This window comes from Erithacus rubecula (assembly GCF_903797595.1).
Source record: "Erithacus rubecula genome assembly, chromosome: 2".
NCBI classification, from domain to species: Eukaryota; Metazoa; Chordata; class Aves; order Passeriformes; family Muscicapidae; genus Erithacus; species Erithacus rubecula.
Window position 1 is genome coordinate 80,943,416 of NC_136685.1, and position 72,089 is coordinate 81,015,504.

Sequence of the window (72,089 nt, forward strand, 5' to 3'; positions counted from 1 at the left end):
AGAGAGATATTTTATGAGTTCTTCAGGAACTAGGGCCAGCTACAGGAAATTGCCCTGAATGGATTAGCATTTCCCTGTTTAAAATGGTCCTGAACCACAGCTGGTCCTGTTTTCTTACTATCTTCATCTCTCAGAATTAAAAGTTTGAGTTCTGTGTCCACAAGCTGCAGGTTGCTGGTATCATGTTGCACTGGGCACTGTAAAGGCCTACGACACACATGCAGTGAAAACATATCAGGCTTTTTAAGTGCCAGCTGCTCTGTGATTTTATCTATCTATTAAGCTATTGTGTTCAGAGATCGCCTGCCAGGCATGGACCATAAGAACAGCCTGTAACAGATACAGGTTTGTCCTGTTTTCCTACTTCTTGCTACCCTCCCCTCTATAAATTAATGACACTACTAAAATTCCGAGGGCAGAAGGTGAACAATGGTCTCCAACCTGCTGGGAGCTGATAGAAATATTACTGGGTGCTTACCAGACTCCATGCTATGTGCTGCCCTCAGCTCCATGAGGAGCTGCCACCTCCCTCTTTGGCTCTTTTTGGCATCAGTCACCAGTCAGGCACTTCCTCCTTCACTGCTTCTGTTGTGTGGCTGGAGGAAAAGCAGAGGCTGGCTATCCTCACTCAAATCTGACAGCATTCCCCCTTTGCTCCCATGCCCATGCACCTCCTCACTCTCCTAGCTCGTGCCTCAGCAATTCCATTCAGCTCAATTCCACTCAAGGTTCAGGCTCTTCCTCCTCAGGCTGAGGCTGTCCCAGTTTCTTCAGATGGCTCCATCTCTACCATGGGTACCACCAAGTCACATTTTGCTGCTTGTTAAGGCAGGCAGTTATCTATTTTCCAGTGTGTTGCCAAGGGAATTGTTGGAGTTGAAGGACTGTAAATACTTCTAGCCTGAAAAATGGTGAGCATTAGAAATGCTAGAACTACTAGAAATATTGTGAAAATTCATAAACAGCTACTCAGATATTTTAATAGCTCTGGCATGAGATTCAGATACCAGTCATAAATGCCCAATTTATTTTATCACGGTACTGATTAATTCTAACACTTCCCATCTCTGTGCATCTTCTTTAAAAGCAGCCCACTGATAAAACACAGCCCTTAAAATAAACTTCAGTTTATTTCTCAACAACTGTCCAAAATCCACATTGAATAACACTTAGCTATGCTGTATCTAATTGAAGACCAGATGCCATTGAACTGAAGTCATCAATATCCCATACAAGTTCAGGCATCTGCCTGGATAAAACAACTGGCTTTTTTGGCTCTTTACCTTCCAGATCTTTGGGCCAGGACCAGTCTCATCTGTAAGGTGCATTACGAGTGTAGGTAGTTGTAAAAAGAAATATTGATTACCATTCTTCTCATGACGAAGAGGATAAATTGTAAATTTTTTATTGCAAAATATTAAAATAAATTACATTTTACAAAGACTTAGCAAATATTTACATACAGTGTGATTCCAGTGACAATCAGCAACAAAGAACAGACAGACAGGCATATTATGGAGTGATAAAAGTCAGAACTGCACAAATGTCAAAAGCTGTATGAAAGACAAGCTCATTTTTAAAAGCTAAATCCATCACAAATGGAATAAATCCCACGAGGCACAAAAATTACATGTCTACAAAGTTCTTTTGTTTAGTCAACAGACATATTGCTTTTTGCTCTCCTCGTCTGTCTCTACTCTCTCCCAGATCAACTGGAGGAAAAAAGAAAATCTTCGCATATGCAGCTGTGTTACCATGGATCTGTTATCAGCCTGGTTTTCATTCTGCGTGCTCTGTGATATCCATTGCCAGCAACAGATTCACGAATCATTAGTTCAGAAAAATGTGACACTCCGATCTTGTATTTCCTCAGTGACATTGTACCAGTGTATCAGATGTGTCAGGCTGCCTGAATTGAGACAGGTATCTGAAAGTGATGCCCTTCTGGTAAAAACAGGATTCAATAGCACAACACAAACCCAAGAAGCATCACAACAATGTCATGAAGAATGGGGTCACATAGTCTTATAGCACTTAAAAGGCCTTTTGTAGGAACAGGCTTCCATGGTCACGTTTCAGGATTTAATTTTTGAAAAAAAAGAATAAAATTGAAAGTACTGGCTCATCTTGGCAAAATTAGTAAGTGAACCCATCCTTCACATGATGTGGCTGGAAATAAAAACTACTTGTAGGCAAAAGCTAGAAAGAAGAGTTTGCACTGCTATTCCATCCCTTCCTTATACATGTTTTTAAGCGTCTTCCTTGTTTAAAAATCCCCCTTTTCTCTCTTTCCAGGAAGAGATCTGTCTCACCTATAAAATAAATTCCACAGCTTTAAGAAAACTGTTAACATTATTAGTTAGCCAAATGAAATCAACTGGCATCCAAAGAATATGTTTCCAAATTGACCAAATAATTGAAATAACTATAAGACATAAGCAGGTAGCACTGGGGAATTTACTCAGGGACACTTACGGAACTGAATAGAACAAAATCCAGCCTGGACACCCCTCTAAGTCACTACATGTAAATCTGAAGGCAGAAAGACATTAGTTTAGAATCCCCAGGCAGCTGCTTTTCTCAAGATGTGGAAGACAGGCAGGCAAAAATCTGTCTTGTTTAGCACTTTGGCACTTCTGATATGGCACCATAATTTTAAAAACCCTGGGAATGGTTCAGCTTTTTGGAGAGAGCCACTATGAAAGCTATGCACCAACTAAACCCCTCCAAAACTCTGAAACATGTAGGGCTTAATGAGACCAATTCTGTTGGCCCCTGTGTAAAGAGGAATTTTTTCCCAGTGTTAAGATTACATTAAGGCACACGGTGGGATATCTTGAGAACAGTTTTGTGAGGTGTGATCATGTTTCCCCAAAAAACTGGGAATATTGTACTTTGTTTTAATAAATTTAAACTATTACTTCAAATCCCACGATACTTATTATGCAGACTTACAGTCTATGCTGACTACACTGGGAAAGGCCAGAGAGCCACATCTAGCTTGATAATATGAAACAGATCCCATCTATTCTCAGCTCTGGCGTACAAGTGCACTTTGCTACGCAGAACAGAGTCTGGGTTCCAGTGTGCAACATCCCCTCCCAATCAGAGCAGCCCAGCCAAGTGTCTGGGTTGTATTATTTCAATATTAAAGAGAATTTTTTCTTTCTTTTTTTTACTTGTTTTTTAAGTGAAGATTGGACTATGCTTTTACATTCCAAGCACTTGCTGAAAGTCTTTTCTCTCCTTGTTGTCCTGTAGCTTTCTAAGTATTACTAAAGCTTTGATCTGTGCATCAATAATGGAAGACAAGTTGGAGGACAACAAAAGCTGTATGGAGTGCTTTCTCACTTTAAGTTAGTGTGAACTTTTTTAAACAAAAAATATTTTAAAAAAAAGAGAAGGCTAAACTGACTACACAAGCATCCTGTGCATATGCACATAATCCTACCTAACATTTCTTACAGTTATAAAGTACAGCTGTCAACCACAACCCTTCAGATACAAAAACTTGAAGGGCTTGGAGTAATTTTAAAATAGTGGGATTAAAGTATCTTACTAGAAATAAGTAAGAATCATCTTGATATGGCTCTCCCTCTTTCCTGTTCAGATACAAGTCAAATTCATCCAGCCACCTCTGATCCAAATAGCATAAATACAATAAAATTTGATTACAAATGAGAATCTCTCTTCAACAATACTACCATAAATTGCAGATTAAATAAAAATCAAATTATGTTGATTCCACAGTTGTTTAGTATAACAGAAGTAGACACAAGTTGGTCACAATTTGGCCATTGTGTTCACATTCTATTTGAAAAAATGCGGAAAATTCTAGCAAAGAAACAGGATAGTAAAGACAGTCCCTTTTCTTCCCTTACTGTTATCACAGTAGATAACTTCAAAACTTCCCATCTAAAGGCCATCCAACCAGAGTACCAGCTCCTCATATATCCTCCCTTCTTCTGTGGAACAGGCCAGCAACTGAAGCTGCAGCCAATATTTGTAGTTATCAGAAATAGCCAGTAATTTAAGATTAGCATTGCAAGGTTCCATAAGGTCTTCTTACAGAGCTAGTGAGTCTGCCAGCATTTCACTGCAAATGAGACTGAGACAACTTTTAACTGTTCGCTGAACTCTGGAAACTTTCGGACATACCAGAATGACTTAAATACTCTAAAACCAAACAGATCAGCAGAACCTGACATGTTAAGGTTTAAAGGTCTTGGCTATTTTCTGTTCCAAATATATTGGATAAAACTGAAGTCAGTACCTTTTGCCAGCATATAATCAAGAGCCTCATTTGAAAGAGTTGTCAGGGTTAATGCATAAATATAGAAAAAGAAAGAAAAATAAAGCCATGGTAAAATTTCTTTGTAGCCAAAACAATTTGGGCATACGTGTTATGAACAGACGTGTTTCCTTCTAGTGAGTAGCGCATGTCCAAGTCAAAAGATAATACTTTTAGAAGCTTAGAGCCAAAGTTCCTTCTAAAAAAAGTGCCTTATGGCCTGAAGTCACTTGATCACATCTCAGTTTGCCCAAGGTTTGATACTGCCCAACCTTCTATCAAGTGGGATAGAATAACCATTATATATGCATGTAAGTCAAACTCTAAAAACAACAAAAAAAATATACAAAGTGTAATCAACTGTTTCAAAAATCATCTCCCATTCAAGTCGTGTCTAAAGTACCAAGGCAGGGAGGAACATCAAACAACAATACTGACTAACACACTGCCCAGATCAGCAGCAGTGCTACAGGTCCCTTCTAACAGGCATTAGGGCATTTGGAGAATATCTGTGCTTCCCAAGGTGATTTTTTCCTAAGAAGAACAGTGTCAATAAAATTTCACCTGTACACAGATACTGTATAAGGTTCATTCAAGTATTTCCTTTAGGAAATGGACAGTGGAAGGACACTTTCAACACTAAAAAAGTTCATTGCATCCTGCTTGTGCTCATACACACTTTAATCAGTCAGTCTTCCAGTCACTTGACTCTTTGACAGTGTGGGGCTGATGTGCAGCTTAGCAGCCCAACTGGCAAGCTTCATCCCAGATGATTCTTCCTTGTTAGAGGACTCCTTCTCCATCCATTCCATTGGAACTATTAATTTTAGTATTTTATTTATGAAATTAGAATTCACTATAATTTGACAAGCACTACAGAGATGTTTCAGAAGCTTCCTTCTCAGTCCACCAGCACACCTCAGCTCAGACCTGTGTGTCCTGGCATTCCATCCAAAGTTCCTCATTAAGTACAGCGTGCTAGCGCCGTATTTTTGGCGGTAACAACTCAGCAATGGGCAATCCCCTTGATTTCATTTGTGATAAAAGCAGGATTCAAATCCAGGTTTTCAGAGGTGAAAGGCTAATGGAGTAACCGAACATATCTGATGCCCAAAACAGTCTTGCAAAAGTATAGTTACACTCCCAAAATATTTCCTCAATGAAATGCATGAACTCAGAGCAGATCCAGTGTATTAACTAGTCTTTTCTATTTTGTTCAAGAACCATAAAATCCAAAGAAGGAGTAGGACTCCAAATTCAACTGTTATTTTACAAGTCTTTCAGAAAAGCAAAGCTGACGGGCTCAGAAGCCAACTTAGGATGGGAAAAGCATACTGGAGTTTCTTAGTTTGGGACTTGTTTTTGTTCTCGAAGAGACAGGAGAAACTGCAAATCTACTTTTCTCCTTGCTCTGTGTTCAATATGCACTGACCATTTCGGAAAACCATTGTCCATGCTTCACGTAGCAGCCTTCACATTGCTTACTGTATTATATTCATTCATCAGTTGTTCATAAGGCACAGAAAGTTCTAGCTCATTATTGGTAAAGGTAGACTCATCAGAGGATGGGAATTTTACCAGTTTTTTTGCAGCTTCAGATTCCTCTGCAAGATTATCATCCATAGAGGATTTTGATGTTTCCTCATCATCTGAGATATCTTCCTCTTCATCATCATCTTCATTTACAAATGTTATATTGGCATTCTCAAATATTAAGGGTCGATAGTCTCTGGAATCCCACACTTCACCTTCTTCTTCACTAATCCTGTCCAGCTGGTTCACAAACATGGTTCCTTCTAGAGGGCTGTCTCCAATACGTTTGTTATGGAGTGGTCTCAGTACGTGACCATTCTGAATGTCCAGGGAAGCCTCATCATACTCAAATGACTCTGTCTTTGTGTAAGTCACCTGAACATCTATACTGGCATTCATTTGTTTGGCATTTTCCACTATAATCATTTTGTCATTGCTTGTCTTCAGGGCCTTCTTCCCAATTTGCTTTATAAGGTCATTGTAGGTCTCTTCCTTCTTTGAAAGAAAGCTGAAAATGTTGACATCCTTTGAGGTGCCCATCTGAAGGGGTTTTTTAGACCGAGGATGGTTGTCAAATGACTCTTTTCTTTTTTTCCGCCGTTTCTTGATTGCTTTGTGGACTTCCACAAACATACTGACCTTCCAGTTAACAAAGAGTGAGAGCCAAGCTAGTCCCAGGTAGATCCATAACTCCACAAAATATCTGTAAAGCGCATGATAGTTTGCATTTGGATTTACACCTGCAGGAAATTAAAAACAACAACATTACTGAAAGAAGACTCACAGCTGATAAACCTTTTAAGTTATGACCCTGAGAACTGCTCTCTTCCTCACTGAAAGAGCCTTGTTATTTGAAAACTGGCAAGAGAGGTAAAGAACAGGGAAATTATATAAAAAGCTGAACCCACATCTTCCACTTCTTGGCCACACATATTCTGACCACCGGACTAACAAAATAAAAATGAAGCATATCTATCCTCTTCTTATAAGATACAAAAGTGAACATTTTCCTGTTTGAAAATTACAAGTCTTCTTCCTGTCACTGAAGTGTGTATATATAGGTACCCGTCTTGAGAAAAAGATTGAGAGTTCCACTTGCGAGGACCAAAGTGCTGAACAAAGCAGTGGATTTTAGAGAAAGAAGAACTTTAGGAGGAAGAGGGGAATATGCTCAGGATTCCCCACTGATTAGTTCTAGGTAGGTGTAGAAAGCATTGCCCAATGCCTACAGATCCTGCTATACTGGATCCCATTCAAAAGTGCACAACTAACATATGGTGGGCAGGGTAGCTCCTTGCCTGAACTAAAGACCTGGGGCAACTGAAGGACTTATGAACTCCAGAACTTGGCTGCAAAATTAACCCAATAAGGTCTTGGGTGTCTACACCAACACTGAAGAGCCAGATCTAGTCCATTGGATCAGTACCCAGCATTGATGGATTTTCAATCCTGCAAAATGTGCTGGAAAAGCTTAGAAAACATCTTTTCAAAATAAATTTGCCACACTATGCATGCAACAAAATAATACATAAAATACAATTACTGACCAGCAACAAAATCTCCAAATCCTATGGTGGTGATAGTGATAAATGAGAAATAGAGGCCTTCAATGTAATTCCATCCTTCAGTTACCATGAAGACAAAGGGAGGAATAACCAGATGGACCAAGACACCCCAAACAATGAAAATAGCCGTGCATGTAATTTGGGCTTTCCTCTGTGAAGAAAAAACAAAAAGTCAGGGAAAGATCTCAATTTTTTCCCCCCCACCCATGGTACCAAGAATCATCTGACAGTACCAGATATTTCAGTTTTGTGCTAACAATTTAGCCACCATAATTAGAAATCACTAGAAGTGACTGAAGTAAACACACTTTTATTTTTTTTTTCCCTTTAGGCAGAACTCCCTATTTTTACCACTGTTTGCTCAGAAAAGATTTCGCTGTTATTTTCGATACTTTCTTCTCAGATGCAAACCCAAGAAATTTCTTGCTCTGATTCTGAAACCAGGACCTAAACCAGTCCCAGTGCTCTCCAGGCACTATGACTCTGCACTGCCTCCCATTTCTGGGCAGAGTTAGAACTGAGAATTCACTTGCAGTGGGGAAAAGAGGGAGGGGGATAAAGAAACCCAAACAAACCATCACTAAAAGCCCAACAAAATGCCACAAACAAGACAACAAAAGCCTGTAACTCAGAATGAAATACTGATTTGCTGCACAGCAGGAAATATTTGTGCTAGCACGCAGGCAGGTGGGAGCTAAGCACGACAGATAATTTTCATTTCTGTGCCTGAGGAGGTTGAATGAAATGTCTGTGAAATTGAGCCTCATGAACATTTGTCCTAAAGGTCTTCAAAATAAGTAGTACCAAAGGTTTGTATGAGACCTCATTTTGCTGAACTTCTTGCAGAACTAAAACATCAGACCCCATCCCTCTTTTATTTCTCTCAATGCAATATTTGGTAAAATTTGTATTTGTGCAAATGCTCATTTACTATGAGATAAGCAGGCAAGTTAAAAAGTTTAAGCTTAATTCATGCATCAACACTACACAGTTCAAGGGTAAACAAATAAGGGCTTACCAGGCTTACTCCTCTTTTTGTCAGAAACTGGCCCAGCCTCTTGGCACGTCCTCCAAAGAATTTCCCCAGAGCACTGATCCACGTCAAGCAGAGAGGGACTCCAAAAAGCCCATAAAATATGCAGAAGAGACGCCCAGCGTGCGTCTTTGGGGAAACATTACCGTAACCTGAAAGAGACAAGAATGTCCTCCCTGTGCTCTTGAAGAGGATTCAAGGCAGCTCTGCCTGTGCACAAAACAACACTCTCTGGGCTCCCACTGTGCTGGGCACTCCTCACTTCACCATCTAAAAGGGATTTAGTTTACTCCAGCTGCTCATCTTCTGAAACTGGATGCTTTCCAAGTCTACTCTAACAAACACATATTCCATTATTGCACTTTAAGTGTTCCCTAGATTTTCTGCACCTTTTTCTGGACAGGATGGGACAAATAGAAAATAAAGCTCATCTCAGAACTTCTAATATGTTGCTCCAATCTTAAGCAGCACTGTTAAAACTTGACTGATTTAATTTTATGGAATGAAACTCAAAATTCATCCTGAAGCTAGCTCCCAGGTGAAAGATCCATTATACACATTCAACTTGTAACCTGGTACCTTTGCAGGGTAAGGGCTTGGGAGTTAAGTTCAAGGCAAGCAAGTGCAAGATATTTCAAAGGAATTTATCTATTTGCTGATCACAGAACCCCAAAGGACATTACAGATTCAGGTTCTAAAGTCAGCAGCCTATTTTCTGAATTTCTGACAGAGTCTTCTTATTTAGGTGTGCAATTGACTTCAACATTTTTTCTTAAGTTATATTACAAGCTGGGTATTGTGAATTTTAAATAATAAAGAAAACCACAGTACTGCATATGGTTTAACAGTAAGACTTCTACATTCAGTCCTCTTTGGTTATTTTGCATTCCTTTTTTTTTTTTTTTATTGCAGGTGCACCAAGTGTGCAACAACACCATGTAGAAAAGATTTTTCTGTAAAAGCAGAAGGCAAATGATGTTGAATTCTGAAAACCTATATATCACAGGAGGAAGAAGTCTTCCAGTGCAAAGGTCTTACAAGCACAAATCAGTACTGATATTTAAAAAGCAATAGTTCTGCTTCACCTGTTTTTTAAGAGGTGGATAAAAAGTCTAGTTAGTTCTGCAAGCCAGAAACACTGATAATTTAGTAGTAGCTCAAGAGGACATGTGTGTATAAAATCCAAAAACCTCATATGCACTGGCTTTAGGTATTAGTTTAATGGAACACTTTGCTATGCTTTTGTTTTGGAATTTTATGATTTGGAAATTTAAGTGCATGAATCAATGGAACTGGAATGACACCAGCCAACCCCAACAGCACCTTTATTCCATTACTTATTGGAAAGACACAGTTTTCTCCTCTGTACACACACACACACACAGAGTGCCAAACCCCTTGGTTTTTTTCCTCTATGAATCTGCAGGTGAACACGTACTTCAGGCAGCTCCAACCACGGGAACTTTACTTGGTGGCTACCTTGACACAGAAATGGAAGAGTACAAACACGTAGAGCCTACAGAAAACTGCAGCTAGGAAGGTTGACACAGTAAATATTTACCAATTGTAGTGATCACAGTAGCAGCAAAGATCACAGCGTTAGGCCAATTCCAGTTGTTGAAAGTATTGTTCCCAGTGATGGCAACCCCCTCTTCATCAGCCTCTGACACAATCTGTAAGGAAAAAGTAACAATCAATCTTGTAAAATCCTACCAGCCTAAAAAAGAAATGTGTCTGTCCCTCTCAGGTTTCCCCCCTTTAGGTCATACTTTCAAAATAACCTCGAATGTTTTGTGAAGGCTAGCCTAGTATATTCACTAACAATAATTTTATGAAATATTGAAAGCTTGCTTCACATAAGAAAAATTAATGCAGATGCTCTGACATTTCAATAGGGGATTTTAATTAGATAAACTTTTACTTGACTTACAAGTTTAAAACAAACTGATGTCTTCCAGAGAGCAAATAACACTTGTGCAGACTAAACTAGCACTTAACCTCCAGTGCAGATCTTGAATTTGGTTTAATATTAGGGACATCTTCAGAACCACTATCCATTGCAGAACACTGTTACATGCCTCAGCTTGACTTGGGTATGAATGTCATAGAATCCTTGACAAAGCTCATGTGATTCATGTTAATTCACCTGCTGTCTCTACCAAAGTCAAACCATCTCTACAAGGAAAGAGTAAAACTGTGCTCTTCAAAGACAGAGAAATCAACATTTTTTTTCACAGCATTTTATGCAACAGGACTCCAATCACTGTCCTTGAATCAGGCCCTTTTCTTCTCCCACACTGAGGTCTGGGATGCTATGATGAATGCAAAGCACTAATTATTATTTAGTGCAGAAAGCAAAAATTTCATATCAAAACCATGCATCTTTCTGATTCTGGAGTGCACTTCTATCTCCCCAAAGTAAAAGGAAAAAACCAAACAGATACCATATTCTCTCTGGGAAACCTCTAGTTATTTAAATCTTTACTCTGTCACATCATGATGCAGTTAAAGCCTTACCAGGTTACTCTGCTTTTTCCCCTTCAGTCTTAACACTGAACAAAACTCTGAGGCTACACCCATACACAGAAAAGTGAAGATATCTCCAAATGTTGATTTACAACATTACCCACTGTCTACATTTCTCCCTCAATAAGTGTTGAACATAAAAACTATCAGTAGCTAAATATCTAAAAAAATTAGAAGTCATATACTTTTAAAAAACAAAAAAAACTGTTTTAGAAATAAAAAATGACAGGTGATGTTTATCTTAAACTGGCAAGAACTTATAAAGGTTAACTGCAACCAACTCTTCCTTCGCCCATCACCCCTTCCTTCCTTTTCTACTTGATTAAGATCTGATCTTGGACTCAGCAGAGACTCAACACGAAATTCAACCACTACTGAAAACACATACAAGTTAACACAGGTTTTAATTATTCTGGAGACTTATTACTTATCACCACCCTCCTACTGTAATAAAAATGCCCTCAAAGTGAATATATTGTACATAGACAAGATGCAAACAATTTAATTTAAAATGCACTTTCAACACACAGGCTGTTTCAGAAGATAAAAGAAGAAGCTCTGGAAGTGAATGAAGGTAAATAATTAGATTTTTTTTCTCCTGGTAAACTCAAAGTGTGTGTAAAACTGGATGCAATGTCTTTCCATAGCCTACAGGCTCTGGATAGAAAATGAGAGAGTTCTCACCAAGGCACTCATTTATCATAAGAAAATGGTACACAAATGAGAGGCAGCCCTAACACAGGCAAGTTGAGAGCAGGCAAGTAAAACACACAATGCCACCCCTCTTCCACAAAAAAAAAAAGGATTACAAGAGCTCATCTGAGTAGAAACCAGTCAAAGTACAATCACTCATTTATGCCATGGTCTGCAGAGGAACTTCCTGAAAGTCCCAAAGGACATCCATATCACCTGAAAAACACCATCTGTTATCTATTCTTGAAAAAATGCTTTGACTTCTTCCATTGCCTAAATGTTAACACTAAGCACTAGTTTTCCAGTCATTTTCCATTCCACAAGCAGACTTGGAATTTTTTTTAGTTGTTGTTTCCTCACAGAGCAAGTGATCTCCAAGAGACACAAGTGAACTATCCGCTCCCATTGTCATGGGCCATTATCTCATTGCATTTATCCACTTGGCCTGACCTCATGAGCTCGGTTTCCCAGTACACACAGTTATGTCAAGACCTGCCAGGATTTGAGGTCTGGAGGCCTAAAGAGGGCCCAGATCTGAGGGGAAGAAGCTGCTGGACTGAGTGGCACACAGCTGCCCTTCACAGCCAGGCAGCTAACATTTTTGGGGGAGACGGCCAGCTCTGCAAGTTTGGTATAGAGAACCACAGATAATTAATTCTCCAGACACAGATGACACCCTCTTCCTGTCCCTATTTTCACACAGCTATTGGCACACAATTTTCTATGATCTACAGTCCAGTCTTTTAATTTACTTTATGCCTGCAATAAGTCTGAATGCACTATATGCATCCCTACTGCAGGAACAAAGTCACAGAACATGCTTAGATAGCTTTGGTGCTGTGGGAAATATGTAGCTGCTTTCCGAGCAGCATAACTTTTGCCCATACTGAAATAATTAAAGATTTTGGCTTAAAACAAACAAAAAAAAAATTGACTGGACACTATACAACTGAACTGCAAACAAGTTTGTTGCTTTTGCTTGGCAAATGTGTTAGGCTCTAATGTCAGAGATGACTTTGTTTTCATATGCTAGGATACAGAATGCCCCAAGAAGGCTGTGCTTGATTTCTTAAACTACAGAAAACTTCCTCCAGTCTTTGGATTGTAAAATAGGAAGCAAGGAAGAAGAGGAAGAAGAGGAAGAAGAGGGTAGATGGTGCAAGTGTTCTTAGTATTTTGAAAGATGTAATTTAAAAATATCTTTTCAAGTACGCTCAAATGCAAAAGCTGAAAATAACTCATAATTTATACATCGCCATAGGTCTCACCTCAAGACAATTCATACTGATAAAGGCAGGACTGCATTTTCAGCCAAATGTGTGTTTGTCTTTTGCCTCACAGAATCAAAACCCCTCTTTTCCCTCATTCCCTACAACTCCAGTTCTGCTTCTTGGCAAAGGAAAAAGGGGAAGAAGTTTTAGAGACTCTGGTGTTACTGTTGAAAGTTAAACAGACTTAAAACTGCTACCTCTTGTGGTGACATTAACAGAAGTAGAAATAGGGATGTAATTTGAAAGTAATCAAGCAGACAATAAGCTCCATTTGCAAGATACCTCACAATTTTTCCACAAATCCTTGCACTGCTCCAATACAGCCTTGTGTTTCCTGCCTTTGGTGACATTTTTATTAACCCTCTGATGACCAGGGGAACTCCAGATTGATCAGGTTTCACAGGAAATAGTTGTTAAATCTCCTCCGTCTTGGACCAAGAAGAGGAATTTCTCTCAGATGTTTTAGGCACCTGCCACTTGAATCCCTTCTATATGAGTAAGAGTAAGGCTGGGAAGTTCTCAAAACAAATTTAAAAACAGCAAGGCAAAGTCTTGGCCCATATAGGTCACACACCACTAATGATTTTATTCTGAGAGTTAAGGAGTGCAAGAAAACTTTCAGATACTCTCGTAAGGAACAGTTGGGTCTGATGACAATAAGCAACAGGAAGAAAAAAAGGACTTCTAAGGTATTTGTGGCCAGATAGAGAATACACCAGACTGAAGACAGAAGACAATAAACCGGCTATATATAAACTAGAGCAACAGATCCTGCCCCTCAGGCACCCATACATACAGGATGAACAGCAGGTCTCTTTTGAAGAGGCTAAAGCCTCCCATTTATTCAAAGCATCTAATGGCAGCTTTAAGGTTCTCCCAGGGTGTGAACAATTGTCTTTTCAAATGCTGTTTTTCCACAAGAAAGGAGATGTAATTGAACTATTAAGCCTGAAATTAGACCCAATGGCTTTCATTCTACTCTCAACAGCATTACAGGGTAATGGACAACCACAGCTCAGCTAGTAGATCCAAAAACTGAATCCATTTAACCAACAACTGCATCCTTTGAGGCTTTGTCCTCACTTCTGACTCCAAAGGAACACAGGAGTAATTTTGCTTCCTTCTTATGTTCTTTAATCAAGGATATAAAGATTTAGTGCACTGAAAAACACCATTTCGAATCTACCAAGTATTTTAGAAACCTTCCTACAAGGAATAAAGCTTTATCATCAATCTTTTTTCACTTTAACATCTAAATATTTTTTTACAATTTGAAGAAACCAGGAAAGTGCAGTAGCTATCTAATCATAGGTACGTATAATATTGACAACTTAGCCAATCACAATAAAATTGTCCTGGGTAATAAATTTTAAATTTAAACTATCAGATGAACAGCACACTGCTCATCTTTAACTAGATTCAGTTTTTAGTTCATTTTTAACTAGATTTCAGTTTTAACTAAAACCAGTAGCAGCAGGGTTAAACAGATAGGTGAAGTGGTACAAGCAGTTCTATGAACAAAAAGCCTAAAAGAACTCGTAGTGACTTTACATAAACAGTTAAAATCCATGCAATGCAAATTGCACACCCTTTTACTGTCCCACATGGGTTTTACAGTGATTTAGGTTTTCTGGCTCCAGTTATAAAGTTACAGTAGCAGTCAGCTGTTTACAATAATCATATCTTTAAATGCAATAAAACCATATTTAATTGCTAATGAATATCTTTCCAATAAAAACCTAAGTCACATGTTAAGACTCCAAGGTTGGAATATATATTACAAAATTCTGCTGACCTGGATAATATTGTCTCAGGATTGTCTATATGTATGTAAAGAGAAAAAAAACTCTCTCAGCCAGTAACCCTTTTGAAGGAACAAATGCCTGGGTGGCCACAGCTAGATTGGCAGGACAGCTTCCTCAGACTCATTATGTAGATAGCCAGCACAGTGGCCATGGCCAGAAGTTTCCTGTCCTGTTGGCATATTGCACTTTGATACCTGCTTGCACATTAAAAGCAGCAGAACCTATTTCATAGGCATAGCCTGAATTTTGTAAGTATTTTATAGCTAGATGAAGTTGTAGATTCACAGTTAAACTAGACTATATTAATCCTGGCGTACAGCTGTCATAGCTCAACCACTGGATAAGTTTATGTGTTTAGTTGTTAAACAACAAATACATATCTAATGTAATACTAAATACCAGAATGCATTGTTCTGAGTTATTGTCAGAAAAGAGAAAGAGAAAACAACAAACAATGTAGTTATTGAAGGTGATTGGCTTCCACTCTCTACCCCCGAGTGCCCCAACTGAATGGAAGATACTGTCCATCAGAGAAAATATTTTCCTCTCTGGAATACCTTGGCAAATTGAGTTTTGGGTTAGGAAGGGGAAAATGAAGCCAACTATGCAACTAATGATTTTACCAATGAATAAAAACCTTTTTCTCCCCAATTACTTTTCATGACTAGATATATGAGGTGTACACAAGTAATGTTTTATTAAAATTTCCTGTTTGAGTTCTATAAAGACTTCATATTAACCTATATACTCTTTCACCTCTCTTCCCAACCTCAAAGACAGATGCAGTTCTGCTAAGAAAATCTTGCTGTGCCACGCTGCTTTCTTTGGTAGCCAGAGACACAACGTGGCAGAGCTGCAGAAAGCCGAGAGAATTCACATACGGTGAAATGATTTCATCGAGGCAGCAGAAAAATCAGCTATTCCCATGTCATCTTTAGAACGGCTGCTCTACACGTGTCAGTGCACAGAAATGGAAGCTCATCACTTCTTGGAATGGAAAAAAAAAATTCTTTAAGGATTAGAATACAAAAAAACCCACACAGCCTAGAATACAAAACAGCAGCACCCTATCTGGACAAGTTTCTGCCACTTGGCACCTGGCACCTTTAATATGTAATCTGCTCAAGGCAAGAGTTCTCAGGAAAGGATGGTAGTAACCACCCTCCCCTTCTGAGCAGCTCAAAGCCACCAGAAAAACACACAATTATGGTCCTTGTAATTTTTTTCACTGCCACCTCTAGTGTAATGACAGACTTACCCTAACTGCTCGCTTGGACTCAAGCTCCCAGCTGAATCACGCTGGCAATACGATCAGGGCCAGCACACAGGGCCAAGGGGACAAGCCTTTGAGGCTGCCTTTGCCACTTGACAGTCTCTGCAGGATTACACGAACCAGCAGGACTTAGGACAGCTGACCTCTCATTTCCCTCTCAGCATTATCTGTGTTTGCAGTATGAATTTCATGTTTGTCAGGGCAAGAACCACGCCAGATGTAAAAAGAAGTCTTTTAGCTGAGTCCTGGATTTCCTACTTCTCTTCTGTGGGAATGGTTTGCGACCTTTTTTGAGAAAGAAAAATAAGACAAATGAACCACATTGTCTCAGTCTGACAGGCAACACCCTTGTGTCTTGCTAACCTGTGAAAGTTTTACTGTCCTTTACTGACCTATGCAGAGAGTTGAGCTGGAAGGTGGTTGGGGCAAGAGGTGCAGGATATGAGTCAGCAGCACCTGCATTACAGAAGGATGGTGGGAATTAATAAATTCCACATTAAGTGAAGAGTACATCAGTTGACTACACAAGTCTGATTCCGGATCAACTAAGCATAAGGCAGTGAATACCCAGCTGGCCTATATTAAACTAGGTTCTGCAAAGCTCTTGATAATCCTAGAACTTGTATAGTCTGTTTTAACAAACAAAATCCAAGGCAGAAATAGCTTGTTTCTAACAGGACAATGGAGTTGTGGATAGTAGCCACCTACCACAAAGTCAAAGTTGAAACTGAAGGAAAAAATAGGAAGTAGTCATTGGGGGAATAACGTTAACTTTCACTTCTAGAAGAACAGAAACTTCACAAGCTTCATGCTTGATGTTGACAGATGTAAACAACACACATAACCAAAAGAATACATGAAAATTATGCAAAAAACTAGAGCAATCACTACAAATATGCAGGATTCCTCCCCCCTTATCTATGAATTGAAATAGAAGAAAAAAATAAAAACAAACCCTGGAAAGTAAGTGTTATTCCCCAGGTTTACACTCTGTGTAGATCTACGGCAAATAGCAGAGGATAAGTTTTCCCCTTGCTGTCAAAACCAACTGCTTTATAAATGCAGTGCAAGTGCTATTGCAAGTACATACATATTTTGCATTTTTCAATCAACAGTTTAGTCTTAAAATATAGTTCTCTTATCAAAGAACAAAGTTTTAAAAATTCCCAGTAGGAGAAAAAAATCTTGGCAAAATATAGATTAACATACTTCAAGGAAGGAGTTTTTTCCAACAATAGCAAGATTTAATCCAGAATGAGATTATATTTTCACACTTCTACAAATACAGCAGATAGAATATTATCTTCTTACTTTTCCAGAGTGTTTGGAGAAAAAAAAAAAACTCAAAGAAGTTTTGGTTTTTAACTGCTTCAGCATGTGAGTGGTTCTTATTTGTGTGCTTTTAATAAGGAAATTATTAAAGTTATTTAAATTTGCTACAAGTGACTTTAAATGATCCACCAGTATCTTACAGCATACAAAACAGAAATGTGTATGTAGAGTTCGAATGCATTGTATATAACACACTTTATCCAAAAGGTTATAACAAGATTGAACTTGCTCTGCAGAAAAAATTTGGCTAACCTTGTTGATTCTTCATTTACCCAGCCAACTTCTTAGTGTTTTATTCTGTTCATGCAACAGTGCTTCTCAATGCATAAATGAATTACAGAACCAAGACACTCTATTGCTTTCCCTTCATTATGCTTTACTTTGGTCTGTCAGGAGCTTGTGCCTTCACCTAAGCAGAATTTTTCTTACCTAATTGAGCCTCCAGCAAATGCCACTTCATACAAAGCTGTCCCTACATCTGAGCCTGATATTTAAAGAATGCATGTAAATACATGCCTGGTTTTCTCTCTGCATAGTTTTGTGATACAACAGACAGCAAACTAGACATCATTTTTGGCTGTTAGTTTAGAACACAGAACACCCAGAGGGTTTCTTTACATGTCTTGTTCCTGATTTCTTATTTAAGTCATTTTGCCACAATTCGTTATTGATTTATTTTTAAGTGGGAAAAGTCCTGTTCTGAGACTTCAGTGTGACTAGCACTTCTTTTCATTTAAAGCAGTTTTACTAGTTTTATTGCAGTATTGTATTATCTCCATTTACATGGAGAAAGCACAGAGTGGGATACTTTGTCATGTACTGAACTTTGAAATCAGATTCCCGTGAAAGTAATTAAGCACATGCTATGAAGAAAATAGCATGTGCATTAGAGCTCAACATCCATTTTAATTTACTGATTAACCAGCACACAGCAGATTTCCAGTAAGAACACCAAAGACAAGAAACTCCCAAACAAGATACTACGAAACACAGAGAAATATGGAAATGGTCTTTACCAGAGAGAAAATGACTAAGTAACTGCACCACTGCACTGTAAAGAAGCCTTGTGTATGTCCTTCAAAGGGCATAGCTGAGTTTGAAGAGGATTAGAAAACATTCACATCTTAATCCTACACACATACCTTTACACTTGAGAATATTCACCATTTAGTATAATCCTGAGGAAGCTTCTATAAAGTTTATTTAGATGCTCAGAAGTGAGAAAGAACACTGACATACTCCAAGGCAAACTGGAGCTCCTCAACATGAGCTCCAAAGTCTCTCTGCAAAAGAGTTTGTTGGATACACCAGTGAATTCCTATTTACATCCAAAGTTCTATCACATTAGCTGTTCTTAAAATTCATGCTACCCAATTCCAGAACTACCTGTAAATACAAAGAGTATCTAGACAACAGCATCCTTGCTATGGGTGAGTCTATTGTGTGTTTGTGTGGCCAAGCTTTTGTAGTTGGGGGTGCTTCTGTGAGTATCTGCTTGAGGCTTTCTCCATTTTCAGCAGAGCCAATGCCAGCCAGCTCCACTGGCCAAGGCAATGATGGTAATGCCTCTATGATAATGTAGTTAAGAAGGAAAAAATGTCATTGCCCAGATATAACTGCAGCCAGAGCAGAGAGGAGTGAGAATGTGAGAGGAACTACCCTACAGGCCCCAAGGTCAGTGCAGAAGGAGGGGCAGGAGATGCTGCAGGCTCTGGAGCCGATTCCCCTGCAGCCCATGGTGCAGCCCATGGTGAGGCAGCTGTGCCCCCACAGCCCATGGAGGCCCATGGATGCAGAGATACACCACAGTTCACCTGCAGCCTGTGAAAGGAGCCCTGCACCAGAGCAGGTGCGTGTCTGACAGCAGCCTGTGGCCCATGGGAGGCCTGAGCTGGAGCAGGGTCCTGGCAGGAATGTGCAGACACACAGAGCCCACTGGAGCAGATTTCCTGGTAGGACTTGTGACCCCATGGGGGACCCACGTTGGAGCAGGCTGTGCCTGAAGGACTGCACCCCACAAAGAGTGACCCCGAAGTCACTCTGAAGAGTGACACTGAAGTAGTTCAGGGAGAATTGCTGCCCATGAGACGGACTCATGTTGGAGAGGTTCACGGAGAACAGTCTCCTGGGGTAGGAACTCCATGGCAGAGCAGGGGAACAACTCTTCTCCCTGAGCAGGGGCAGGAACAACCTGTGATGAGCTGACCCTAAATTCCCATCCCCTGTCCCCAAGCCACTGAGTGGGAGGAGACAGAGCCTGTGAATGAAAGGGGGGGTGAGAAGAAGGTGTTTTTAAGATTTATTTTCCTGTTCATCATCCTGCTCTGATTTTGTTAGTACTAAATTCAGCTAATATCCCCAAGTTGAAACTATTTTGTCTGTGATGGTCATTGGTGAGTGATCTAATCTCCTCCTGTCCTTTACTCACAAACCTTTCACTGTATTGTCTCTCTCCTGTCCAGTTGTAGAGGGGAGTGATAGAAAGACTTTGGTAGTGCCTGGCATCCAGCCAGTGTCAACCCACCACATTTTACTATTGCACACAGTCTCCAAGACCTTCCAAAAAATGTGTGTGAGTGCAGTTTTTCAAAAGCATTTGTGTTTAGATACAATGCTATTAAAAATAAAACGTAAGAGATAATACTGTCACAGCTCCCTACCTTTATTAAGGCTAGTGGCTTAAAAATCTATCCTGGCTTTGCAGAATAGACCTGCTTTCTAATTATTCTGCCAAGTGGAAAAGAGTTTTCCCACACCTTCTCCCAGGCACTGATGATAGATAGATAGCACTTTTCCACCCTTTCTCTTTGGCATCATTATTTGAACACAGCACCAATCACACACATGTTAAACAATGCAGAAAGTTCTTCAGTGGACTGAGTCCCAAATTTCAATCTGGCCATTTCAGGGCTTTTTCACATTTGCAAGTGTAGAGTGTCTGTGGGAACAATGCTAAAATTATAAATTTTTAGCAGGGACCAAGCAGTGAGCTTTATCAATTCATAACTGCTGACAGTGACAACTCCATGAAGAGAGGAAATAATTGGTTTAACATGCAAAGGGCAGTCTCATTAAAGACAGTAGTACAGGCACAAGCACCTCTTTGTCTCTGTGTCCTCTTCTCTACATGTTTCCTAGTAAGCAAAATGAATGAGGGTAGAGAATGCACGTTTGTCACAGATCGAAACACTCCTTATTTCAGTCTTTTAAGTGCTCATCTGTTTTCGTGTTTTTCAATTTAAATTTAATCAGACTAAGTGATCCTTTAGAAAGGCAATCTGTTAATTAACCCATATTAGACAGCAGAAAATCATGTTCTTCAAGCACAATCTCAATTTATTATCCAGAAATAGCTCTCATTAGTCAGAGATGGGGGGGGGGGGTAAGTTTTTACATACAAATTTAGAAGACATATGCTCTACTCTGGTTTTAGCTTATTATCTCAAGGCCATGCAATAAATCATGAATTTAAAGGAGATGTAAAGAACCATCTTTTTACAAGCCTGAACCTGAAACACACATAAAACTCTAATTGTGGCTTAAATATAATATTTATGTGTCTGGAAATTTCAGGACACAGTCCAGTGGAAACAAGTTGTCAGTTTACAGATAAATTAATTCCACATCATTGTTTAGAAACAGAAAAGGTAAATAATTCTGCAGCTATTCCCTGCTTGAATAAATGATCAAAATTAGACAAAGCATGAGCAGCATGAAACAAGATATATAAAACTTGAGGATAAAAATTTTACAGCACCCTAAAGTGCCAGCATTTGCCATATCGAATATTTTTTTCTCCTCCTTTTCCCCAGCACACACTTCACCCACAACCTCCTACCCCCCAATTAAAACCAGACATTCACGTGCTAGCCATTTTAGTAATTCACATAGATGTAAATGCTGATCACTGCAATGAATTCTCCTCTATTTACAAGAAGTTCTTAGGGTTGCTTCTACTTGGAGAAACAATCTTAATATTGTGTAACATTGTGCACGATTAGCTGCTCAATCAGTTCTGGAAACTAGCACCACCACCTTTTCCATCCCTCCAAGGTGGACACAAACATCACAAAGTATATTGACAAGCTTGGGTTTTGCAGGGAAAGTTACAGCTGAGTAATAAACCTAATCAAGAGAGTTTTCCTGAGGATATGATGCTTCCCAAGATGCAAGTGCACATTTTTTGTGTGTCACTTGGCATGGAGAACAAAGACTGAGAGTTTTAAAGTGAGTGGAAACTATCCTGGGAAACAATCCCCATTGAAATGATGAGAGAGTTATCCCTTGTGGGACAAACAAATGGATGGAGATCAAACTCAACCCTCCTAGCTTCCCAACTTCTGCAATATCAGAAAATTAACAGAAAAACAGTAGTTCCAGGAAAGGCTCTCAATAACAGAAAGTGCCCCCCTGTAGAAGAGAACTGCAGAAAAACCATTTGACTTATTTCCATTATAGAGACAACAGACTAGTAAAATACAGTTCAAAATGCATCTAATTTCTTAAATTTCCTACTTCAGTCCATGCTGTGAACTTAAATTCTCCTTGAATTATCCTGCAGTGAGACTTCCAAGACTTCCATATCTTGAAACTGGACCTTATTGCCCTTGAGAACAACATAGGTTTTGTCACCAATTCTATTTAGAGAAGATAAGCAAGTTGTACTGCAAAAATAAAAGGTGAGAGGAGATAGCAAAGTTTTCTTTGTACTGTGTCAGAAACTATAATGCAAGACCACAAACAAAAGCCATTTAAACAAAAAGCTAGTTTGGTATTAGAATAAACAACAACAACAAAAAAATAAGCCTGAGTGGAACTAAGCTGCAAATTAACACAGGCTCTAAACCAGGCAGTAGCTGTTAATCAAGCATTCAGCATGGTAGTGTATAAGAACCTCCCTGTGCCTACACCAAGATCCAGATTAACAGTGATTAGTTTAGCTAATGTAAATAAAATGCAATGGTGTTAGAGGTAAGATTTTGGATCTGGAGTCCTTATTACTACTACAGTGCACCAGGGAGCATATTTTTGTCCTCCAGTAAAATCCTCCTTAGTCAGAGAGGAGTTCTTCAGAGTGATGTTGGGACAAAGTGTTTACTCTTTTACCATTTTCTGTGGCTCCATTCAAAGGCATCCAGGAGCTCCTCCTCAAGGAAGGATACAGAGAGACAAATGATGAAGAGCAAAACAAATTACTTGAAAAGAAACAACTCTACTGATAAATAGAAGACTAATACTTTTGCAGCATGAGCTTGATTCATTTTTTCTGACATACTTCTAACAAGAAGGTCTCTAAGTAAGGTTTGAGCTGTATAGAATACACATAATTTCCTTTACTGAATCTACCAGTGGCTCTACAAAGTGGATGCATTTCCCAACTGACTTTGTGAAGCCTTACCTTAAGGTCACACTGAAAAGAAGTACAAGTCAAGATTACTGATTTTGTAATGATAATTTGCACTCCTTATTTGTACCAAGTGCCATTCTACTGAAGGTTTACAAATGGCTGTTACAGCTACAGACATAACACAAGAGCTGTCCTCTTTGGATTAAGCAAATTTTGCATGAAAATATTCTATCTGACAAGGGAAACAGAGCAGGAATCTGAGCAACATGGTGCAGCCCAAACCATTCTATAATTTTGTTCTTTTGTTTTATAAGATGCAATGCAATAGTTACATTTGTCATTGCAGCTTTCCATCATAAGCACCTATTTTACAAAATAGTGTTTTAAAAATAGGCAGTATAAGACATTTTCAGTCAAAACACATGTATGTGTTTTCTAAAAAGTCCTCACATTGTGTACGAGTGTTTGTGGAAACCTATTGTAGTGTAGACTGCCCAGGCATGATCTGGATAATGCTTATTGATTTCATGGTCTGCAATGAGTTCTATGTTTTGCCTTTCTCCATCCTCATGGAAACTTCCCACTGCTTTCCCAAACTACCTATACTGAAAGGAATGTTCAAATCTGAGGCTTCATTTCGCATGTAGTAAAATTCAAGAATAAAATCTCAGAAGGATGTTCAGCCCAAACCAAACCAAGCACAATTCCTCACTAAGTCAAATTGAGGCCAAGCCAGCATTGCTCATGTTAGCTGACAGAAAAACAGAGTAGTAAGGTCTTTGGAAATATCTGCTGCTCTTTGAATACCATGAAATCAAACATGCAATCAAGCCTTGAAGAGGGAGTGAAATTTAACAACGCTGACCAGAAAGTGAGCAGTTGTAAGGTGCTACATGGTGAATTTTGAGGGGTTTTGGAAAACTGAACCATTACAGTTGAATGAATAAAGCTTTCCTTCACTACCAGCCACTGCTGTCCTGCTGCTAATTTCTCTCTGACATAACCACTAGCTAAAAACATGCTTGATTAGGGACCTCCCACCCCAGATAGGTAAAAAAGAAGACTAGGGGTAAACCACTGTGGTGATTACTGTGATGAACTACTGTAATTAATTCTGTAATAACCCCCCCAAAGTTTTGGACTAGTTTCTATTTTAGAGTGAAACATGAAGTCATTGAAATTTAGGTGGTAAGAGTCCATAAAAAAACAATTTCAGCAATCGAAGTTGTACTTCTGTTATGCAGTACAAATAGGTGTTACTGTTTCCTTTGGAAAAAAAGGTCTAATCTGTAGGGAAATTAACCTCTTGGAGGCATGTCAATATTTTTACAGCATACACTGGATAAGACCTGCTTGTGTATGATATATAGCATGGACAGTGTATTTTCCTATAAGTCATAATTCATAGGAAAAACAATGTGAGGGATATTAATGGAAAGAGATCAACAAGGTTATTTCCTTTTTGTGACTTTCTGCAGAGTTAAATAATAAGTGAAACTCTTAATTCAGCAAATAAGTTAACTGGAACTATTTTGTCATTGCAGAATTGAATACTGAAGTTTCCCTATTTGTGATACTTGCACATCCTATGCTTCAGCAAACTAATGCTTGATTTTATTTCTCCTTTTGATTTATGTGCAATGGATGTAAATACCAACTGTTTTGAAGAGGCATCTGGCTTTTTTGACAGATCATGACTACAGAATTTAGCAGTTAATATGGATTTTCCCCTATTAATTTCAGGACTAGATTCCAATTTTATGAACTACTTAATAAACTATTTTGATGAAAAGCATATTCAGTGCTTTACCAGTGCTCTTTTGATTAATGCAGTAATAGAAATGTTTCCTTTTCACTTTCCCAAGTTCCACACAGACATGTTTTGAAGACAAATTAGCTAAAGGTTATTGCTGCATGAGAACTGCAGCTGTTCTGCAGATGCTGAGTGTCCCTACTTTTCACTGGCCCACAATCATTCTCATTCAGAAATAAAAACTATCAGACTATCACAGCTTTCATTAGCATAGCTTAACTTTGTGGGCTTCTGTTCCAATATGCTTATAACACACTTTGCCTTGGATGGGGAAAAGAAAAAAAAAGTATTTCAACCACTTTTATGTTGCATTAACTGAAATTAAGACATTGGAATAATCTATAATGCCAGATTAGGCCTCCTTCCTATCTGAATACATACATGGTGACTAATGCAGCCAACTCCCCTTTAGAAGGGCTTTGGAAAATGCTGCTGTCCCCACTTCAGAGATAAGAAAGTGGAAGCAGAAGAGTCAAGAGTTTAATCAAGCCTTTACACCAGCTGGTGACCTACGTTAGGCAGGGTTAGAACCAGACAGTGTTTGCATGAGACTCTTGCAACAGAGCTGGTACCTATTGCATAAGCAGATGGTAACCCATGCAGCAGTCTGTTTCCAAAATAATACATTTCAGTTCAGTTGCAATTGATTTAAGGAGATTTAAATGAAACCAAAACAGTCCTATTGACAACAAAAACACAGTTGATTGAGATGAATTTACTAGATGCAGAGGGGCTGGGAAGAAAATGTTGATGTTACAGAGGAGAAGCAGAAGAGGAAACTGAGTTTAAAATTAAGCTTCCCGCCACCCCCTCTCCCCCAGCCTGCCATGCTCTCAGAGTATAAAAATCGTTAATTAGGACAAGTCAAAACACAAGTGATCCAAGCTTGACAACTTTGCTTACAGAGACCCAATAAGCTTTTTAACTCAGTGAGTGAATTGAAGCATAAAGTAGCACTGCATACTGCATTCTCTCCCATTTATAGATATGCATTAAAATACACTTCAGGTTAAGAAACTGACAGAAGAAATTGTTTAGAATACTATAAAAACTCTTCTATTTCTTAGGCACTAGGAGAAAAATGTCATAGACTTCTCGTTTCACAAGCACTTTTGTATTTCATCCCCAAATTTCAATACAACTTTAAAGGTCTTGTTTCTCTGAAGACATGCTAGAAGCTGTTGCAGAAGTAGCATGCTAGTAGCATCATACACCTCATTTCCTATTCAACAACCTATCTTAAGGAGAAACGGATACTAAAAAATAAAAAAAAAGGCAGATCCATGTAAAACAACTTAATTGTCTGACAATTCAGTGAGCTTACACATGCTAGAATAAAAGTCTTGCTTGTCCCAACAGTATCAAGTAAAAAAACCAAAAGTGATCAGACTTGGGTGGAGCAGAGTACTGCTTGTAACAACATTTTTTAATCAGGTAGACTTTTGAACTACAGAACAGGAGCAAGAAAAGGACACACTGTTGGCTATTAACTCTTTGGAGTAGTACTTTCACTAAGCCACCTTGTTAAGCCAAACAACCAACCAGGTTTCCAGGGTCAACCAAAAACTTTACATAACCTCAACCACACCAGTCCAGCTCCCTGTATCATTTCTGTACCAGGCAGCAGGAGGAGGAGGCAAGGCAAGGCATGCTTCCAATGTCAACAGGGATAGGATGCTTTGTATGAATAGCAAGGTGATGGGTTTATCTGAAGAGCTCTAACAAGGACAAAAACCTGCCACAGAAAGGCTTTGAGATTTCTGTTATTATGTATTTAGCTTTATCCAGGGCTTAACCTGAAATAACATGTTTTTATGTTACTTACTATAAATCTTTTCAACACTACAGTAACTCAAGACTAGTCTTTGAAGAGGACTGGGGAAAGAGTGAAGGCTGCTCTGAACAAATGTTTCCAAATACAGGGATCTGCTGGCACAGTGTGATCAGAAAGAAGTGTGATCAGAAACTGAGATAAAAGACTAGGAAACAGTCTGACCTAGACACTGTCAGACCTGTAATAGCCTGGTTTGCCTAGTCTGTTTCTTCTGCTGGGTGAGTAAATTAGACTGGCAACAACATCATTTTGCTGCGAAGAGCTGGCTGTGCACTAGCCTTTCTTAAAGTTGTGTCAGCATACACACAAAGCTCCCTTTTCTTTTTTTTCAGGAATTGTAAAGCATTCAAAACCACACACACACACGCACTAGAACACTATCTTCTGCTATTTTAATACACTTGGCACTACAATAACAAGTGCCCAGAAAGGGCTTCCTTACCAAGGGAGCTTCCAACCACTAAGTGACAGAAAGCAGAAGAGATGCTGCTTCAATAATTCTCCAATAATCTTTTCAGTCCTGTACCACATGTAGTTCCTGGTCAAATCCCACTGGTAAACTAGAAATTGCATATATCCTAGAGAAAGGATTTTAAATAAGTTAAAAAGTAAGCTTAGTCAACTGAAAAATCTTTCCACTTTAAGACTACCAAACCATGCATACTTTCAGTTTCACAATATTTCCCATATATTTGCAAGTTTCCCCTGAACAGCTATCACAAGACAAACTGCAGGCAAAGAGCAATGTACAGCACTGATGTCTGGCAGGTAATTAACAGACTCTGTGCCCCGTCACTTCTCAACTGTCCCATCCCTGAGGATTCACCAAAGCCAAACCAATTTGTCTTCTTGCTACTGTATTAAAGGAAAGAGGGATCAACTGGCAAAAGTTGTTGCCTTCTGTTACTCTTTTCCTTCCTAGAATGGACTTCCTGCAACTGACATCTGTGACTGTTCAGCAGCATCTATTTACCTTCTCAGAAGCTGGGACACAGGAAGCACTCGTACATTTTTAAGTAGAGAACTCTCAAGCTTAAAAGCTGCTGACATACAAGATGCTAAGGGAGTCAACAAAACCACAGAAAAGCTGCAGTTATCTCAAATAAGTGAGACAGTTTTTCTAAGATGCACATAATCCAGCTGAAAGCTCCTAGTCAATGTCTAGTGTGAAACTACTTTATGACAGTGTTTCTCCACTAGGAGACAAGAAGCAGCCAGCTGTGAAGACATCTGTCCAAATAACCAAATGTCTAATTGTAGCAAAGCTGAACAAGCATTGCTAAAACATGCAAATAAAGCCAAGGCACTCTCAAAGTTTGACCTGTGTTTTACTTCCTCTAAATATAAGATAAAGACGTGTAGTCTCATTTCATTAATCAAGTTGACATCTTTAGGACCTTGCAGAGACAACATAACAGCTTCAAGCACTGTTATTCTATTCAATTCAGTTAAGACACTACCTGAAAATCTAGTATTACTATAACAAATAACATAGAGACACAATAAAGATGACTATTGGGTTTGCTGCTAAACAGAACCAACTTCAAAATTTTTTGCTCTCTCTCCTTTCCCTTGCCTTCCACCTGCAAAGCCATAAAAAGTTGGAAGTGGGCAAGTGGTATTTTAAAAGGACAATTGATAGTAATACAGGTCAAAAATTTTCAGAGACCACTGATAAAAATAAGAAAGAGTGAAGCATAAACTCCAGTGTCCTTCAAAAACCCTTGTGCCAACAAGGCAAGCATTGATTGCCCTCTGTCGTTCTGTAGTCATGTACACACCACTTAGACAGGCCCAAAGCCTTAACTGGCAAGTTATCATAGATCAACTATTTAACTTGATTTTAACATATTTGCATTACAGTCTGTAGCTGGTTAACAGCAGTGTAAGAGCTGAGCATGTGGTAGGTTGAGCGTGCCAGCCAGACTAATGCAAGAGAGGCTAAGGGAGAAGTCAATATCACAATGAGCTTGATTTGACCCTTCAGCTGCTTGGCTCCAAATACCTCCTCTGTTTCTTTGGTGCCTGGAGGAGACTCATCAACCTCATCAACTTCCACTACAGGCCAGAACTAACCCACTTACAAACCACTGTTTCTCTAGTGAGGGACCAAACAGCCTTTGGAGTAGGCAGGGAGCAGCAAAGAGGAGAATGCTCAAAATATGAGCATTTGAAGGTCACACAGAGAAGTCATCACTGATAATTTGATATTTTAGCCAGGCCATCAAAAATACTGTATCATATCTGACTATTCTTTCTACCTCGGGACCTTCACAACCCTTTTGCAGAATTATTTTCAAGTTCCATCCACTATTACTCACTCATTGCCATTATCTAACAATCTTATGACTTACTTTGCAGTCCAAAGGAATGTTAACTGACACTGTTATTAGGAAGTATCAGACTTCAGAGACCTGTGATAGGTCCAACTGGGACATTTTTGCACCTCTTGCAACCTCAATGAGACACAGGTCTGGGTTTCATTTCTCAGCAGTTAGAAACTGCTTACACAGTATTTTCAAGATGCCAACACAGAACAAAGTCAGTTTAGTATTTGGCAGTTTGCTCAATCACAATCTGTGTCTACCTTTTCATTAAAGCAGAAATATAGTCCTACAGACTGGCTGATCTGTAGCAATCAATCCCACAAGAGAGGTTAAAAAAAAAAGGTCCCTCATAATAAGCACTACCGATACACATATGGTTAGAAAAGGAAACACAACCTATTATTTATTTCCTACTTCCTTCTTATCACTCATATTTCTTTCTCTTAAGAAAATCAGTGTATGAGGTTTGATTTAAAAACATTTCAGAAGGTATTCTGCACCCAAGAGTGTCTGATCCACTTGAGCTCACACAACACAATGCAGGGGGGAAAAAATTGAAAGAATAACTTCCTTATTGATTTGATTGTAAATAGAGCTACTAGGGCAATACATACCTAGGAACAATCTCTCCTGCCTTCAATTTAAATGTTGACAAGTACATAACTAACAGAATAAAATCTAAAAACTCTGACATAAAGACCTGATAATATAAAATGGGAAGACACAGAAGAGCAGCCAGCCTGAAGGAATGGGTGTTTTAAAGAAAAGATCTAGTACTGCTAGAAGCAGCAGTGCTGATGAGGGACCTGACAGAATCAAGATAGAAAACAAAGTTCCTTCAAGCCCAAGGCATCTCCTCAGCAGGCAGAGCTAGCAAAAATGCAGAATACATATTGCATGCTTATTTTGCAAGTTCAATAGCAGTCAAAGTGAGGATCTTGTGAGTGTGTCTGTGGCACCACAGGTGCTTCAGGTGTGACCACAAGTGGGATTTTAATTTAACTGAAAGGTGCAACTCTTCCACTTTACCTGTTACCACATTTTGCTACATACTACAGAACAGACTCAGTTTGTGATCCAAGCTCAGTTTGGACTAAACAAAGCCCAAAGACATACTACTACTCCAAGCTACTCCAGGAAGAAATTTAACTACACATTCATATGCATTCAATCCATAGAATCTAATAAGTGCCACGGACAAAATAAAACCTCTGGAAATCACAGCCACTATGATCAGCAGATCCACAGCACCAACATGCAAAAGTACTCTTTGCTCCCCAGCTGATCAGATTATTTACTGTCACTTGTAATCCAGCTTGTTTTCTGGGTTTTCTTTTACTATGCTAACACCTACTTGCACTACCAGCAAGGAATACAACTGTTCTAAAGTCAACAACATTCAGAGAAAAGCAAAACAATTCATTATGTTTAATTAGTATTAACAGCAAAAACAACAATTTGTTTATAGAAAGAAAATCTGTACAAAGTCATCATTACACTGTATCTTCACTGGTTACAGAAGGTATCTTGCAAAAACCATATATACAGTAAGAACCAAAGGACAGAACAAGCTGTTGATAATTTGCAAAACTACTTGCATACCATGGTCTCTGGAGCACAGCTTGCCAAAAACACACCTAGTAGCAGAAGGTAACATGAAAAGTAACACAAACATTTAGTTCTAAGGTAACAGAAGGACAGCATACCAGGAACACTCCAGGATTAAGTTCATAACAGGAAAAAGTAAAAGCCCATAGCAGAAAAATTATAGTTTCTGATCGATTGCTATTGCTCCATCAGCAGAGTTGCAGTGTATGCACTATCAGCTTTGTTTAACTATGTTCCAAGAAAGTTCAAACAATTTAATCGTTAAACAGGGAGGGAAAAAAAGAAAACACAACAGAAAAGCATGCCTGCTTATATTTGGGTTTATGTGTAGAAACACACAGAGAAAAGCTATGGGGTAATGCAGCTGGACATCAGAAGGGATTTCTTTGCAGAAAGAAATTGTTAAGCATTGGAATGGACTACCCAGGAAGGTGGTGGAGTCACCATCCCTGCAGGTGTTCAAGAAACAGCTGGACATGGCACCCAGTGCCAGGGTCCACTTGACAAGTTGGTATTTGGTCAAAGGTTGGACTCTATGATCTCAGAGGTCTTCTCCAACCTAAATGATTGTGTGCTGCCTGTCCTCAATTCTTTTCAAATGTTGCAGTGGCAATATCCCTAACTCTCACTCTGAGGCATCTTAGTCAGCTGTGGACAGTGGTCCTACATTTTTATCTCAGTTCATACCTGCTGAATTTAGAGGATGCATAACTAAAGATATAAATTTGAATAATCTAGGAATACCTACTTCACAATCATAAACCTTAATTTACACTGCCAAGTTCTCATTTGAAACATATCAGAAGGAATTAACTTTGTTTCATTGGCAGTCACTTGTCTCTGTCAGAAAGATGCTTGGCTTTACTTTGTTCAGCCTATGAAAAAGGCTTAGCCTTGAAAGACAGGAGTCAACTGGCATTCCAGACAATTAATTCAGTCCCCTTTTTATCCATCCCACCATCCATATCTTCAATGGAAGGGATGAAGAAGGTAAAGAGCAAGCAAACAAACCCAAGTAAGTCTGCAATCTCATTATGCATCTCCTGAAGAGCATAAAAATGGGAAAATATTATGAAAAAAGATGCCCCTGCTAACATTACAGTGAAAACCAAATCACTCTACAAAGCCTAAGCAAAGCCATCATCTCTGCTAAATATTGAGCAAAGCATTGAAAACCTAGTTCAAGTTTTTAAGAAAACTTATTTGCAGACTGTCTCAAAAGTAACGCACATGGATTTAAACCTTGAGGGAGCAGCTTGAAAGTAAAGCAATGTGGGAAACGATGTTCAGAATCAGAGAATATTCTTAAATTTTCACAATTTAAGATAAATTCCAAGAATATTCAAATCTAAAAGCAAGCTTCACCACCTTCAAACACAAGCCAAAATCCTAGAAATGCACCTGTAGGTACTTGTGAAAAGTGAAGACACAAAAAAACAGGGGAGAAACTACTATTAACCCACTTATCTGTTATTTCCTTTAGCATAAACCATGTGCCATTTATATTCCAACAGTTATCCTTAAAAGCCTGCTAAAATGTTTGTTCACAGCACTGGGCTTTAAGTCTAAACATTTAGGTTTCTAAAGTTTCACCTCAGGCTTGTTTAGAGTCTTGTACGCTTTTCAAACAAAGATGTCAACTATTTGTTCTCATACTCGGTATGTTTGTCTGCTTCCCCTAACACAGTCAGCAGTTTCTCTTTTCATTTTATTGCTGTTTTGAAGATAATCATTTTCACTCATCTGCAAATGATTCCCTTTCTTTTCACCAACCTTGATGTTTATCAGTGGGAAGCATATCATTTTTCAATGACTCTGGTGTGCAAGTAAAAGATTTCCCAGTAAATAAGACGTGGCCCAGGGTAGGCAAACCTTTGCTCATGTGAATAGACACGAGGGTCAAGAGGGCACCTCCTTGCATGAATAGCTCCTTTATCATTAAGCTGATGTTTCACAACCAGGATGGAGCAATAAAGAGTAAAAGTAAGGAACTGGAGAAGAGGGAAATGACTGAATCACCTTATATTTGGTTCAGTCTTCCAAACTCCCTCCTAACAAGCATGGTAGATAAAGGTGTCATCACTGGATCTCTGCTTTCCTGCGCTTCCTAGAGTTCCAGGACTTAGGGCCACTGAAAAAAGTGGCAATAACAAGCCTTAGAACTGTATCAACAGACAAAGCTGCCACACCACTTTTAAGACTCTATAATGATTATAAATATGTGACATTAATACTAACAATGCTAATTTCTGCATATGTTCCAAAGAGTTATGAGACATTTCTCTTCCAAAGTAATTGCACATAAAGATGGGAGATTACACAGTTTCTATGTCAATACACAGTCGTGGCTGAGGGTCTTTGGAGGCTTAAATATAATGTGAATAATATGGCATCTCAGCCACACTTATATTTGAGCAATTTGACCTCTACCCAGAACATGGACAGGCACAAACCAGCCTACACACTGCCCAGGGTGAGTCACCTTTAAAATCAGGGTCTACACAGCATTATTCCAAGAAGTGTTTAAGTACTTTCTATACCTCTTATAATTATGGCAAGTAATGTGGTACTCTCAACAATCAAAAGCAAATGGATTCTTCACACAAGAGACTCCTAAAAGTTGCTTTTAAGCAAGTTTATTTTTAGGCATTTCTCAATGAAGGGAAAAGGCTTTCTTTTTAGCATATCCTACAATACTAAGCTTGTAAATTTCTGTGAGTGTGTTAAACAGATTTCAGTAAACATTTATTGTGGTGTACTTCTACTGTAATATATTGTGAAACTTTTATTACAGAATATAAACTTTAGACAGTATTTGACCAAATACAACCCACTTAACAATCAGTTGAACTGTCAGTACAGAGATGCTGTCTGTGTGTGAGCTGAGAACCTGCGTTGATAACCTATTTGTCATTTTAAGTGCTCAAGATCAACACTACAGATCTAGCTTTGTAGTCATTCCACACAGTTTCCATTGCACTTACAGCTAGCATTAGGCTCAAAGGAACACACGAGCTAACCTGGGTGGGGAACAAGGGCAGCAGAGAGACCGGTCTCTGAATAAGTCAGTCCTTGTCACCTTTCAGGCTGCTTCTGGAAACAAAATTGGTATTGTTAGTTCAGCTTGAACATTTCTTGGCATCCTTTCATTTTACCAACACCCATTTAAAATTCTACAGTTGGCGATATTTGCTGAAGAACTTTATCCAGCATGTTTTAAATGGGGGTCTTAAGTAGAACATCAGAGAAGTAACAGTGAAGATCAATATGGCTCTCAAAAGTCACAAAAGTCACCAAAAACAGAGTGAAAGAAAAGGCTTCAAGATGAAATCACGTATTAAAAAAAGAGACAATAGCAGAAAAATGAGTTAAACCATGTAAAATCCCAAAAACAAGCTTAGGGAGTCCGTGGAAGAAGCTAGAGGAATAGGATCAGAGGAACAAGACAGAAGTTGGGATGAGAATGGGTGGGGAGGTGTTAAAAGCCCATTTTTCAAATAAAAAACGTTCTGGATTTATTATAAGAGAACAAATTTGCAGAGTTTAATATGAGAAGAGGATGATCAGGATTTGTGAAAGAGACGCTTTAAAGATTCAGCAGAACCAAAGAGAAGCAGCATTGAGTGGCTGAGAAAGGACAACTACAAAGACTATTTCTGATATACTTTACAGCTTACTCAGGACAGAATCCTGATGTCCTTACATAATTTCCCCCCATCACAGCTAACTTCGGCTAGGTTAGATTTCACCCTGCCATCGTCCTCTGTCAGATGTGTAACACTTCCCTCTTTCCCAACACTTTTTACATAGAAGTTGAATATGAACAGGCACAAAATGACAAAGTCTAAAAGAAAGCAGGCAGTAAAGTCTGCAGTTACCAATAGGAGTGAAATAAGGGTATTTACATTTGGGCTAACCTGAATTTAGGATGACAACAGAATATCTGTGTGGGATCATCAGATCAGCAAGACTGGACATGGAAAGTAGGATATGATCGGAAGAAGTGCAAAGGGAAACCTCAAACCAAGTATGAGAGTATCACCAGGGGCTAATACATTGAAAAGGGAAGGCTCTCCACATTTTTTCAGTGTCATCTTGTATTTTAAGGAAAAAAACCCAGAACCAAAAAACCCCAACTTTCTGCCACTTCAGGATTCATTGTGCTATGCATCATGGAAGAAAGCAAACAAACATAAAACCCTGTAATGATTCCCTCATACCAACATAATTTTCATCCTAAATTGAGGCAGAATATAGACTCTTCATTATGTCTGCAGCAAGTTAATAAGCATGCCAGGCATATACAAACAAGGCTTTTTTCTTGAGGACATTAAAACAGATTTGGGATATAATCTAGAGTAAGATTTCATTAAGACTCCAGAACAGCAAAAACATACTCCAAACACATAGCATGTCTTTCATTTTCCAACATGTCTTTATAGTTTCAAGCTTTCATCCACCTGCTCCACTAAATACCACAGAGACACTTAACAGGGCACTAAGATGGTAAGAATAAGGACACTGCCACCAGAAAGCTCTGCTATCTGAAACAGACAGAAGGAAGCCACCAACCGAAGAAAGGGAACTTAAACCACAGACTTTTAACATAAAGAACCCATACTCTTCTAAGCTTGCACAGTATCGATTACACCAAGAAAACTAATGAGCCACTTTGACATTCTTCTGTATTTGAGCATTTTAACGGACTTTTAGTGAACTTGAAAATAAAATTATTTTTTTTTTAAACCAGAAACATAATGAACAGAAAATCTACCCGGTATAAAAATTTCTGAAATAGAAGTCCCAAATGGCTCATTCTCAGCACTGGAGCCCCACATATCTGGGCAGGCTGTGTTTTACAGTTCACTAATGCTTCCCATGACATTTTAACGGATTCCACATCCATAAGAAGGCACTAAGTTTATATTGCTCTCGGACTGAATACACGCTATCGATTAATAATTAGTTTTGAAGAGGCATTCTGGCAGATGAGCGAGACAGGAGGATTATCAACTCCTTATGGCTTGGAAAAAAGTCAGTCTCTTAGAGGATAAGAGCGCAAGAGTTGCGAGCATCCCTCCGTGCGAGCCGTGCACCCTTTCCCCAGTTACCCCGACTGACCCCCGGGACCCCCAGGCACCTCTCCAACATTTAGCACGGGAAGAAACAAAAAATAGAGAAAGGGAAGAAAACCAGACCAAACACAAGAGGATCGAGACACTTGGCTTCACCTCCCCTTCCCCTCAGCACAACATGCATTGAGGCAGAAGGAACCACCCCGGGTGCTAAAACAAGAGCCGCATTCACGGGCGCGGGCTGAGCGGCGGGCGGGAGCAGAACCGGGCGGCACCAGCCCCCAGCCCCTGCAGGGCTCGGACGGAAAGAGAAGGCAACGCGGACCCATTTAAAGGCTCTATCATTAAGCAGTTAGGAACGATTAAGAGGTTTCCCTACGCTCCCGCTCGAGGGACAGTTTTTCGGCACCGGGCTTTGTGAAGGCACAGACATGTTCGGGCTGTGCCGAGTCCCGGCTGGTTCCTCAGCGCGGGGTTTTCCACTCCAGGGCGCCGGCAGCACCTGCTGCTGCTGCTGCTGCTGCTGCTGCTGCTGCTGCTGCTGCTGCTGCTGCTGCCGGCACCCCCGGCCCCAGCCCCGGCCCCCGCCCCGGCGGCGCCCGCTGTACCTGCAGGATCTTGTCCAGCCCCTCTTGGCCCAGGCAAGGGAACTGCTTGAGCAGCTCCGTCTTCTGCCGCTTATAGTTGTCGGTAGCTGAGCGCCAGTGGGGCTCCTCCAGCACCTCGAAGATCGCCGCCCCAATGGACAGGTAGAAGATGATGGCCGAGGTCAGCAAGGGGCCCCTGTCCACCATGGTGCCGGTGCCGGCGCAGGCACGGAGGGCGGGCGGGCGGAGCGCGGCGCGGGGGCGAGCCGGGGCCGGTGCCCCGCGCTGCGGCCGTGGGTGCCCGAAGCCGCCCTGTCCTTCCCCTGACACCTCCGCTGCCCCGGCCGGCCGCCGTGCCTCCTCTCCCGGCTTCTGCCGCGTTCCCTTAGAGTCTTCCACACTCCCCTTCCACACTCCCCTCCCACTCTCTCCTCCTCCCTCCTCCGCACCACTCCGCTCCACTCCCCCCGGGCTGTCTCCTTCCCCCAGTTTTCTCCCCTCCCTCCAGAGCAGCGATTTGAATCTGGTGCTCTCCCGCTTCCTCTCTTGCCCCCCCGCCCGCGCATGCGGCGCTGCCGGCGGGGAGAGGCCGGCGGGGCGCGCCGGGAGCCGGCCCGCGGCCCGGCCAGGGACGGGCGGTCCCCGCGGGGCGGGAGGCGGCGGTGGGTCCGGCCATCGCCACCGCCCGCCCCCGAGGGGCCGCCGGGGGCGAGGGGAGCGGGGCCGCGACCTCCGCTGATCCCGCCCTGCCTGCCGGGAGCCGGCGTGGGGCCGGCAGGGCAGCCTGGCCTCTTCCCCCTGTGTGCCGCTGGCCCCTGCGCCCCGCCGCCCGCGCGTCCCTCGCTGGGTTTTCCCCTGAGTCAGGGTAAGAAGGGGCAACGTGGCTCGAGTTTTGTTTTACTCGTTCCCTCATGCCAGCAGGTTCAGCGGAATTCCTCATTTTCGACGCCGGGAGGCTGTGAAACGCGGTTTGTGGCTTTCCTGGATGTGTGGAAGCGTGGGGGAAAGGTGAGCAGGAGCTCTGAGGAGGAAAGGGGCGGTCCACAGATTTCACCCCTTCCCTGAGACGTCCACACGTGCGCATTTCAGATCATCAGGAGCAGAAACTGCATCTCCATTTCTTTCATGTCCTTGGTGCCTTCAATAAATACCGCTGTGTCCGCTGTCTGTGTGTTTGGGAGGGAGGGGGAGACATCGGGTAGCGATTTTCCATGAGATGCTGAAAGCATCTTCCAGGCCGAAGCTCTCTGGAAGCTCACCCTGTTTGTGAAGCCCTCTTGAGCTGCTTACGGCCACGCACAAGCACTCGCCCCTCCGTGCTCAAATGGGGCTGGAAATGGAGTTAAACGGGTCAGGGAGAGATACAGCGATGTGTATGAACAAAGCAAAGTGCTTCTGGTGTGGACACTTACATTGTTTTTGTGGGGGTAGCAAAAACTAGACCTTCCCCCTCTAGCCCCCACAACAGAAGCAAACACTCAAGAAGTAGAGTAGTTCATATCAACTGCTTCAGCACGAAGAGATTTGGGATGTACAGGTACTCAGTTGGAGTGCACAAACTCAAAGGCTAAGATAAACCCGTGAAGACATAGTTGAAATGGGAAGAAGGAGAATGGGAAAGACAAAGGAGGGAGGTAGGAAATATGCAAGAGAGTATGAGAAAACAAAAAGAGCTCATAAAAGGCAGAGGAACATGCACTGGTTAGAAGGTATATGGAGATGCCTATATAAAACTGAATCATGCCCAATGGATGCTCGTGTGAGATTGCCCCCAGGGAATCACAGGGTCCTTAAGCAGCCCTTCCTACTAAAGTATATAGTGCTCAATAAAAATATATGTGCAAGAGGTTCCTAGCAGCCTAAAAGGAGGACAAAACACACAAGCATATTAAGTGATCAGTCTTTGCATTGGATTTCCCAGTTATTTAAAGAAAACATTAAAAATGTATTTTTAAGCTTTAAAAAAATAATTTATATATACTAGAGAAAATAGCAAGAAAAAAGCATTATCATAAACATTTTTAAAATGTCATAAAGAAACTATGATAATCTTTTTTATTAAGGTAAAAATGGGGGATGCTTCATGAAGTTGAAAGGCTGTAATTTCCTTTTAATTAAAAAGAAAAGAATTTAATGATGCGCAATTACCACATGAAAGTTATTCCCAGGTGTTATCACTTGGCCCAAGACCTTTGCAAAACTTGAAAAGCCATTGGCCACATAAATTACATTGTGAGCATCTGTCATTGTCTCGCTCGCTGATTTAAAAGAAAAGTTCAAAATTGCATATAAGTACTTGTGGCAAGTGACTGAAAGTGTTGAAGAAGTTTTCAGTAGGCAAATTATGATATCATTTTCTTTTGGTGCTCTTGCACCTTCTTCTGAGTCACCTGCAAGTGGTTAGGTTATTCCAACAGCAGCAGCAGTAGCCTGACACATTACAGCAATGCTGCACTTGTGTGTTCCTGACCCTGAACATCTGTGCTTCGTAACTGGAAGGTATTTGATTAAATTTTGAAACCGTACTCTTCTCCATCTGTCTTTAAGTCTCTAAAGGCCCATTTATACATTGAAACAGTATCTTAAAGGCACGAGGAATGACACAAATGACCCTGAACCCACTGCAGTTACAGAGCAGAGACAAAAACACTTTCAGGCATTTTACAGAAAGTTTGTGATTTTGATTCATTCAATATTTCTACTTTCCACTCTAAACTCCCAATCACTGATTGCATAATTAGTAGTCTCAGTAACTGAGTCAGTTGGTATTTAAAAACAAACAGACCTGTAAATCACATACCATTTTTCCCTGTGTTGAAATGCTATTGCACTTGTTAGATTGTCTCCTTGTGTTTCTCTGGGTTTAAAAGAGGTGAACCTGGTAAGGAGTGACATCCAGAAGAGCAGTTTATTACCCAAGGAACCATAACCAGCTACTGCTGCAGGCAGAGGTGATCCACTGAATATCAACAAACTTCAGGCACTTACATATATTTCACTTTGATTCCATTGTCATTTGCAGAACAAATTACAAGGTATACTTTTATGCTGCTGGCCAAGTAGTGTGGCAAGAAGGAATGTTTTGTGTAGCTGGCCCTCTTTGCACCTCCTGATCTAAAATGCTTCTCCTGACCTCAGAAAAGACCCCATATCCTTTTATTCATGGCCCTTTTCTCCTCTTTGTTTCCCTTGGATTAAACAGTACCCCTATTGTCAACCCACAGCACCTGCCACATAGGCCCCACAGCTTTTCATGCTAGCTAAGTTAATCAAAAGGCTGGGGTTATTCACTCACAGGCTTTTAAATCTCATTAAAAATCAAGGGAGAAACAGCAGAAAGCACTGTGGTGAGCAATACCACAAGTATCAATCATTTGTATTATTTGCATAGGACGTTATTTCAGGCTGTCCAGTCCAAAAGGAAATCTCTTTCATCCAAGCTGTATGTCTAAGACACATTTGCTGTACAGATGTTTCCTAGGACAGCCTGGAATGAATAAATGAATAAATGTCAGAAAATGTTTTAGATGGAACAAGTAAAAGACATTATTTGGGCAAAAAAAAAAAAAAACCTGTCATGTAGTGGCAAAGAGTGCATGTTATGCTGAGTATGAGCTATGAGCCTCTCTTCAAGCCTCTGCCATTTTCAATTAGAAGTCTGGTTTTAGCTGGTTGATGACTGTTCTCAATGCCTGTCAATTCTGCATCTTTAATTTTGTTTTAACTGTTGAAAGTTGGACACCTCCAGCATTGCCTTCAGGTGTTATGCATCCAGTCATGTATGGTTTAACTAAGTGAGGGGTGCACTGTCGTGACTATTGTGAGCTGTTTTGCTTATTTGATGCAGTCCAGTGCACACAGAGAGGGGAAGGATGGTCTGCAGATGATGTAGAATTTTATGAGGCGTTTGTGGAAAGTTCAGAAATTCTCCGTGGGATTGTTCATACCTTTTGGCTTAAGTATTTACAAAAGCACATTTTATGCTCTGAATGTACAGTAACACATAGTAAATCATAATAAAAATAATAAAAACCTTTAGCAAAACAACCTGCATACCTCTGCAACAGACTTCTTCACCCATGGACAGATAATGAGTGAACAAACACCACATGACAGATATTAGTCATGCTGCTTAATGAATAACTGGTGATGAGTACAATACCTGTGTGGAATGGCTGTAATATGTTCAAGGAAAAATATGCATTTGGATCATCTGTTTTTCACTGAGGTGCCTGCAGTGCTCGACAGAAATGTCTTCATCAGGAAGAAGCCTAAGTATTTCAACAGTTTTTCTGCATCTCTTTCCTTGACTGCCTTGTTCCTCAGCCATCCATAGTAGTCACTGGATGATGAAACATTTTTCCTTCAAAATATTTTAAAAAGAAATACTCTGGCCTTCTGTTGCTGTTCCACCATGACCTCACTGGTAGTGCCAGAAGCTTTATGGCAGTCCTTCATGCTGACATTCATGTCAGTGATCTAAGCATTTCAGAATACAGCTCTGAAAAAAAGACTGACTCGTACTGGACTGGCTTTTACCACCATGATAGCCAGAGGACATTACTCTTGTAGATAATGTGCTCAAGGATAGCTGAGCACCATGGTAACAGAGTCAGTGAATATGCAACAATCTGTTATTTTGTTAGATAAAACATCACTGTCAAGTCTTATTTTTGGGTCATTAAGAAGGAATTAAATGTTATTTGTGTATAGTAATATGGATGAATGTTTGCACATCGTCCTGAGACTTGTTTCCCAAACCAGTTTAATTTAACTTTTATCAGTCTGGTGTCATGCAGTGCATGCAGTGCATACCTTCCCCAGTGTTGGTGCCTGAATGTGGCAGTGCTGGATTACAGGGGGGAATTCAAGGAGCTGTTAGCCTCCCTCCTCTCCCAGCTGGGTTACACAGCTGCGTGTCTGTGTGCCAGGTTGTGCAATGAAGGGCCTTGTATGTGACTGGGCAGCTCCTAAATCCAAACTGGGCTCCCTTCCATGCACGGTGTGTAGCACTCACGTTTTGTTAGTCAACATGCCGGAAGAGCTGTTCCCACCTAACTCTTCCCTTTATAGAAAAAAAGTCAGCACATTAATTCTGGCAGTGGGAAAGCAGAGGGAAGGTTGATGGCTTCCCCCCCCCCCACTTGGGTGAATAGAGACTCGTGGATAACAAATGAAGACAGCTATACACCAAAAAACATTGCAAAGGATCATATTTTTATCATCTTGTTCTCCTGTTCCAAACCCTGCAGCAACAGCTTGTGTGGTTAGATTAGGTCTTATCTAGGGAAAGAAAAGATTGAGTAAGTAAGTGAGAGAGTTGGCTACATGCAGTTAAAGGAGTATGGATTTTTAAGATTTTTTGTTTCCTATGGACAAAAGTTACTTTTGTGCTTGGTGTCCTGGATGAAAGAAGGGTCATGGCCCATGCAGTGTCTATGCATGTGCCTCTGCCTTACGTGTTTAAAGGAGTTTTGGAAGAAGAGAGCTCCCGGCATAGTCAACCACCACAACCCCTTAGCTGTCACATAGTTCTTTGTGATCCCTTCTCTGTCACATGTGGTGTAGGGAAAGAAGACAGCAAAGGCAGAGCACTAGCATCCATAGCTGTGCTGCAAGTGAAGGGCTTGCAAAGCTCTTAGTGGCTTTTGACTTATATTTTGTACTCTCTTAGACCACCATCAGGAGAGGTGTTAAGAGAGTTTGGAGGAACTTGGATTTCAGTATTACTGCCTTCCAGTGGTGCCTCCCCCATGCCAAAACTCAGTGTAAAAGTAGCAAGCAAATCCAGGTGACTTGCAGATGTGACTCTTGGGAGGTAACCTGGCACAAAAGTGGCTGGGTTAGAGCATCAGAACAAAGTCCACCTGGTCTGGTGCTTTGGCCAATAACAGGCCTGTTGTCAGTGCTCTAAGCATAGAAGCTGTTTGCAAGTCCTAACTTCCAGGTCTCACTGTGAACACTGTGCTTTTGGCTCTCAGTGACTTTGTAGGGATGTGTGCGTGCATTGTCACAGTCAATTGCAAGATAAACCATGACTGAGGTGGAAAAGCAAGTCAGATGCTGGATATTTTCCTCCTGTTGTGCAGCAGTACTCTGTTCATCATTCTGCCTCACAAGTGGAACACAGTCCAGGGAAGGTGAATAAGCAGAGAGTGAAAGGAAGCAGACTCAAATTGCCCATGTTGCTGTTCTCCTTTGGGAGTTCATGGGGAGGTCTTGGTAACTCAGGTCAGACTCACAACGGTGCCAACAATGAGATGTGAGGGAGGCCTGGCAGGAAGAAGAGTTAAGGGAAGGCTCAGAGTATAAGAATAGACAACTCCTAACTATACCTGTGCATCTGCAAAAATCTCCGAAGCAGTTGGGAGAGAGAATATGGGGGAGAGAACACTGACCCCATCAAGATAAAGGGTTGTGGTGGTCTCTAAGGGCATCCAAACAGAGGTGAACACCCCAAGCTTTTTTGTTCATTCAAGAGAACCATCTGAGGCTGAACATCCCCAGGAATACTGCATTCCCAACATGGGTTATAGAAACTAATGGTTAGCAGCCTGTTAGAGGTTTCACAACTAATTTCCTTTGAATATTAGTTATTTCTTTTGCCAAAGTGAGGTGAAAAAGGGGGGAGGAGGAGGAAATAAAAACTAAATGGCTTAGTTAATTTATTTTATAAGATCAAGTGCAGATGGGTGAACTCTGTAGATGGCATTGCTTCAGTCAAGACAGAAAATTCAGAGCTTTCCCTGCATGTGTTTTTTTTTGCAAGATTTCTTTGGAACAAGGAAGTGTATGCAAATAATGGGACCAATCTGCAAACACTCATTCAGCTCAGCAGCCATGAACTCTCACTGACTGTGGGTACTTGTAGCAATCAAGTTACAGGGAAGCCTGGCTCTTAGGTCTGTTTCATATTCTCCCCTTGCTTCACTACTCCTTACTCTCACCCCCAATCTTTTGCAATTCAGTGACAATCTGAGTTAATAAAGGTGTGTCTGTGATCCTATAGAGCAATTTGCATCATCATCTTTTATGATGAAATTTTCACAGGGGAAGGAGGAGCATTTTGTCCCAGTGAAGGTTGCCCTGGCAATACACCAAGAAGCCTGAAGCCCTTAATTTTCCTAAGAGAGATTTGATTACCGCAGCCCATATCTGAGTGCAGAAATGTGTCCTGCAGAAACTACTCTCCCCCACCCCTTCACTCCCCCTTTTCCAAGATGAGTCTAAAAGTAGTCTAGAGCTTACAGTCTTGCATTATTGCCACTGTGTCACAAGCACATACAGAAGCTTGGGCTGCCTTGCTGAAATTATTGTACTAGGTATACAGCAGATCACAGATCTGCCTCTGCCCTACCTAAAACATCATTTTTCATAGCTGGGTTGAAAAAACTGTGCTGCTTTCACTAGACAAAAGTGACCAGACTTTCACTAGACAAAAGTGGCCAGGACCTGCCAGTTGACATTAACTGGGTTGTAAGTTTCTTCAATGTGTGTCTATTATAAACAAATGACAATACAACTTCCATTTTGACTAAAGGAACTGATAATCGACAAATAAGTAATGTCTAAGCCAGATAAATAAATGAGCTGTTGGAGAAGTCTTTCTTCTGTTGTGCTGGCTAGTGCAAATACAGCAGCCTTGCTTAATAAAGGAGGCCTCATTTAGTTTTGGGCTTGTCTCAACACTAGTCTTTTACAAGCACATTGGACAAGATCATTAATCCTGCATGTATCAACTGAAGACATGCCTCCCGAATTTCCTTCTAATGCTGAGAAAAGCCCTAGTTACACAATTATACCTTAACTAACAAATACCTATTCTCAGCAGTGGGAAGTGAGTTATTTTGCAGCTATCAGAGTGTACAAATGCCTTGTATGACGTTTAGAGAGATTAAATTCCTTTGTCTCTCTTTATACCTGGACTGCTTGTAGGGCATGCTGCTTGGAAGACGTGGGAAGATTACAATTGGAATATTGATTATCATGATAACGTGTGGAAACCTGACAGCTGTTAACAGAGCAGCGTGGTAAGGACAGTGCTGGGGTTCATAGGTAAAGAAGAGAGGGGATTTTGATACCTTAGGACAGAACAGTGGGAGAAGCTGCTGTGGTACCTCACTGGCAAGACACACTGACAAGGTGGCTACTGCCATAGGCTGGGCACTGGAGAAAGGGTGGGATGGAGCCTGCAGGAAGCATTGTGAAGGCTGGCTGCCATGGGAGGCCCTTGCTGGCCATATTGTGGGCAACGGGGCCACCCTGATACTCCAACACATACTCCAGCTATCATTTTTATTTTCCAGAAACAAGTTGGCTTTCATGTCTGGGGTGACTAAACTACAATGTTTTTTCTCCATTGGACCTTGATGCAAACTCATCTGTTTTTGAATACAGATCTCAAGTTTTAAGATCCAATTCAAATCTGAACATTTCCTTATGGTCCCCACTGTGTGGAGAATTCCTCTGAGTCTGACAATTTTCCATATCAGAAATCTAATATAGTTTACATTGATCGTGGTTTGGACTTAAAGCTTGAATTTGGTCCTATGTGGACAGAAGGATCGAATATCTTCAAACAGTGGTGCAGAGAGAGAAAGAAAGGAAAAAACAAAAAGGCCTTGAATAATATAAAAGATAATCTAAAAGATGGGATCCAGCACTGCTAAGGAGGCAGATCAAATAACCTTGAGGTCTTTTCATACGTGGGTTTTTCAGTTCAGCATAGGCTTTTCAGGACAGTTGAGTAGCCACTTCAGGGGTAGGGAAGAGCTCACAGCAGCACCTTGACAGCTTGCCAATGCACACACAAGCAACACGCACCTTTCAGTTAGTCCCTGCAGTGAATTATGCTTTCAGCTGTACCTTGCAGAGTGAAGAGCAAATAACTTTAGACTGTAACACTGTCCAATTTGTTCCCCCATATGCACTTCTTTTCCAAAGAATACACTGTACTGTGCAGTAATGAGTGTGTTCAAATAACAATGGAAAGAATGACTCTGATATTCTCCTGAACTAATTTCAAAGCTGCATATCCAGTTCTCTGCCTTTTTTGGTCAGTCTCTTTACACCATTTATGCCTGCTTTTAAACAGACTGGGTAGGAGAAGAGATTCCAGCACACCTGATCCAACTTTTTAACTCAGCTCCACAGAAAAGCAGATATTACACAGCCATGAAGTTAGAAAATCAGCAGAACTTTCACTGCTCCCAGTACATTTTTATTGCTTAAAATTTAAATGCAAATTCCACGTTGGTAAGATAGGTAATTGTGGGAGGTTACACATGAACTGGAATGCATGGCACAAAAAGTCTAATCTTTCTATAACACTAAGTATTGTCTCACATATGGGAGGCAATGTATCAGAATTCACAAATCCTCTTTTAGGCACCTGTAAAAAACCACTGAAACCAACAAGTGCCACCTGCAACGTGCAAAGCCCTCAGCTGAAACAGTCACATTCACAAAACTGAGCTATGAAGTCCTCCATAACAGAAAGTCCTCCAAACTAAAGATTTATTGTTCTTCTGGGGCAGTTTTAGGCACATAACTTATTCCCATTGAGCTCTGGTGGTTTCTCATACCCTGGTTCTTCTCACAGTATCTTCTCTACGGCAAGTCCTGCAGCCAGCTTATTTTCTAGCTGAATAAGCTGCCTCTGCTGTAATACCAGCACTTGCTGAGCCAACAGGAAAGACAGTGGAATCAGATAAATATATGGATAACAATAATGATATTGTATATTCTTTATTCCTTGAACTGACTTTCTCCCTGAAGGACTGTGCACAGCACAATACTGAGTGAATTTCTACCCTGTCTACAGGGCTAGCACATGGTTTCTACAATACCTGACTTCTACTTAATGCTCAGGTTAGCTCTAAGTGGAAAATGAGTCTTGTTACACTTCTGCACATAGGCAAATTTTGATTAAAGAAAATTAAAGATTACTTGGCAAGAGTGAGGGTATTTTTTTTCTTATTCTCATTCTGGAATGGACCACTGAAGCCCTTCTGCCTACTGAACTATAAAGACAAAAGTTGCAAATAATGTGGGGGAAAGGGAAAGGTTTTACACCACTACTCTGTCCTGTTTGAGGGGTCCATCTCCATACGTTGTTCATGCTTGGACAGTGCAGTTTCTATTCAGAAATATTTCTGCTCAAGTGTCTGCCTTGTGCAGTGATAGTTAATAGAGCATTGCATCATAGATGCACAGGGCATTGCTGTCCTGTGAAAGGGCTCAGCTGAGCACAGGGTCTGTGAGGACATGGGTGAAGATTCCCAAGTGCACTTGCTGAACAAAATACTCTGCTTAAAAAATAGTGTCTTGGAATAAGACAAATAAAAAGCAACAAGCCTCACATTGGAAAAGAGACAGACCAATTATTCCTTCAGAAATTCAGTTTATGTAGGAGATGGATAGAAGCCCTTCATACCTCTAAAATCCTCCAACTCTTGCAGAAGACAGGTCTCCTATTAACCATTGTCCCAGATATATTTCAGCTGCAATACAAAACAAGTCTGGCTCAACGCTTTGCAGACCTCTGAACTGTCAAAAGCCTGGAACAGCGAGACTCTGGAGCGATTGCATCACGTGGGAGAGGAGGAGGTCAGAGGGAATCATCGCTTGGGAATGCATGCCCACATCTCAGCTCCTAATCCTGGGCTGACACTGGCATGTCGGATCATGCACGCAGGAGATGCACGGGGCGTGCCACTGCTGGCAGGTGCCTGCTGCTTAACAAGGTTGCTTTGAATGCTGGCCCCTGCAGGCTCTCCTCCACCTGCTCCAGCCCCAGGCTGGAAAGCTTCCTCTCCACAGCCACAGTGCTGGCAACAGCTCCTGCCCTGGGGATTGATACTGCAGGGATGGGAGCAGGAGGATGGTGCTGCTGCAGGGATGGGAGCAGGAGGATGGTGCTGCTGCAGGGAATGGTGCCAGGGGATGCTACTGGAAGTGGAGGAGTGGCAGCAGAGGGAATCACACTGCCTCAGGCTCAGCAGGATTTCTCTTGGCATTACCAAAGGATCGTGCCATTGCCTTCATAATTGCAGAAATACTGACCAAGGCTGACTTCTCCTTTTAGAAACAGAGAAATTTCTCCATTGAACTATGCATTTTGTGGATGTTATTTGGCTTGCCAAATGGCTGTAACCTGTCAGTCTTTGGTTTCTTCCTACCCAAGGAAGATCACCCCAAGGCCTAAAAATGCTGTGTCTTGTATGTTATTGCTGAAAGATTAGTTTGTGCATGCTTGATTAGAGGTCCTGTTAAGAGAATCTGTCATATAGAGGTTACTAACCTCCTTGTAGCTTCCTCACAAAGCAAATGTGTCCTTTCCCCTAGAAAAACACTGAAATTATCAAGGGATTAGCATACGTTAAGGAATTTTAAAATTATAGCAAGAAGGTCAGAGAATGCACAAGTTCTTTGGGTTCCTGTGTTTTGCGGCCAAGGTTCTGAAAAGCACTTCTGTTCAAGGACAGAAACTGAGGCTCTCTGTACTCTCAGAAGGGCATCAGCAACTGCAGAACTGTGGAAGAGGAGAGGAAGTCTCATGGTGCCAGCTGAAGGAAGGAGCAGCAGTGACATGAGAAGCACCCTTTCAACCAGCAAGGAAAAGAGGAACCAGCAGCTCTGTCTCTAAGCCAGCAGGTCTCTTTTCTGTGCTAGCAGGGTGCTCCTCTCAGTCCTTGCTTCAATTTAAAATTGTCTTTCAGGGAAGTAAATGCAAATGCTCCAGGTGTAAACTAATTTGTATCATAGAAAATGAAAGGCCGAGTTTCATTGCACTCACTTCTCTTTGGACTCGCTGAAGTTTAGATACATTCAGAACTGGAGTTTTGGAGCACCCTCATCTCTGTTGTAAACTCACCCTCTGTTGTTGTGGCATGCTTGTTAGAATATAGTATGTGCAAGAGATCACTCTAGGTGAAAATGTAGAAAAATTAGTTCTGAGTGCAGTGGTTGTAATAACCACTCAAACATTCTTAGATTCCAACTAGCTGGATTCATCAGGAACTCTTCAGCTGTGGATAGAATATATTTCAGGAAGTTGGAAGTAGTATAAAATAATCATGGACTGAAAAGGCTTTTGCCCTGTTCTGAGGTGCAGAGCAGGATTTGGCCCAAAATACACTATCAGAAGCTCTTTGAATTGACGTGATAATAAAATATGTTGCTAATATTTCTTTTACCTAATGGTCTCCAATTCATTTACAAGTACTATTTAGCAGTAGCTCCAGCTCTCAGTTGTGGGAATGTATTTTCACAGGCAGCTGTGATATGGTCATGTGATTTACCCTGATTCATAAAATTTTGAAACAACAAAAAAGAAAGAGTAAACAAAAGGAAGTGGGGACAGGGAAGCAAGAAAAGGGACAGGGAATCAATCCAGATCGGAATGAAAGTTTTGCCTCCTATTCCTGCTGGACAATATTCTCTGTCACCATCATTCTCACTAATTTATCTGACCAACAGGATGTCAAGTTACACACTGTCATGATTCTATGCAATGCTATTTTTGACATTTTTTATGTACTTCCTTTTTGACCACTCACCAGGTTTTCTTGGGGAGGGATAATAAAGTCTACACTCAGAGAAGCCCAAACTACATTACTGTGCTCCCAGAACAGTTTCTAAACCCAGTTGCTCCTCAAACTTCAAAAGACTCTATCTGTCAAGCCATCCCTTTTACTTTTCCCAAGCATTGGAAGTGCTTTACATGCATATAATTGCAATGACTCAATTGAAATACCCTTAAAAAGATAGTTTTATAATAAGTCTCTGTGTTGTTACTCAAGTGAGATTACTTCAGTTTCTGGCTTGTCACAAGAACCAGACATATAGGAAATGTATGGGCCTTTTCACATGAGAGAAAATTAATACAGGGAACTTTGTAACTAAGAAGATGTTGAGAGATGTGCACCCATTAAAGTCTCTGACTAACCAACCAGGGAAATGAGGGCAGACCACTGGTTACTGTGAGAAAGATGCTCTTGCAGTTTCTCCACCCAGTAAAGGCTGGGTCTAAATGTTTGTTGTCAGTTGCTAGAGAGCCTGTAACTTGACATAAGCAGGTGCTGATGTCAGGGCTTCAGGACTAATACTGAGCTAAGATCTTGTCAGCATTTATAGTTAACCTTTTTATTACAGATAGATGGCATGAAGCAAACTTAAGTCAATGTTTACCTCTACTGTTAAAAGCAAGGAAAAGGGAAGAGAACAGTTAGTGGCTTCAGGAGGGCTTGATAGCCAAAGACTAGTGTCCTTGTAAACCTGATAAATAACAGACAGTCCATTTTTTTTTATTTTTTTTTTTTTTTTAGGAGCTCCAAGGTTTCCTGTGGGATTCCTTTAGATAAGAATTTGAAGGATGCTGGTTACTTCTGAAGGTACATTCCTCTCTCAAGGTCCAGCATGTGGGGAAGAACAACTAAAGAAGGAACATATGGGGAGAAGTAGCTTTGGAAAAACCCTGAAAACCCAACTAACCCCCCTTCTTTGCATAGAGATGGACTCTCTACACTCTCAGAAGAAGCCTGCAGTAGGTGGATCTGTAAAGCAAGAGGAACAATTAGATAAGACAGTGGTGAGCAGAAGCACAAAATGCAATGGAATTGAAAACCAAACAAACCCTGCCATTTGTAACCTCCTGAGTCAGGGTCATGCCCTAAATACACAGTACTGTCTGAAAGTAGAACATATTGTATTTAAGTACCTAAAAACAGTCTTAGTGCATACCTGTAAGATATTTTCCAGATCCAAGATAATATCCTTTTATGTACAATATGTTCCTTTAATAAGGAAGAGATGGCAATCCTGAACCTGCAGTCAGAGGTGCTTGTCTTAAAGAAAGTTCCTGGAACCATCTTGGCTCAGGTTCAAAGGCTGCTCAATGTTTAAGCTCAAACTAATCAAATTAAGTATGTTCTTGACAGATTATGTTCCCCCTTTTGTAGGTCTCCCCTGAGGGATGTTAGTCATAAACCCAGCAGAACGCCTACACTGCATCCACACAATTTGAGGTAGATGTTAAAATAATCCCCCACCTGAGCACACAAGTCTGGTAACTGTTCAACCAGTTATGCAATTTGCATGTGTAAATGAATTTAGCCTTGACAGATGGATTCCTATGTGTATTAGTTCAAAGTGGAATCTGAAAACTTTTCTGTAGTATTTATTTCCCATAATGGAATTTTAGCACATCATATTTTAAATCTATTCTATTCTATTCTATTCTATTCTATTCTATTCTATTCTATTCTATTCTATTCTATTCTATTCTATTCTATTCATCTATGTTGAGATATATCTATATATAAAGGTGGACAGAGCACATCTGCCTGTGTTCACTTCTGGAGCTGTAACAGTGCTTAGCCAATTGAGAATGTGATGGTACAGCTCCATACAAGGCTCTCTTTGCTTGTCACATTTTGGGATAGTGAGCAGGACAGCAAGAGTGGCAAATTTTTTTCAAACTGTAGTGGCATCTGAGAATTGCTGATTTCCTGGGCTCTGGGTGTTTAGATATCAGTTTTTAGATCATTTCAACTCGTGTGCTATTTTTTGGAATGCAAATCTTCAGGTTATGCAATGCACTGTTCCCATTCTTTATTGTCAGTACTCAGAAAGGAAGTGTGTCACCAGTCCCACTGGCTACTTACTGGCACCAAGTTGTTAGCAAAGTGTTGTATGAGTGCTCAGTTTCTGGCACTGACCTTTTTTAATATTTTCCTTTTCTTTAGAGAACAGACAAACACAGTTCTGAGCTATGCTAAGGAATGTAGGAAAATAAGGTGGGTTAAGGTTTAAGACTGGCAGCTCAGACAGTATTATCAATTTCAATACTATAATACAAAAAGAAAGTAGTTTTGCATGATCAGTCCAGGGAAGAATTGAGTGGTTAAAATGATCAATACTTCACCCAATCTTACAGAATTCAATTTTCATCAATTTCTAATGAAAACAGAAACATCTTCCAGATATTCATGTGTTAAAAATACAACATTTCTCACTCACATTTACAAAACTGTTTCTCTAAAAATAGGATTTTTTTCTAAATAGGTGAGAATTCTAAGAAAGGTAATAAGTTATCCTACACTTTGTGTTTAGGGATTAAAGTTTGGATAACAGTAATGACACATTTAGACTTTTCAAACTCCTCACAGGAGCCACAGAGCTGCTACAAAGAGCCATGAATGTGACTTTGCCTATATGCCTGTAGGCATAGATTTACCTTATAGTATTATAGGTTTATATATTTGAATAGTCCCTGGCAGATAAAAGAATATTAACCAGTGTAAGATGTTAGGCATCGATAAATCTCTTGACTAATCCTCTGGGTACATCTCCCAGTATCTCCTATCTCTCCTAGTATGACTGATCTGCTTTTGGATTAAATGAAATATGTTTACCTTAAATTCTACTCCGTAACACCTTTAAAGTCTTAATCTCAAAGATTCCCAGGAAATTTTGGGAAACCAAGGAAAAAAGAAGCAAACAAACCAAAATCTGCAATACTCTTCTTAAGTCATAGAAGTCATAAGACAAAAAATATTTCAGCACTTCTTCCTCTTGGAAAAAAAAGAGTAAAATATACCTCTGAATACCTGGATTCTCTACCATTTTGGTTTATTTTTTAGGAATAAAATACTAATAGAAATCTAAGAACTATATAAAAATTTAGAAAAAGTATTGTATCAGTAAGCAGACACTGGTATAGGACTTTACAAATTAGAAAAATTACTCTAATCATCTGAGGTGATGGGGACTCTTTTCTGCCTACTTAAAACTCAATTTCTACTATGCAAATTTACAATTCTAATGCCCCATAAAGACTTATGAGGTGAAAAAAAATTACTAAAGAGTTCATGTTTCTTTCTTTCCTAGTCTCTCATGTTATTTAATCAGCCACTGATGACAGTAATTCGAATAGAAATAAAAAGCTTGCTATAAAACATCCAGATAGTCCTTTAGGTAAACCAGTGTTAAAAAATAGCACTGAGAATTCCTTTCAGTTCCTCATGAGAATTAGAAAAACTATTATTTTCTCTTTGTAAATCACTTTAACATCAGGGTATGTTACTTGAAAATTTCAACCCTGAAAAATAAATTGTCAAAAATAACATTAATCCTGCCCCCTAACTTTTGCAGCAGGCGTGCTGCCATAGGCATTCTCTGTGCTTTGCTGGGTTTTAGCTGCTGCTCTTGTTTTTAGCTGCTGCTGGAATACAGCTTTGTCATGAGGCTGCTGTGCTACAGTGCTGCTTCCTACCAGTGTATTCCTGTCTCATTTCTTTAATTACTGTCCACTGTTCATGCCATTTGCAACATGTGAATGAAAACAGAAACCAAGGCATGAAAGAAATTGACAGTATAGATTGAGTTATAAATCTGTAACCTCTTTCAGTGTCCTACTTCAGACTTTTCTATCCTCATATGGATTTTATCTTGTTACAGTGATATGCTTGATTTATCTTTACCCCCCTAAAACGTAAATCAATTGGGAACCCTTTGGTTAACTAATTAGTAGGATCACTTTTCCAGGCACAGGAAGTATTTTTCCATCCAGCTCTATCTTCACAAACTCAAGATGTCTTTGACAGATAAGGTTATTCATTTCTTTGTCATTTTCAGTGTGGACTCTTTAGCATCTGAAGTATGACTTTTGTCAGCATAACTATATAGCTAAAATCTGTAGGAAAAATGCAGGTGAAAAGAGCAGATACAGTGTTCTGCTTCTCATAAGGTAGTGAACTTCTCTCCTGTAAACCCTTCACTGTCTATATATCTTCATCCTCAATTTAGAACACAGTTGGAACAGTACCATTTCTGGGTGGGAACATGGCCCAAAGGACTTTCATGGTTCTTTTTAAGCCCAGTTGGCTGTCCTGATTAATGTGGAGTCATAATTCAGTTTGATAATGGATACATCTAGTTTAAGTGTTTTCTTGAAAAAAAAATGTATTTAAAACATTAAGTTAATCTAAGATTAAATGCTTTGCTGCACAGGAATTTAGGTAAGTGGTTAAGAGTTCTGATGAATCAGAACCCAGTGAGTAAATGAATAGCTACATGGCTATTATAGATTACACATTCTCAAGCTCAAGAACTACTGACATTTCAGCACAATTATTATTATATGTTTTTACCAGAAAATATGTTAAATGTTACCACGGAAATATAAAATAGAAACTGATTTAAAATATTTGCTATATTAATATTATATTATGCTATTATTACAGTATCCTCCATATGCTAGATGAACAGAATTCATAAAAAGAGTATGCTTGTTCTGGAAAAGCAATTGTCTAAAGACAGAAAGAAAAAAGAAATATGAGGAGAGAGAAGTAGTACATTTTATTCATAAAATGACTGTGAGGTGATGTGATGCTGAAGGAAAGAGTGTCATTGACATACATAATTTTATCTACTCAGGCCTCAGAAGAAGAATATTTGTAAATGTTACTTTGAATTTTTCTTGTCATTTTTCCTTGCAAATAAATTTTAAGACAGTTTCCAAACACTATCAGAGTTAAATGAATCAAATATTTTGGGACAAATTATGTTTGAATATGATAAAAGGGGATTGTGAAAATTTAATAGTTGAGAGTAGTGGGAAACTTGCAATGTAAAAGGGTTTTATTTAAAAATATATACTCATGAACCCCATAATGTTCCAGCAGAATGCTTTCAGTGCACTTATGATAAAATGCAGGCTGGATCCACTGGGGATGTGCAGCTTGTTCTGAGTCCAGTCTTTAGGTCTGGAACCAAGAGCTGGAGCTTCCAAGTCCATAGCTCTGTGTCAGTGCCACACTGCTGACTTGGTGTCTCACATCTGTCCTCCAAGGCACCCAGATCCTCTGCTGTCAGCCCTGCCTTGCCATATGGGTTGTTTCAAAACCTGTGGTCTAAGTGTTTCCTTGCTTCCTATCTCTGAATGCCATTCCTGGGAATGTTTGGGTCTGTCTGAAATGAGGTCTCTCAGCTGGGAACAGCTTCAGGATACCCAGAAGTCATGGGTGATTATCTTGTACCACATCAGTATTCTCATCTAAATGCACAACACCAAATCATTATTGAATTTAGGGTGCAGTATGGCATTTATAGCAATGATGTCACTGAAAGACACGTTCATGCTTCTCAGAGCAGTTCCTTGTGTAAAGTTTCACTCACACAGCTACAAAAGTATTAGGCAGGTTTAAGTCTTGTATTTGTATAGAAACTGATGTTAACCTGATATAATCTGAGTGAGCATAGCATTCTCTATTTGATTTAGCTTTAGTTAATTGCCTTCTGACTTAAGATAAATCCTTAAATCCACTCATAACTTCCTATTTATCAGGGTGTATTCTGTCTAATCATTATAGTTTTCTTTTCTGTAAAGTGACTTATAAGTTCTTCTTAGGAGTTACTTAGATGTTCAGGAACCTCAGACTTTTTGTGAGACACTAAAACTTAAGCTTACCTTGAAAATTACATCAGTGGTCTTAAAGTAGCAGGAGTCTCTACCTGAACTGTGCAGCATAAAGCCCTAGATTAGAAAACAAGGCCAAAGTAAATATTTATTTCAGGATAAACAATTAACCGTTCAGAGATCAAAGAGAGAACTCACACTTCTGACCAAGACTGTTTAAACTTGCCCAGCTGCAGGTTAGGAGCAGTGATCACTTTGAGGTCACCTTCACACTCAGAAATGACAGGAACTTCAGCATTTAAACCATCTCAGATCTCCAGGCACAAGTTCTCTGGAGAACCCTGAACTCTAAGATAGCTACACTTTTTCCATGCCTGAGGAATTCACATGTCTCATTTAATAATGATCTCCAATCATGAAAGCCAGTGGTGATCACAAGCTCCTACACTGTCAGTTATCTGGTATTTGCATCTCTTACTGAGGGGAAAGAGCAGGGTGTGGAAGGGAGAAAGACGACAAGCAAAGTGAAACTGCAGTCAGAGACAGAACTGCAAACATGCAGGCTGAAAAGCCCAGCTGTTAAACTGTCCTATAATATGTAGACTCATAAAAAGCTAGGAATGAGGATGTAGCTTCTGGCAGTGTCAATACACCGAGTAAGCAAAATGTTAGCATGGCTTAAAACAGCTTCATGATCTTAATTTTCCCTCCCTGCATCTTTCATCAATCTGATAATTTGACATAACCAAGAAGATTTAATGTTTAATCTTCCACCTCTGTTGGACATGCATCATTTCCAAATCTGAGGCACGAGGGTATATCGTCATCATCGTATATTCTTGGCTAAACTTGAAGACCTCGCTTTGTGAGTATAAACAGTTTTAGCATTAATCCTAGCTTTCAAGAGGCAATACTTTCCATGACGAGGGAAGATGATTTGAACAGAAAAACATCTAAATATCTACATAAGAAACTCACAGAATAACCTCTTTCTGTGTCTTGCTAGGGGAATGCAGCCAAACGTTTCAGGGCTTGCAGATGGACCTAGTAGTCTGATCACACCAGCCCTTTATATCTGCCTGTGAAGTTTTGGAATTCTGTTCCAGGCTCTGAGACAGCTGGGCAATGCTTCTCCAGTCAGTATTACTCTCCAGTGCACCACCTTGAAAATATTAACAACAACAAGCTACTTCCCTGTCAATAAAAAATTGCTATCATGCAATAAAATGACCAAGATGAAGGTACAGAGGAAGTACTTTAATATAGTTGAAAACAAAGATTAACCTGTTTGTGAAATAGTGTGAAAACTAAAGAACTGAATTTTTAATAGATCAAAATGGTAAAATCATGATTAAAAAAAAAAAATTAAAAATTAAAAATCTATTTTCTTGTCCACATTGCACAGTCTTATCCCCAGACTCACCCAGCAGATGTGCCAGCAGGAATGAGATGACAGGGTAGACAACTCCCAGGTGTACCTAAGATTATGAAGTCCTACTGTGCTAAGGTTCTAACCCACAGCTAGCATGTCTCTCCTGTCACACTGCAACTGTTTTGTGGCTGCAGGTATTCTTTACCTTTCCTTTTATCTTCAGACAGTTGATGTACATCAGCCACCCCAAGGTTAAAAAAAGAAGAAAAAAAAAGGCAGAGTTCAGCACTGAAGACAAGCCCTAAGGAGATACTGACAAGCAATCTGTCTTGAGGGGTAATTTCCAGATGGATCTGGTGCAGAAACCACATTCCTGAAACTAATAGATGAAAGCATGGCAGCTGATACAGTTTAAATTTGTGACTCAGGAAAATCTGTGTTTACTAGATTAGGATTAACACTGATACCAGTCAGAACTGCAGTCCCTTAGTGCCAGCAGTAAGGGTTTGGGGATTGTCCATCTAAAATAACTACTTGCCCTACAGAGTGCCACGAGTACACCATTGATTTCTTCATGTATTTAAAAAATGGCAGAACAAACATTCCCAGTACAATCTGGGCTTTCACTTGCAGGAGGGCTGAGCTGGTTCAGGCAGGTAGCAGTAATTTGTCTGTTGACATTCTTCTGATGGACAAAATGCCCATTATAAATAGGTTTGTTGCTTCTCCTGCTCTGGTGGTCTCTTGCCAAAAGTCTGGTCTGATCCTGGCCATAAGAGTTGGCTCTGCAGATACAGTGCTCCCATGTGCAGTGCAGCTCCAAACACTAAGAGAAAATTAATTAGATATACCACTAAGGGAATTTTAGAAGGTTAAATCTTCCCACAGCTGAGTGGAATATATGTCTGTCTATGCCTGGTGAGTTGAAAGCCTATGAAGTTTTTATGTTCCATTTATCATGGAGAAAGGGTATAAAGGGTCCACAGGCCTACAAGTGGCCTTGAAAATTTAAAAAAAAAAAAAAAAACAAAAAACAACCCTTTAAAAAGTCATCCTCTGTAAGCCAGATCATCTCGAAGGGAGCCTGTAAGATGGGTAGGAACAAATGTTCTACCAGGGCCTGTTGTAATAGGAAAAGGAGTCCTGGTTTTAAACTGAAAGAGGGTCAATTTAGATTAGATATGTGGAAGAAGTTATTTACAATGGTGGTGGTGAAACTTTGGAAAGGTTGCCTGGAAATGTGGTAAATGCCCCATTCCGGGAAACATTCAAGGGCTGGAGCTCTGAGCAACCTGATCATGCTGAAGATGTCCCCACCCTTTGCAGGGGGTTTGGACTAGGTGCCCTTTCAAGGTCCCTGCCAACCTAAACAATTTGTGATCTCACAAATCAGATCATATTGCAGACATATAAATATTAGATTTAGCACAAGGAAGAAGGAAGGAATATGAGGCTGAGAAGGAGAAAAAGGAGAAGTTAAGATTAAGACTGCCCAAATTTAAATCAGCTCAAGGTGCCTGGAACCCCACTTACAATTTCAGCATATGGCTTTCAATACATGTATTTGCTTTGAGACCAGTGCAAAATGAACTGAAATTGTACATGCTTGTTGAGCTGATTTGTCTGCAATTCCAGTTTGACTGTATCAGTCAAACCTCATTCATTTCCCTGGGTCCCAGCACCTTTCAATGTGCACTATACTCAAATTAGTGATCCATCAATAATGCTCACCTTACTCCAAAACTCATTACATATTTAACTGCAAACAGTTCTCAGGTTCAAAGCTTGCAGCAACAAGATGACACATGATGAAAAAAGCGGCTGAGAAATTCCATGCCTCCTCCTGACCCCTCTGCTTACCAGTGGGAATCAAGAATGGAAATTTCCAATTTTGATGGACAGATGGATTTCCATTTGTCTGGCCACAGTCTCAGGTGGGATTGGACTAGTTGGATGTTCAGTCTGGTTTCTCATGGAAATTTGTGTACTCCTCTAATTGACCAAGGTTCTTAATTCAAGGTTCAATTGCTGCAGTGCTATTTAAACACAGGTTTAAATGCTTTGCTAAATCAAGTTTATATTGGTACCTTTTTTGGGCACTGCAGGAGTTGCACCACTCAGAGAAACCAACTTCTGATCACTCTGAATGCAAGCACATGACTGTTAGCTCTGCTGGGGTGATAAGCACATGTTAACCACTTGGGTGGATGTTTACTTAAAGCCATCTGCTCAGCTAATCTGTGTAACTATCTGATACAATTCCTGAGGTCACTCTTTTAAACAAGGACATTGGACAGATGGTCAGCTTTACAATGTGGGTGGAGCACCATAGGTTTGAGGAAGCAGATATCATTCCAACAGAAGCCTGAATTACCCATTTTTCTTGCAGTTCCCAGCCAGTGCTCCTGGTAAGATGACCATATTAATTCCTGCTGCTGGGACAGTGTGGAATCTGAGACCCAACATTAGGCTACATGCATTTGTACAGTAGTTTCACTGCTCAGCTTCCAACTGCCACAAACAGCAGCTGCTGCCCATTCAGCTGAGTAAGTACAACCATTTTGAGTGTGGACACCTTCTGGAGAACATCTAGACTTCTCTCCTTAGTTTGAAGTGCTGTGACCATGACTGTGATCACTTACTGTACCTTACTGCCAGCTCTTTCAATTCAATAAAGATAAGAGAACCTCTGACCCAAAGCCTTTCTGGGTGCTTTGCCTGGGCAAAGTCAGGCCAACAATCTGCCGACCTGTGTCTTGTTTTCTGTGCTTACAAAAGAAATAAATAGCACATGCCTTGCTCCTCACTGTGCAACACAATGAGAAGATACATACATTTTTAGAAAACACCCATAAAACCACAGATTGTTCTCCTCACCGGTCTTTCAAGAGTACCACATATTGAGCATGGAAATCCTGACAGAAAAGAACAAGCTGTGTTTGGATGTTTTGGTTGTTCTTGAAAACTTTACAGAAATGGGGGAGCCAAAGGGAAGATAAATGGTTAAAATATTTTCTTAACAATGAGGTTCTCATAAACATAGAAAATTATGTTTACATAAACCCAGAAAATTTTCAGTAAAATTTGTTCTGAGCAATTTCATCAGACACATCTACCAGATGGCTGTCAAATAATTGATTTTGTACCTTGGAAGCCAAATAAAAAGTGGAAATTCAGAATTTGAATCTTCTTGCCAAACAAATTATTAGAAACTTATTTAATTTGACATGTTCTGGCTAATACAAAACACTTAATTTCAAGAATTTTCACAGAACATAAACATAAACATGTCGAGCAGCAGTAGTTCTCAGGACTGCTCTGGAGGAGAGAGTTGCCCCATTTTTCAGTACCTCAAGAGCTCTGGCACTTGTAAAGGGCATGAACTCTCCAGATTTAACTCTATTCTCTCTCTCCATTGCTCACCTTTCAGAAAATTGGCATAATCAGACCGTGTGGTCAAAGAGCCACTCTCGTTATCTGCTGATGCACTTTCACTTCAGACAAATATTTGTAGCCCCAGCCTTCCAGGGAGTTTCTCACACAACAGGTGGAGACTCATTGCTGGACACTTTTCTGTGGTCTTTCTTTTGTAGTACTGTAATGTGGAGTAGTGGTGCTAACACAGGCTTTCTCACAGCTCAGGTTGTGAGACACTGGATTTATGTGACAGCCTGACTCCCAGGCTGTCACATAAATCCAATATCTGTCACATCTTCCTTTATCTGTGTGGTAAAAGAAGAGAAAAACCAGGATCTAACAAAGGTATCTACTGAATTCAAATTTGATTTATAAATAACACTGGGACAGATAATCCAAACACACTTTGCACAAAATTTGTCTAGCTCAAATAATTTCTTTGCAAACTCCTGAGAAGGGAGTGCCTGCTTTATATACTTTGTGTGACACGGGAAAACTCAGAGGATCCAAGAAAATGGATTGTGGTCCAAAGTTTAATTGTAATTGCACTGAACGTGTGCAGTCTGCAATAGTCTGTACAAATATACACGAGTTACATTAATGAGATAGAAAAGACATTCCTGGGCTGGGCTGGACAAGACAAATTGAATGAAAATTGTATTAAACTGACTGCCAGTAAACATTTTTTTACACTTTAGAGATAAAAGTTATACCTTCTGAAAAAATATTCATACAAATTCAGTGGAAACATAGTGATCCTAGTCTCCAAAAACATGATGTCTGTATTCTTTGTCAGATTGGTTGTCTGTAAGCTACATTCAAATTCAAAAAAATGTGTAGAGAAGGCAAATAAGGAAAGCTTTTAAGAGGTCCCTTGAAAAAGATGGAAGAAGGCATGCTGTCTCATGTGCTGATGCTGATGCACAAAAAGACTGCCTGGAAAAAGCCAGGACAGTGCCAAGAATGCTGGCATAAGGAGATGAATGACCAGTGCCTTTGGGGCACTGACGTTTCATTACATAAACAAAAATAGGCAAGACCATCACATGCACTCACATGTAGCAGGAATGAGGAAAAAATTCTAATATTTTCTTAAGGTCAAAAATCTCAGCCACGAGACTTTTTGAAATATGTTGACAGATCACAAGATGAGTAGAAAAAAGGGGGGCACCCAACAGCTTTTATCTTCTTTGCTACTCTTGGAAAAAGTGAATCAACTAATGAAAACAAGTTGTATTTCAGACCACACCAGAAATCACTGCAGTCTTCTGCCACCAATGTTAGGCAGGGGTTGAAACAGAAACTCTGATCAAAAGTGATATCAAGACCTTTCTACTTGGATGCAATGGTTACAAAAGTGCATAACTTCATTCACCACTGTTGACTAGTGGTGGCAGGAAGGAAAAACCCAACCATGGCAGCTTCTGCTTTGTGTAGAACTCCAGGCTGCTAACATTGTGGCAAAATGCCAGGAGCCAGATTTCCAGTAAATGGGAACAACTCAGTCCGCCGGCCAGCCAAAATACCTGCTCATCTATAAGCAGGGAAGCCAAGGGGCTTGGCTGATTCCACAAGAAGCTCAGCCAGATTCTGAGTCCATCAGGCAGTCACACCTTTAGCCAGGCAGCCAACTTGACAGTCTTCTGCCAAGAGCTTTCAAAGTACCAGTGTGTCTCCAGGGGGAAAATAATAAAAAAAAAATTAGTTATGGAGTTGCCAGTGAAAAAGCGTTATTTTCTGGAAAATGTGTTTTGGTGGAAAAAGTTGTAACCAATTTAAGAAGCAATTCTGTTTGTGGTGCTTAAATAGTCTCCATTGCCTGAGGTCTGGAATAATTTCAAAATACTGCTGAGGCCAAAAGTGAGGCACACATTGGAAATATGGTGTGTGATGATGAAGGACTAAGTGGTGAGACTGACAGTAGAAGGCCCCAAGAGGCTGGCCAAGACCATGGTCAGAATCCTTTCCCTGCCCTGCTAACAGCACTCCACTGAATAAGGATCTACTGTTCTTCATATTCTCATTACTAGTTATTTCACCCATGGGACCAGACCGTTTGAGAAATTTTGCCTCTAAATTTGCATTCTTGCAGTTAAGAGCAGCATTTGCTAATATTTACAAATCCACACAGGGTATGTTTAGTAGGTTAGTTTAGTACATCAAGAATCACGTATGTCTGAGCTATAGCTGACTCCAGTCACTGTCCAGAAGTTGGATGTTCTATTTCTGCAAAACAGTCCCTTTATTACCACTGACATTTGGCTTGTGCACTTGTGTGTCCTACATTGACCCTCATTTGAGGTGAATTTTAAATAGAAAGCTTCAGTCAGTCTCTTACTAAATGTTCCTTTTACATTGCTTCCATAACATGTCATAAAGACTTAATGGCTGTCACTAGAACCTTATGGGACTTGATAGTGAGAAATAAAAGGGGCCATTGATCTGTGATGGACACTTACAGGTCCTTGAGTACCTGCATGTACCCTTGGCTGATAGAAGCCAGCAGGAATACAGAGCAGAGATGAAGCATATTCTTTGCAACACAAATCACAAAACCATGACAAGCTGGACAGTATAGTGCTCTGTGTTACCAAGAAACAGCAGCTTTACCTTTAAAGAAAATCTTTGCTAATGCTAAATGCTATTCCTGCCCTCATCAGAATTCACATATCCTGCCACGTATCCAAAGACCAGACAGTTTCAGCTCTCAGAGGGACTGCAGCTGGCATTGGAACCTTTGATTTAGCCAAGGCAAACATTGACAGTATCCTCATTTTCATATTTATATTATAGACATACTTTGCATTCCTCTAGCACCTTTTATCAGAGGATTGATCTCCTTTACAGACAGCAATGAATTAATGCTCACAATGCAAGCAATGCCAATGTAATTTGGGATTTGTTTTCCTTGTTTTGTAGATAGGAAAGAATGAAGCTCAAAAATTATGCAACTTATTTAAAGAAGGCTTGGCAGAGCCAGGCACAGAATCCAGATATCCAGATATATTGATACCTGAGGCAGTGCCCTCACCTCACTATCATTGCCCTTTCACCTGCTTGCTGTGCAATAGGCATTCAAACTGGACTCAAATACAAAGGAAAGATTCACCTGCTTTTTAAAATGGATGCTTAAACTCATGAGTTCACAGCTGGACAGCAAGTGTGATAAACGTCCAGGACATCTTCAGGCATGAGATTTCACTAGTTTCAGAAACATAGTAATTAAATAAGGATTAAGAGCTCTAGTTGTATCCGTAAATTAGAAAGAAAAAAATCCCTTTTTTCAATGGACACTTCTAAGTGGGTAAGTTGAGTGTAAAAATATTACAGAAAAAAAAAAAAAAATATATTGTGAAAAAAAAAAAAAGAAACTGCTTTTGCTTCACTGGTGTCTATATATTTATTTGACATATCATTGTAAGGAAGACTTGTTTTATGACTAAATATTTGGCAAAGTTTCCAGAAAATATATGCATGGATTAGACCTGTGGGTTTGAATATAGTAGCCCAATATCAACAGATATCAACAAAATATCAACAGGGTATCCTGTAGCACTCACCTTTTTCACCTGTCCAATGATACTATCTCATTTCCAATTTATAGCACCTGATATTCATATATAATGTCTATGCCAGCCACACCAATCACTTCTGTCTGAAAAGAGGTAGGATCATAACTTGTGTGACACTCAAATTCTGCATGCACCAAAGACTCAGCTTGTTACACTGATCTTGATCCATTCCTTCATGCAAGGCACACGTGCAAACCAGTATTTCAGTGGAGATAAACAAAAGTGGGTTTAACCTTGAACATACCTCTCTACCTGCCCCTTCAGTAATTCTGTGGTTCTGAGCACTGTCCTTTCTTTCAGAACATGTTTGAGAGTGTTAATGTTGGAGTCTGCCTTGTCTTGCTCCTCCTTGCACACACATTACCTGAATGAATCCACTGACTTGAACATAATTTCAGATCCAGCCCACAGTGTGAAGCTCCTTTGGGCAGAATGCTATTGCTTTTCAGCTCCTGTTGTTTCTTAAAATCACACTTACAGAAGAGTTCTCGAAACTCCTACTAGTTCTCTAAAGCCACAACTGCAAAAAAAGAAAAACATAACCCAAAAACATCCAAGGATTTAAAACTTTCTAGCTTGAACCAAGATACTGTGAATAAGAGAACATTTTACAGCACATGGAGCATTCTGTTGCTCTTGTAGACATCACTGCAGAGGTTATCATGGCAAAACTCATGACAATACTAACAAAACTGTCTGACTGTCACTATTTAGATGCTTGCTTTTTTTTTTTTTTTTTTTTTTAACTCTTTTCCTTCCTATTTGTCATAGCTACTAATCTGTTCTGACATAACTTCAAACCATGTGGACACTACCTACTGAATGAGTCCACCCTCGTCAGCTGTAGCTCTTTCCTGAGATCTGAGGGAGAGAAAAAGCCCTAAAAGTATTAAAATACACTATGAAGGCAATTCACTCCTGCTGGAAGGCCTTAGTCTATGGAAACTGCCTCTTTATATTGACAGTTTCTTTACTTTCCTGTCTGAATGGGTTTTTTGACATTAAAATTACACTGTATTTCTTGCCAAAAATGATCAGTTTTTCTGATGTTATCCCTGATGAAAAAATTGTCAATAGATACCCCAGCTGATTACCATTCTTAATGTAACTCTGTTGTGAGATTCAGGTGTTGGGCTTGGTGGCTGCACTGCTATGTCATACATGTGTACCTGCACACAAAGTGCAGCCTGAGAGCTGTTCAGGTAACCAGGCCAAATTCACTAATTCAGAGCTTCTAGGACAAAGAAAGCAAGTTGTCTGCAATTAGGTGTTTGCCTTCCATACACAAATACTTGATTTGTATCTGTACTACTGTTTAGTAGTTGTACTGGATAAGAATGAAATTGTTTATGGCCACTGATTCCTTGTCCTTTTGCTTTTTGGAAATCACTCTGATCCTAACATTTTCTGTGATTGTGACTCTTCCTGCCTGGTTGTTCATGTTTTCATTAATAAGAACAGCAGTGCACCACATGTTCTTACACCATCATTCTACTCTTTAGTCTGTTTCCAAGTCAGATTTCTGCCTTAGCCCACCCTGGACCCCTCAGTTCATTCTGCAGATTTTCAAGCTATAACCATTGCTCTGGCCACAGACATTGCCTATTTCTCTCAGTTTTGTCCTCAGCTCTTTTCCACAGCTACTGGACACTTGTTTCCCCATTCCTCTCCTCTCTAGCTCATAAAAGCAGTCATTTAACCTTTGCCACAACCAGCCCCAAGCCACCCCCAGGGACAAGGCAGGGTGAAACCTCCTAGCACAGCTCTCCCAAGAGAGGCAATAACCAGCACTCATGATAGAGTTTTTCCATGGAGCCAGACTCAGGCTGGCTACTGCATTACACTGCATGAAGAGATTCTAACTGGGATTTAGATTATGGGTTTCAAATGCTGTCCTTCAGTCTTTTGATCTCCTAATCTGCCACTTATCCCTGTTTTCCTCATATTTACATTGCCACAAGCTCTCAAGCAAACCTAAAGCAAGACAAAACCTGGAGTCAAAGCAAGTCCCACTGAGTGTTTCTAATTTACTCAAAGCCAAGGATGCCTCAGCTGCCCTTTGCCATGGGGAGCTCTCTGAAAGGCAATTGTTCCTCAGCATTGCCTCTCAACAGACAGCACCTGTGTGTGTAGCAGACCTCAGGCAGCTAAAATATCCTATCTTTGGAACAGTGATGTCAGGAAGGCAGGTCAGCATCAGCTTGTTTAACAGGCACAGAGGCATCTCTTTTTGCCTTGCAGAGCACCACACACACTAATGACACAGTTTCTGGGCAGAGGAAAACAACAGGGAAAAGTAAGAATATATTTTTCTTCTGATGCTTCACTTTGTGGAGTACTTTATGATTTTCCACCTTTCCTTATCTCCATTCTTTCCTTCAGGTATCACTGTTTATCTTAGAGGAAAATGTTTCCTAAATAGTCACAATTTGGCTCATTCTTATTAATGAATACTATCAGGTGCTTTTAATTTTAAATTGTGAAATATCTCCCCTAAAAGTATGTTTGAAGTTCATAGCCATAACATGGAAATATTTCCAGACACTGACAAAGACAGTATATATGCCTGATTTTAACCCTGCTACAAGTACAGATGTAGTCCTTCTGTGCTATCAGTCTGAAATGGGCTTAAAAGCCCAGAAAAGTATAAACTCAGTTTGGGAGATGAACTCCAGGATAGTACACTCAGTGCAGCTGGGCAGTGAGGGTGTGTAATTAATGCTACTCCAGCCTCACCATTCCTGATGTCCAAAGGGACAAGTAGCAGTTAATTAATTATGTTAGTTCACTGTGATCCTGGGTTATGAATATGGCTAAGGTATATTGTTACCTCATAGAGAGGGATTGAGGCTTGATGTTTGAGTTCTTTTTGTGGAAGGCCATTGAAGCACTAATTCAGTGTGTTGGCTGAAGGTCCCTAGCTGTGCAATAGATGGTGGGGACAAGATATACAGGGCTTTTCATGGACTTAAGCAGTATAGACAGTACTGGTGAGGACCCAGCCATTTCTAACATGCAATCAGAAGCTCAGACTGTAAACAATCTTTACATAAATTTGTGTAAATTGTGCAGAATACCTCTAGATTTTCTACTCCCTATTTTTTCATTTTTTGGTGCTTTGCACTTCATAAAGGTTGGATTTCTTCTGGCCAAAGTGTGCACTAAAACTGGGCAAAGACATTCTCAGATAGATACCTATAAATATGTTTGTTTCCTCAGAATGACTATTTTTGGGCTTTTGGTTCTGCAACACATATTTTAATTTCACTTATCATAGGGCACGTGTACAGTAAATAATGGACCAGAGGTTACTCATTTAGCAGCTCCAGATGACTCTGTGTGGAGAATAAATGTTCAAGACACTTGCTGAGGTCCACAAGCAATATAGATGAATGACATACAGACTGGTAAACTCTGCCACAAGTCTAACCATAGCCATTTGGAATTCAATCTCCTGGTCTAGAGTGCATCTGAATTCCTTGTGAACAATTACATGTTTGTAAATAACATCCCTGGGTCCTAGGCCCTCACCTGGATGAAACAAGATGCCACAAATCAGCTGTCCCACACTGCTAAGCACTGTGCAGAGCAGCTGGACACTGCCAGCATCCCTCTGGTCCCCACACTGCAGATGCAGGAGCAAGGCAGGACAGAGCTGGGCTGGCAGGCCAGGGGTCTGTGCTGGGGGTGAAGGTGGGAGTGTGCAGGACATGGAGCCTGCCTGTGCAAGTGGAGAAATCATGGGTATGCCAGAGACGTGGGGTGACACAGTGGAAGAGGTTGCTGGGGGCTCAGAGTGAGTCCTGGAGAAAACAGAGTCTAAGCAGGAATAATTCCCTCTCTGTCTGCATGTGTCCAGATGTTCAGCAGCAGCAAGTGCCTGTCTTGGCTGAATGCCCTCCAGCAACAGCCCCAAGCAACAGCAGCTCCCACAGCTCCCTGCCCTGTGACACAGGCACCAACCCAGGGTAACTGCACTAAAAACACTGGTATTAATGCAGACACCTGAGGCAAAGTTTAATCCCTTCTGTTCTCTTCCCAGCACACGGTTTTTATTTGTCTGCAGCCCTTCTGCCCTCAGATGGGCATGTCCTGGGTACATGTTGTTTACCTACAAGGAATCTTAAGTATTTAGTGGCATGCCAGCATTGGGCAGTCACTGCTGTGCTGGAGCTGCCCTTGGCTCTGGGCTCTGATGTGATATCCTGTCTCAGCAGTTGCCAGTACTCTGGTCTTCCCATCCTCTTGATCCATCTGAATTTGCAATATTCATTTGAGGGTGACCTGAGGCCACATCAATTCGTGTCAGTTTGCAAAGACCAGGTGAATCATATGCACTATGAGATTCCCCTAGTTTCATCCACTAAATAGTAATGGGTTTTATGTGACAGCATAATTATGGCCTGAAAAACTCATTTTAATTTAACTTGAGAAGTGAATTTATGTCAGTGTGATTCAACTGATGTGGACACTGCCACTGCAGCTTTGACAGATGAGCACCAGCAAAAATCACTGCTGTAGTTCAAGAGTACAGCTCTAATTATTCCCTCTCGATTGACTTGTCCAATAAGAAGAAAACTGTGATGGGGATTTACTTAATCCTTCCCTCCTTCCCCATGTGAAGAGGAACATAATCACCATTCAGACACTTCATGTATAATTTTTTCTCTCCAGTTAACTTTGTGTGCCTTGAATAATTCAACACTGTAAACTGAAGAGCTGCTTTTCTACTATAAAAAAAAAGTTGCATGGGCAGCATATATTCCAGTTTTCTTGTTTAGGGAGGGCTCCCTTTCTTCTTTGTGTAAGTTCCCTAACATAAGTATATTTGTGTCATGAAGTGCATGAACACCCAATACAGTGGGGCTCACAGGACAAACTGCACAAACTCTAACTTTGATCTGCACAAAACTGTGGAAGTTTCCTTGGGCTTTCTTGTCAGACAGCCCAGGCAGGGCTGTACTACTGTAATAACTGGGCTACTGGGCACCTGGACACAATCTCTGAGCAGAAAGAGAGGACACACCTGGAAAGACATGGAAGTATGGAATTCCCAAAAGGTTAAGTGCATATATTGTGTTAGCAAGTCTCCAGAGAATAACTGAGCGTGCCAATATTCCCTGCATCAACTGCATAATTGCCAACCTCTGCATTCCCTGTAGATGCCTACATGAGGAAATGGCACCTATTTTTTCATTAGCTAATTACATTATGATAATGAGAAAAATAAATACCATGTAGACAAACACTTAAGCAAATCTTTATCTACACTTAAATTAACCACCAATATTCTGAAATAGGAGTATCTACATAACCTCTTACATTGTTTAAAATCTCTTCAAGTTCCATTAGAGTAGCTTTCTCTTGCAGAGAAACCATGAGCTTCCTTTTACAGTGTAGATGCATTGCTTTGCAGAGTCTTTTATTGTCACTAGTTTGATATTTTTCCTTTTTCCAGAGCCTGAAAATTGCTTTATTTCCTAATTTAGATTTTAAGCTCTTTGGGGAGAAATTATTTCTGTATGTATTCATACAGCAGACTTGGGTCTTGATGAGTGTGGCTTGTAAACATTACCACAATATAGATAGTACATTAATTATAAATTATATTGTTGATACATTACTGTGTCTTAAGTGGTGTCACTGTCTCATGACAGAGATGAGATCAAGACAGGTCTATAACCAAAACATTTGTCAGAAGTAATGGCTGCTCCAGATCCTCCTGGAACAGATTCAGAAACAGAGATTGACATAGTATTGTAAACTTCTTGCTTAAGGTAGCATCCATACCAAGGATTGTCATTTTGTGAAACTTCAGAAGATTAAAAATTATTAACTAAGGTAAGTGCATGAAGTATATGCATCTGCACACAATTTGATGCACATGAGAGTCTCAGATTGATTAGCAAAAATTATTTCACTACCTATTATTTACAAAAATATCAAAATCTCAATTTAACTTCAGGATAAATTAGCCTGTTCAGTCAGCATGTCCACAAAATATAAGAAAATAAGTAAACTTGTATGATTGATGTGTATAAGAAATGGATAAATGCTGGACTCCACAAATTGGGTGCAGATCATTTCAATTTCTTGTGTTAGCCAGTGCCTTAAAAACTGAGTTCACTGTTACTTGACCTGAATTGATTTGATTGCCAAGGTTGTGCTGGAAATCTGTGACGAAACAAAAAAGAGAAACCAGATCTTCTAACTCTCACTGAATTAGTTTCTTAATTACAGCAACTGAAAGAGTGCTCCATAACAGCATTTAACCACATGAAGAGCAATTTAAGGCAGTTTCCCAACACTTGAGGCAAATAACTCAAATCTCATCTACACTGCCTAGGGACACATAGGTTGGACTGAGAAGCCAAGTTTCACTCTTGTATCCACAGAATGGATCAGCAACACGAAGAATCTACCCAACCATGGCACAAGAGATGCAGGTCCTGCCCTCCTTCCTGAGTCCTCACACACTGGTGACATTCTGGTCTCTCTTGTCCTGCTGATCCTTGTCATGTGAGTTGTGTAGTCCTGACCCCTTATCCTCCAAAGAAGAGCAGGAGGTGTCCACCAGGAATGGCCAATATCTGGCTGTGCTGCAGAGAGGGAGCTCTGGGTTCAAAGCCCCTGGGGCTGAGGAGGGCCACTGGAATGGGCTGTTCTTCCACCTCATTTGCCTTCCTTTAGCTGTGACCGAGATGTCCATGCTCAGGAGGTAGTTTCGGTTTCTGCCTCACCAAAGCACCTAAATCTGAGTTAAACTGCTATATGGAGACTAGAGGGATTAACTTCAAACACAAACCTCTCTTCAGCATGTCCTGTTACCTGCCTCAGTGTCCTGAATATTGAGATGCCATCAGCTTTAAACATCTGCCCTTGTCTGCTTGTTGTGTGGGGCACCCCACTTAGCACTAGGGATCTCTCTGGAGGTGGGCACACACAATTCAGGAACTGAATATCACATTCTCTGAACCTTTTTGGAGAGGATCTTCTGAGATAGTTCAGAAACCAGACACTGTATTTCAGGTGCCCCCAGGCCTGCATTGATATAGGCCGTGTAGGAAGGACTTTAAAATGCAGGGAAGATACAGCACTTAACCAACAGGGGAAGCAGAAATCATTGTGCAAGAAACAGCTGGACTAACCAGCATGGATTTGGAGAACCCTAATTCATCTTATTATTACTTGCATATTAAAGCTATCCACAAATGATGTTCTCAATGCCTTATTTTTTCCTGTTCAAAAGGAAGAAGAGTGTTGGTGTGTCCTACAGGAGTGCTGTGAGTTTAAACTGAAGAGTGGAGATAGGATGGGAACAAAGGTCTAATAGAGAAGTGATAGTCAAGTTACAAGTTGTTACTCACACACATAGCAAGAAATGACTGTGAACAACCTTCATCTTGGGTGAGGCTTTTTCATTTGTCCAGGCATTGTCACGTTGCAGCTGTTTGCCTGCTTCGGGGAACACACTTCGAAAATCAGTGTTAAATTCTTTGAGTTTTATTTGGAATAAGAATCCTCACTCCTGAGTTGTGCTGGCCTGAGCTTTTCCTTTCTGACCATCCTAATTATCGACAGTATTTGAGTCCCAGTCTTACATATCTTCAGATGTAAACTACAGTTCTGGCCCACAACACCCTCCACAGATGTGGGTTGCCTCCACATCTGGTGTCTGTGGAGCAGAAGGATCCAGGATTAGTCAGGAACAGCCATTTCACAGGTGACTGTCAAAAGCTCAGCAGAACTTTAGGATCTGTATGAGAGCTTGTTTTCTTTTGCACCCTTATCAGGAGCAGTTTCCGAGTCTCTTGAGCCAAGGTGCAAGAGCAATGCCATTCACTATTATAAAAGCACCCATCATTTAGTAGATGTGTTTATGCACTCAGAAAAGATCAGGTGCAGCTGTGTGTCTGCAAGGGATATGCCTTAAATGTCAGCTGTCAGACAACTGATGAATGTAAAAGGAGAAAGGGGAAGAGAACAACAGTGACACTTTTCAGCTGGAGAGTTAAAAGAAAGAGAATATCCAAAGTACTTTTCTAACACTCTACAAGCTTGTATTTGGTAGTTTAGGTTACGGAAACAAGTTTCTGGGGGAGGTGTGGTAGGAGAGACACTACTGCTATAAACAGAAAGAAGGGGAGGTGTTTAATGACAGGAAAGTAAACAGAAAGGTGAGAGAGACTTTGTTCATGGCAGAGAGAACCATTGTTTTGCCCCTATTGCTCATTTAGAGGAAGTCACTGAACTTTTCTTTAGTAGCAGCTACCCATTTTATAGGGGTGTTTTAAATTCACGTGCTTATAATACTCTACAAAGGTACTAGAAGACAATTAACCAATTCTAATAAACTTTTGCACAGTCATATAGTCTTTTTCAAAATCCAGCTGGAAAAAGGTCACCATTTCTGAAAAATTCACTGTTTGATCTAATAAGGCCCTGCATCACCCCTCATTTTAAAGCTGAACCTAAGTGATCCTCAGATATTATTTATTTATCAGGATCAATTTTATTCTGTTATTTCTAGTAGCCCAATTCAATTAAGCTCTTTTGTAGCATCATTTACTAGTATTCACTTGAAGATTTTCTGAGGGAAAATTTTCTGCCACCATAAAATTGGAACATTTAGCATTTAGGTTCTGGAAAAATAAGGTGATCATTCTTATTACTGAAAATCACCGTGACATTACAGTAGGTGCTAGAGCAGCAGTAGCATGCTGGGTGCCCAAGAGAAGATTCCTACTGCTGGGGAGGCTGGAATAGACTAAAAATCAGTGTGCTACACTGTGCAATCTTAATTAATATGTTTTTATTCGCCAGATGCTACAAAGAGATTGTATCAAATGGGAAAAGTACATGATTTCATAGCTTTAAGGAAAGAGAGGATTTAAGCATAGCTGGAATAAAGGGGATGAAGCATGTGACTAAAGACATAAATGGGAAGAAATTGGAAGACCAGAACAGCGCAGGCAGAAGAGAAGTGTATGGAGAGAGAAGACTAGGATTAGGTGTATAGGAATAACATTTTAAAGCTCTTCACATTTGTATTCTTCATCTGAGCTACAGTACAGATCTGGATGGAAATCCTGCTTAGTTCTGCCTTTGCTTGACAGGAGCCCTGAAACCCAGACACACACAGAATATCTGGGGAGGAGGGGGGCCAAAATCCTACTTGAACTAGGGGTGTACTTGCATGGGCTGCTGGTGCAGGGTGCAGCCCCAAGTTTTCAAGTCATACAATAGTTATCCCATCCAGTGCACATCACTGTGTCTTTAAGAGAATCCATATCAGCAACCCCAAATATTTCAGCCCCCATTTCTATAAATAACAGAAGAATCACTTAGAGATCATATAGCCTCCTTTATATTTAACTGGTTGCCATAGCATCAC

General features: G+C 40.3%; 1 protein-coding gene and 1 long non-coding RNA gene across 2 annotated transcripts; one reads left to right on the forward strand and one right to left on the reverse strand.

Annotated features, from left to right (window-relative positions):
* Positions 1-1,389: 1,389 nt before the first annotated feature.
* On the reverse strand, positions 1,390-36,347 carry KCNK5 (potassium two pore domain channel subfamily K member 5). Its single transcript, XM_079329355.1, has 5 exons — positions 35,935-36,347; positions 9,984-10,095; positions 8,408-8,574; positions 7,372-7,540; positions 1,390-6,564 (listed from the first exon to the last, which is right to left on the reverse strand). Exons 1-5 carry the CDS (start codon positions 36,118-36,120, stop codon positions 5,750-5,752), a joined length of 1,449 nt encoding a protein of 482 aa, XP_079185481.1. The 5' UTR covers positions 36,121-36,347; the 3' UTR covers positions 1,390-5,749.
* LOC306813783 lies at positions 35,962-37,076 on the forward strand. Its single transcript, XR_013777032.1, has 2 exons — positions 35,962-36,094; positions 36,835-37,076. It is a non-coding gene; the product is annotated as an uncharacterized lncRNA (long non-coding RNA).
* Positions 37,077-72,089: the final 35,013 nt, after the last annotated feature.

Coding starts and splice junctions, on each gene's coding strand:
- KCNK5 (XM_079329355.1), bottom strand. CDS start 36,120: ATGGTGGACAGGGGCCCCTTGCTGACCTCGGCCATCATCTTCTACCTG. Junction 10,096..35,934: donor GGCTGGACAAGATCCTGCAG/GTACAGCGGGCG, acceptor TTTTCCTTACAG/ATTGTGTCAGAGGCTGATGA. Junction 7,541..8,407: donor CAAAAAGAGGAGTAAGCCTG/GTAAGCCCTTAT, acceptor TTTTCTTCACAG/AGGAAAGCCCAAATTACATG.